The following is a 72,089-nucleotide window of genomic DNA, read 5'->3' on the forward strand; positions in this document are numbered from 1 at the left end:
GAATCTGAGCTGACGTGGGATTGTGTTTAAGTGTACTGTTTTGAAGAGATGTAGTACTCTACAGAGTGAGGGTCCAGCCTGGGGAAGGGTCAGTTCTTTCTCCCTGATCAATATTGTCTACAGTTCTGTGCTGGGGAGGCCTGGAGCTAGTGGAGAGATTGACTCCTGAGGGATAAAGAAGGTTTCCTAGTCCAGGCTGGAGCAGAAAGTTGAATGCATGCCAAGGAGCTTGGGGAAACACATAGCACAGTGTGGGGAAGTTAAGGCCTTTTTTAAAGAAAACTACTAAGCACAGAAGTATCTCTTCATCTAAAGAAATGGATTCCTTTGAAACGTACAGTAACAGCAGTAGTAGTAATGTGGGCACATTTCTTTCTTCCTCCTGATGTTTCTGAGGGGGCTGAACTGGTGAAACACTACATTTTTCCCCCACCTCTTCACCACTTACTTTACTCTAGTTGAAAGGGGTGGCTTATCTCTGGCAAATTTATGAAGACATTAAACCAGGAAGGAGTGAATACCCTCTACTCCTTCACTCAGGAAGTCTGAACCTGGGCAGGTTCTCTTTGTGGAAAGGCATTTAGTTCTCACATTAAGCTCTCCAGTCCACTTTAGTCTTTATGGATTATCACAGTGATATTTTGGTCTTTATCAGATTCCCTTTCTCTTATTTCTAAATGTGTTCAGAATTTGGAGAGAGAAAAAATATCCTATTTCTTGGGCCTCCTGGGAAACCCCAGCAATAATACCGGCTTACATGTACAGGGTGGTTTATGTGTGTCCAGTCCCAGATAGTCCTAGTTACTGATGTCAAGATAGAGGTCTTCCTCACACTTGGAATGTGTCCAGTGCTTCTATCCTAGGTAATTGTAATTTTATAACCTTAATATTTTAATTATAATAAGGATAAAATCTCCATGATAATTAGAACAGAATTACGGAGTTTTAAGGAATAGGTACATGGGTTTTAAAGAAATATGCTTTTATGCAGAATTTTCTGTAATGCATGACTCTACTCAAACCCAAATCTCACACATAGTTTGCACATAGAATAAACACGATGTTCTTTGTTGATATTTCCAAAAGCCACAACATCAATTCTATGTGGGTTGCTTTCTTGGAACACAGAGCATTATTTCTTTTGCTGAGAAATGGAATAGTCTGTGAACATTTTTTTTCCTGGCTTAAAATTATTTTTTTCTGTTTTTCCCTTTTTGAGAGATCCGTTAATTTTTTCAGGTTCAACAAGGACAGAGTCCAGCTTGTGGCCATGTACATGGTACTATCTGCCTATCTCCATTTTACCAAGTATGGGGGTGGTAAAGAGCATATGGAAACATTAACAGGCACTGTGAAGGTCCCTTAATCAGTGGTTCTCTGAGTGTGATCATTGCACAGGCAACATCAGCATTACCTCAGAAGTTGTTAGCAATGCCAATTCTTAGGCCCCAACCCCAGATCTACTGAGTCAGAAACTCTGGGATTGGGTTTAGCCATGTTGCATTTTAGAAAGCCCTCCAGGTGATTTTGATACATACTAACATTTGAGAACCACTGCCTTACCTTGGATAAAACAGCTCCTTGTTGAAATCCTCAGCCTGGGAGAATCCAATTCATTTGGGAAAAACATATCCACCTGCTAATCTTGTCTGCTCCCATGCATTTTTTTTTAAAATGCAGGCAGAGGGCAAACAGCCTCATTTCTGGGATTAGCAATTGTTATCCATCTGGTTGTATGGAATCTTCTGAATTGTAACAAGATTCCACAGTTATTTTCTGAGTAACTACTATGTGTCAGGCAATGTGCTAGGCTCAGCGAATACAGGAGTGAAGAGAAGTGAAATCTCTGCTTTCATGCATTTTACTGTTTAATGACAAGAAATTTCAGGAGCAAGCAAATATATAAATGATTTCAGATTGTGATAAGGTTTAGGAGAGGACTGTCAGAATGTGGATCTATTTACATAATGTGGTCAGGAAAGGTGCCTGGTCTTAGCTTTGCCTGAGATAGCACTGAGCTTGGCCTTCCGTAAGAACTGATGGAAAGCCACCGTTAGGACAACATGATGATCTGTGGGAGGGAGACTAGCATGAGATGAGGTTGGGTTTGTAGGCGGGGATAAATCATTGTATTCCAAAAGAATTAGTCTGGGGCTTCCCTGGTGGTGCAGTGGTTGAGAGTCCACCTGCCGATGCAGGGGACACGGGTTCGTGCCCCAGTCCGGGAAGATCCCACATGCCGCGGAGCGGGGGCGCCCGTGAGCCATGGCCGCTGAGCCTGCGCGTCCGGAGCCTATGCTCTGCAACGGGAGAGGACACAACAGTGAGAGCCCCGCGTACCACAAAAAAAAAAAAAAAAAAAAGTCTAGATTTAGTATATGATGGTGAGGATGACAAAGTGACAAAAGGAACCCCATACGAGTTGTGGAATGCAATGTAGTAAGACAAAAATTACATGAATTTGGGATTAAGATAACTAGCATCAAGTCCTGGTTCTTCTGTTCACTGGTTGTATGACCTTAAAAAAGAGGTCATTTTTGCCTCTTTGCTCATTAGTGTCTTCATTTGTATAATGGGGATTATATTGGTTGTTGTGAAGAACTAGGAATAGGCTTTTACTGCTAGAAAGGTCAACAAGTGTTAAAGATAGGAGGAGAAAAAGGAACCTTTTGAAGATATGGTCTGTGAAGAGGAAGCCCTGATCCCTTTGGTGGTAGGAAATAGATGCTGACGGTGTGGGGGAGTGGGGCGGGCAGGGAGAGAAAGAGAGAGAGGGAGAATGAATCACAGAATTAAAATAATTTTTTTTAATGTTTCATTGCAATCAGTGGATAAGATATTTTTCAATGGCCTAAAATGTCATTATCTTTAAGTTGTCATCTAAAAAAGATTAGGCTCATTTCTCCAAGGAGCAAGTGGAGCAATGTGTTGTATAATTATCTAGTGAATATGATTTTTATTATAATTGTATATATTACCATACCATTTCCCGCCTATGTGATTTATTCTTAGATTATTTTCATAAGTTTTAGCCTTATTATACTCTCAATTACTAAACTTGCTTTTCATTCTTTCCTCCCACTCTAAATTTATATCTGGCTCATTTTGTGTAAGTTCTTTGACTGGGCGCATGAACTGGTGTCACAGGATCAGTACATGCAATCTCTATGATAACCAGTCTGGGAAGTTTCTACTGACGTATCTTTAAGCAATCTGATTCTTTCTTTGGCTGTGTCCAATCTACTGATGAGCACATCAAAGCAGTCTTCATTTCCATTACAGTATTTTTGATTTCTGTCATTTTCTTTCTATTCTTCCAGAGAATTTCTGTCTCTCTGCCTATGTTATCTATCTGTTCTTGGTTATTGTTTACTTTTTCCATTAGAGACCTTAACATATGAATCTCACTGATTTCAAAGTCCTTATGTGATATTTCCAAAATCTGTGTCATATCTGAGTTTGGTTCTGATGCTTGCTTTGTTTTTTCAGACTGTGTTTCTTCTTGCCTTTTAGCAGGCCTCCATCTGCATCTGTTCCATTCCCTGTTCCGAGGGCGTAGCCCTCCAGGGGCTCCAGCCGATCATCTGGTATGTTCATAGGAGCCCATTCCTTGGAAGGCTCCTGGTGCCTTTCATCTTAGTGCTGTGAGACTGTAGGGCATTCCATTCTGCTTGCAGAGGTTTTTTTTTGTTTTGTTTTTTTAAGCTCATTTCTTTAATTCCTTGTTTTGCATAGCTTAATAATTCAGCAAATTTCTTGAAATGCCTGCTGTGTGTTAGGATCTCTCAGTTCTACAGTTATATCATTCTAGCTCCAATGACCGCTAAAGTTTGATTGGTTTTAGGTCCTATAGAGGCAGTCCTATTTGATTCCAAGCAAAGTCTGAATTCTTAGGCATTAGCCTGTTTTCAGAACTGGCAAATGCCTGCACGGAAAAGGTAGTTGTCCGTAGAATAATTTTTCTGAAGCTCCTTTTTTTTGTGTAATTGTAGTCCCTGTGGTCCTCATTACTTCTGCAGCTCCATGGTTACTTGAAACTGATGACTTCTTTAAATTGTATCTGGATTTCTTGGCTTTTCTTGGCAGGAGTGTTGGTTCGCTGTAAACTGCCTTATCCCATTTTGAAGTGGAAGGTCTCCAAATCATGTCATTTAAAGCAACACCTTTATTAAAATTGTTCTCAGTATTGTCTGTTCTGTAGCGACAGCACTGTGGATGTGTAACAAAATTAATACATTGTGTAATACATTTCTTTAGGTTGAATAAAGCATAAATTCTAATAAAAATGAAGCATTCATCTTTATAAATAAAATTATTTATGAATAATAACATCATAGAGCTTACATAAATCATCATTAACCATAACTTTGTAATTTTACAAATGAGAGTTTTGAGGCCTGGAATTAATGCATTTTGTTCGTTTACTTATTTTTCTACCAGTGTTTGGGGACTGATTTTGTGCTAAAAGCAGCACCACTTGCCGAGGTTACAGAGAGAGCAAGATAAAATTTCTGCCTTTTAGTGAGAACCTTAACTGTAGTAAGGATCTGAACAGTAAATGTATAAGCCCAGAGCAACATAGGTACTAAAATATAAACATATATTGGAACAATATGTGAGCATACTACACGTAGTAACTGAACGGAGGATTCTGAGAGAATTTCACAGAGTATTTTAAGTGAGTCTTAATGACTTAGAATTATTTTGATTTGAAAAGGAGTGGTGAAAAGGCATTTTAAGTGAAGAATGGCATATGAAGTGTCACCATATGAAGCAGCATGAGATTTACAGTTTAAAGTGCATGATGGGTTTTTGATAGTATATCAGTGTGGTATAAGAATGGAAACTCAAGACTCATATTGTCAAGGGCCTTATGCACTATGCATAGGAATTTGGACTTCACTGTGCTGTCGGGAAGAGCTAGTAAAGTGTTTATGTAGGTGAAGCTTGACTAGGTTCAGGGTGGCCAAATAGAGGTTAAGTGGCTTGTTATCATTCACAGGAAGGAGAGTTAAAGTCATGATTGAAATCCAGTGTTCTTGTTCTTATTAACAAGTAGACTATAATAAGAGTATAATATATAATAATAATATTTATTATACATTTACTGTGTGTTTAGTTCCATGTTTTTATTTTAGTTAATCATCACCATGAGGCTATGGAATAGAGAAGAATTCTGCCTAGAATGACTTGCTGATCATAAGTAGGAAAGGATGCTTTTGAGCTACTATGCTTTGATCTTCGACCAAACCTTGTATATCTGTCTGCAGTTTCTATTTGCCTGAGAAGTGGAAGAGTGAGTAAAAAGAGCTACACATTTATCACTTCAAGAAACTGAGAGATTATTTTGTGAACTTGTAACAAAACCCATTAAACTATCAAGACTTCTCAGCTAGATTAAAGTAGGTGGTAAGGGGAAAAAAATGGTTTACAGACAGAAAAAGACCTTGAAAAAAATCACATGAATGCCTTCAATAAGTCATTACATAGACCAAAACAATGCCGATGTCAGTCCGTATGCTGGAACCATCACAGAGCATCAGAGTTTAGGTTACAGGGATGCAGGAAGAGAATGCTGGCTACAGGTCAACAGTGAAAGATTTTAGTATCCACTGAGGAGACTGGATGAACTATTTTGAGACTCTGCCAGGGGTAGGAGGGCTATTATAGGGTGTGATGAAGATGACTCTGCTTGTATTGTTTTCTCTAGTGGGTGTCCAGACTACTATTAATAAGGTCCATAGTTTTGGTTGTATTCTCCAAGGTTGCAGTGGAAATCAGGAAGCTATAAGACAGTTGAGTTTGGCTAAGTAAGAAAATTACCAGTTATACTCAGAAAACAGGAAACAGTATAAGACCATAAGTTAAATGCTAAAAACATGACTTTCTTTAGTTGAGCGTTTCTATCTCATTTATTGTTAAAAATGTCGAAGTCTCAAGATGAAAAATCACCTAGAAACAGAAATCATTTTTAACAGAGTCAGTGATTAAGCCTGCGGGTACTCAAAAAGCCTTTTGTTACAAAGAGTCTGGTATATAAGATGGTATTCTCTGTAGTATATTTTTTTCTATAGATCTAAAGGACTAATCATTTCAGCAAAGGCTGGAACTCTAAAGCACTAGAATTTGTTTTGATCATACATTGCATTACTTTTAAATGCCCAGGCAATAAAGGTTATCCATTCTGTCTTCCCGGAATATAAATTGATGGAAGAATTGTGAACTTTCATAGAACGTTCATCTGTTTGATGTTACATTGTCAGGTGTGTGCATTTAAAAGTGACCTTCTGTGTACTCACATTATGGATATTGCCCAGTAGTATTCTGTTTCCTTAGAGGGAAGAAGGATGAAACCTCTATATGCTTCTAGTTTTTCTCCAGGTTTCTCCTGCTTTTCTGGGACTGGGGGTCAGTGCACTGGTTAACCCAATTCTTGTCTTTCAACATTTTCCTGTTGGCAGGCTATAATCAGAGTCAACCTGCCTGCATCTCCAAAAACTGCTCTGATTATCCTCACCTCACAAAGGAACAGAAACAAGACACTTGAGGGTTTTGAGGATTTTGTACAATTCACCTATCAAGTTTCTATCGACAGAGCTACTACCTAGCTAGTGAGCTAGTCTTTGAGGAGCTGCCTTGTTAGAACTTCAGGGATATTATACTAAATGGCTAAGACAAATCACTTGGGAAGATATCCTTAACACATAACCTTATGGCCAGAATAATATCTGTCCCATGAATAGTCAAAAGGAGATAAGACAGTGGGGAGAGGAAGATTAGAGAAAGAATGAGAGATGAAGCAAAGGGAGACAGAGAGGAAGTTTAAATCAAGTTGATTTACGGTAGGCATGGATTTTAATCCACAGATGATAAAGGTCCTGACAGCAAACTAGAGATAAATGATTTCTTAAAAACAAATGGCATTGAGGATTTCCCACTGACAAAGAGAAATGAACAACATAAAGAATAAAAAGTTGAGGGAGTTGCCTAAAAGAAAGAAAACCCCACAAAAAATAGCTTTGGTGTTATTCAAAGATACACATCTTTTAGAGATAAAATGAAACTGCTGTAAACATCAGACTCTTTTCCTATTTCATCTGTTAGTTAAACAGACTTCACACGAAAGAGGCTAGGAAACTCTATACTATCGAATCTTGTATTAAAAATAATCAAGGGAATATAAATCACGGTGTGCAGCTGAGCACTTGCTTATTCAGGAATGGATGATAATTTCTGAATTATTTACGCTCCTCTGTGAGGAAAACCCCCTGCCTTTCAACACATATATTTGTATTTTTGAAGATTGGCTGCCAGCTTCTGTTTATTAGGGATACAAGACTTTGCTTTTGCATTTGTCTAAGAGTTAAGTTTGGAATTTATGGGTGAGGGATCGCTCAGCCCCCCAGCAGGAAAGAGCACGCTCAAAAGGGTTTACCTGGAAATAATTTAATGAAGAGCTACGTGCAAGGGTGAGTTCAGAGCGGTGGGAACTGGTGAGGATTCATCAGGCAAGTGGCACTAGCAGCTGCAGAGGCTATTAGAATCCTTAGGCAGGAGCAGCAGCCTTTGCCAGGGTTAAGCTGGGAGTGGGATGAGATGTGGGGCAGTAAATAGCCCACCCCTCTTCTTCCCAGCCTTCGACCTCCTTTCAGAGTCTTTTATTGATTAAACCCAACAGGAGGTCAGAGGCAAGAGAGCTTCTGTAATGTAATCCATAGAGGTTTCAGCCTCTGAAACAGGGCACATAGGAAGAGGATTCATTTGGTACATAAGATAATTAAATTTGGGAAATAATTTACTTGATGCCTATAGAAATCCAGATGGATGTTCTTAGTTGAGGCTGGAAAAAAGTTAAGCCGAGGGATATAGGTTTACAAGGAATCAAGCATTAGTCATTACGCTCAGCTTCATAATCAGGGTTCTGTCTGAAACTTTTCCTTTTTTCTTTCTACCCATATACATAAGGGATGAGTCTATCCACTCCCATAGCTTAAATTCCCATTATCACCCATTATTATATTGCCACTTTAGAAAGTCTGTACTTGATACAAATGTATATTCTATTATATTTGTACATGTTTATATATATAGTAACATATATTCTTGTCAATTACTTCAAGTTTTTCTAGTTTTTATACTTCAATTCTTTGATATTATTGTTGATTTTTAACTGATCACTATCTCAGTTACTGATAGGTGTTTTAAAAGTCCTGCAATAGATTGTAATTTGCCAATTTATTTCTATGATTTTTTTTCTATTTCTTCTTTATATGTTTTGACTATATGTTACAAGGGAATAGAAATTCAGATTTTTATATTTTCCTGGTGAATTAAATATTTTTTCATTGTGGAAAACTTCATTATGCCTAACAGTTCTTTTTACCTTAAAATTCCCTTGGTTTGATGCTAATATATAGTCTTCTTTCAGTGAGATTTGTCTGATCTCATTTCTGTATTTCCATTGTCAAACTTTTTCTTACTTTATATTTTAGGTGTGTTTCTTATAATCTACATACGACTGGGGATTTTAAAAACTTACTCTGATTATCTTATTCTATTAACTGTAGAGTTTTTGTCCATTTCTTAAAAAATCAGGTTACTGATATACTTGAATTTCTTAAAACTATCATACTCCTATTTGGCCTTCTTTCCTTCTTTCCTTTTTGTTTCCTTTTTTCCATTTTCTTCTCTATTTCTATTCTTTTAATGGTTTCCAATGTATTTAACATATATACTTAACTTCACAAATAAAGAAATCAATTTAGTTATCCATATCCCAAACAATATAAGCTTAGAAAAATATAACCCCAGTTACCCAAGTGCCAACTCATACATCACTCTCCTCTTTCAGTTCTACCTCTTCAGCATTATGAGCTAGACATTGTAGCAGACAGACTCTAGGGTGGCCCCCAATTTGGTATCCATGCCGTTGTATAATCCCCTCCTATTGAGTGTGGGCAAAACCAGTGGCTTGATTTTAGTCAACAGAATATGGCAAAGATGATGGGATTTCACTTCCATAGTTACTTTATGATATATGATGCACTTTGCTAGCAGATTTGCCCTAAAGGCTCTCCTTGCTGCTTGATAAAGTTAAGGTTCCCCTTGTTGGGGAGGCCCAAGAGGCAAGAGGTTAACCCAAGAGGTTAAGAGGACTGTAGGACTGTAGGTGGCCTCTTTCCAAGAATCAGCAAGAGCCTAAAGCCTTCCATGCAAAGAAATGAAAATTTCCGGTCACTCAAATAAACTTAGAAGCAGATCATTCCCCAGGTGAGCCTCAGATGAGACTGCAGCTTTGACTCCAACTTTGATTATAGCCAGCTATCCATGCCTAGACTTCCGACTCATAGAAACTGTGAGATAATAAATGTTTGTTGTTGTTGAGTGAATAGATAAGGGAAATTAAGAGGTACAAACTTCCAGTTACAAAATAGATGAGTTACAGGGGTGAAATGTACAGCATAAGGAATGTAGTCAACAATAATATATCTTTACATGGTGACAGATGGTAACTGGATTTATTGTGGTGATCATTTTGAAATGTATAGAAATATCAGATCACGATGTTGTGCATCAGGAACTAACATAGTGTTGTAGGTCAATTCGACTTCAAAAAACAAGCAGTCATAGAAAAAGAGATCAGATTTGTGGTTACCAGAAGCAAGGGGGTGAGGGGAGGTGGAATTGGATGAAGGTGATCAAAGGTACAAACTTCCAGTTTTAAGATAAGTAAATAGGGATGTAATGTACAGTACGATTAATATAATTAACACTGCTGTATGTTATATATGAAAGTAGTTGAGAGAGTAAATCCTAAGAGTTCTTATTACAAGGAAAAAACTTTTTTTTAAATTTAGTGTCTATATGAGATGATGGATGTTCACTAAATTTATTGTGGTAAACCCTTCATGACGTATGTAGGTCAAATCATTATGCTGTACACCTTAAACTTATACAGTGCATATGTCAATTATATTTCAGTAAAACTGGAATAAAAAAAGTGGGTTGTTTTTAGACACGAAGTTTGTGGTATCTTGTTACACAGCAATAGATAACTAATACAGATATTAATACTGCTTTCTTCTTATTTACCCATGTCTACTGATGAACCCATCAAAGACATTCTTCATTGCTCTTACAATGCTTTTGATTTCTGGCATTTCCTTTTGATTCCTTCTTAAACTTTCCATCTCTCTGTTTGCATTGCCTATCTGTTCTTGCATGTCTACTTTGTCTGTTAGCGTCCTTAGCATATTAATCATAGTTATTTTAAATTACAGTTTGATAGTTCCAAAATCTCTGCCATAACTGAGTCAGGTTCTGATACTTGATTTGTCTCTGTATATGGTATTTTTGCCCTTTAGCATGCCTTAAGGTTTTTTGTTGATAGCTGTCCATTGATAGCTGTCAATTTCAGGTAAAAGAAATTGAGGTAAATAGGCCTTTTGGAAGGTTTTATGTTTATCTGGCTAGGAATTATGCTGTGTTTACTGTTTGCTGTAGCTATAGGTATCAGAGGTTAAAATTTCTGAGAGTGTCCCCTGTTCTTGGATTTCCTTAGAGACTGTTTCTTAAATTGGGTATGAACCTTGCCGTTCTTTTAGCTGTAATCCCTTCTTATCTTTTAGGAACATGATTGATGGGATGATAAGGTGTCAGGACAGGACAAATATTACATAATCCTATGATTAGGTCTCAGCCTTTTAGTGGACCTGGGCTACTGGGCTGTGACGTTCTTTCACAAGAGCTTCTTGGTTTTTTGTTTGTTTGTTGGTTTTTGTTTTTGTTTGGACTAGAGGGACATGAGGTTGGGTATTTCCCTTCCTCCAGGTTGGTTGAGCTCTAGTAAAATTCAAGCCAGTTAGGCTCTGGTAAAATAGTTTTTGTTTGAGGGCAGGCCTCTGTTAAGGTGCACAAAGGAATCATCTGATCTTGACCCTGAAAATGTGCTGGGGCTCCAAGCACATTTTCAGGGTCAAGATCAGAGAATGATCTTGAGGTAAAACTCAGGAGAGTGTGGTGGCCCCTAAGGCTGGAGGTCCAGGGGGTTTTAACTTTCCAGGTGGCCCACCTCTCTCTCCAGCAATTAGTCAGTTATCCTTTAAGTGCTCCTATGGGTGCTGGCTCTGATAGCAGCTTCTGTTCCCTTCTTCTCCTGATAAGCTGTCATTCTCTTTATCTGCGTGTGTCTCTTCAGGTAGTGGTTTGCCCAGTGACCTCAATTCTCTGATGCATCTAAGAAGAGTAGTTGATTTTCAGTCTGCTCAGATTTTTGCTTGCTGTGAGGCAAGAGTGACAACTTCTGATCTCTTTAAATATTGCACCAGAAAGTGGAAGACCTGATTTTTTTTTTTTTTTTTTTTTTTTGCTTAACATCATTCTGGAATTTAAGAGTACTGATTCCTATCATTTTCCTCCAGTCTAAAGAGTGTCATTGTCCTTTACTAAGGTCTGTTGTTTGCCAAGCCAGTTTTGTCTTTCTACACTTTTTACTTATTCTTAATTCTTTTTTTTTTTTTTTTTTTGTGGCCTCTCACTGCTGTGGCCTCTCCTGTTGCGGAGCACAGGCTCCGGACGCGCAGGCTCAGCGGCCATGGCTCACGGGCCCAGCCGCTCCGCGGCATGTGGGATCCTCCTGGACCGGGCACAAACCCGTGTCCCCTGCATCGGCAGGCGGACTCTCAACCACTGCGCCACCAGGGAAGCCCGAAGTGACTTTCTTTTTACCACAGCTAACTCCTCTTCCTCTGCTCTAGATCCCAAACGCTAGACTACCTTCAATAAATTAAGTTGAATGACTGTGTGTATGTATGTATGAATGAGTGCATTCTTTGTTGCCCTTGAAACAGGAGGCTCTTTTGGTACTCTAACTTTGGCCAAGGCCCCCAATACTAAGAACCACACAATTGATGTTAAGAAGCTCCCATTCGGGCTTCCCTGGGATAAGAGTCCCAGAAGATAAGGTGTCAGATCCAAGAGCAGTCACTGTGACCGTTACTATTATTATTTTTTTAATAAATTTATTTATGGCTGTGTTGGGTCTTCGTTGCTGCGTGTGGGCTTTCCCTAGTTGCGGCGAGTGGGGGCTACTCTTCGTTGCGGTGCGCAGGCTTCTCATTTCTGTGGCTTCTGTTGTTGCAGAGTATGGGCTCTAGACGTGCGGGCTTTAGGAGTTGTGGTGCACGAGCTTAGTTGCTCCGTGGCCTGTGGGATCTTCCTGGACCAGGGCTCAAACCCGTGTCTCCTGCATTGGCAGACAGATTCTTAACCACTGCGTCACCAGGGAAGGCCCGTGACCATTATTATTATCATTCACATCCAATCTGGAAGTAAATTGGAGTGCCACCTGTTTCAAGTCAAGCATGGACTTTGGTGCAAGACATATGTTAAAAGAAATAACATGCAAAATGCTTAGAACAGCACCTGTCACAGATTAGAAATTTAATAAATGTGATTTTCCTCTGTTAGCAAATATGATTTTAATTGTTTGAACATTCTGTATGCTGAAAAGATTGAAACCAGTGGACCGTGAAACAAAACTAGCTGTGAAAACTATAAGAACAACTTGGGAGATTTAAGTTAGGAAAATGCAGCATCTTGGCTAACAAAATTTCTGAAAGAAAAAGATGAAACATTTTATGATCTTGATTTTTTTATAAGAAAATTTCTCTCGATTTAAAAATACTGGCATTTCAGTTGCTGCTAATGGCAGAGTAGCTTGGTTGGATGGAGCAATCCTCCTAAGATAACATTTATAAAATGCCACTATTTCTAGGCACTAGAGAGCAATAACAAGCAAACAGAAACTGTACAGCAGCTTACCCTTGAAAGAGGAATTGGAACAGTTTCTGACTTTGTGGCCTTTTGCATGAGAGCACTCCCTCATTCATACATAACTAGGGATTCAGAAAATCGTAGGTGTATAAGCTTGAGGTATCAAAGGATAGAGTTAAGGGCTGGAGGAACAGTCAGAAGTTTAGGGGAGGGCTTCCCTGGTGGTGCAGTGGTTGAGAGTCTGCCTGCCGATGTGGGGGACACGGGTTCGTGCCCCGGTCCGGGAAGATCCCACATGCCGCAGAGCGGCTAGGCTTGTGAGCCATGGCCGCTGAACCTGCGCGTCCGGAGCCTGTGCTCCGCAACGGGAGAGGCCACAACAGTGAGAGGCCCACGTACCGAAGAAAAAAAAAAAAGTTTAGGGGAGAAAATCTTCGAAGGGAAAGAGTCATAGGGGAGCTGAGTCCTCCAATATGCCCAAATAATTGGCTGACAGCTATATTATACAGATAAAGAAAAAACATCAAGGACCCAGTGAAAAAAATCAGCAACTGTAAGCCGAAAAACTAAACAGAAATGTCAACTGCTGTTCATTATATGAAAGACAAAACTTAGAGTTTGAGTTTATTCAAGTTAACTATACTAGAACAAAAATCACTATCTAGAGACTATACAATAGTCTTCTTTATGTTAACAATCATGGTAAAATTAGATAACAATAAAATAGAATATTATTGTCCAGAACTACATTAAAGAGTCAAAGAAAGAGGAATTAATGTGAATAGAGTTACGTTATTTCATAGAAAAATTATGAATGATGATAAGCCTAGGAATAGGAGTAACTTGAGGGTATAGAAAGAGAGCAAATCATGAGCAAGTGCATGTAGGTGGACAAATGTCAGACACTTTGAGAAAAGTAACCTGACTAGAGAGAAGACATTGCTAACAGTGAAAAAAATAGAGAACTTTTCCTGGGCTAAACAAGGATAAATCCCAGTCCTGCCATAGATATAATTCTGTGCAGAAATTCCGCTCAAACCCTTGGGAAACTTTTGTGCTGTGTATTCACAGAGTGAGGCTATGAAACTTCTGGTGGAGAAGAGCTGCTGAGAGGCTGACAGCTAAGCAAAGATTTCAGAGGCTACAGGTGTTTGGGAGATATTGGAGCTCCTGCTCAACTAGTGAGGAGAGAACTTGGCAAATAACAAGCCTTTCAATTTAGACTTCAGAAATGCCATACTCAAGGAGTAAGCCTCACACTTTAGGAGTGAAGATTACACCAACAGACTGAGGACAGAACTGAAATGAACCTATCCTACCAAATCCCAGTACCAAGCGTTGAGAGGGTCAGGATGATTTGCTGGAAATTTGCCTGCTATTATAACATAATTCCATAATCTTTTGGAGACAATTACATAATTTAGAGCCTCAATACCATTTCATCTGCAATGTCTATAGAAATTTCAAGAATCAGAAAAAGGTGACCAATAATCGAGATAAAGAAGTTAAAAGAACCAGACCAAAGATGATCTAGATGTTGGAGTTAGCAGAGAAGGGCTTAAGAAGAAAACAGAAAAAGATGACCGAAAGACATAAAAATCTGTCATATTTAACAGAGGATTAAATTTCATTATAAATAAAGAATGGATATTCTAGAAGTGAAAAATAAAATACCTGAAATAAGGAATTTGTTAGAGATGTTTAAAAATAGGTTGGATACAACAGAAGCCAGTATAAGTGAACTTGAAATCAGGGATGCAGAAAATAGCCTACATTGACTGCTTGCAGGGCAAATATTGAGTCTCAAATTTTATTTAGGTTATTGTCAAAATATCTTATATTAGGTACAACTGATGACAGGAAAGGAGAGAAGGGAGAGAAAATAGGAGAAAAGTAATATTTGAAGTAACAATAAACAGGCATTTTTCAAATTGGATGAAAGATTTCAACCCACAGATTCAAACCCTTAGCTCAAATAAACCACACCTAGGGGCACCATGTTCAAACTTCCAAAACAAAGATAATATCTTAAATATAGTTAAAAAAATAAGACACATTACATTTAGGGGAACAGTAATAAAAATAATAGCTGATTTCTGAAGAGAAAATATAAAGCCAGAAGACAATGGAATGACATTTTAAAGTGCTAAAGGAAAAAATAATTGCCAATCCAGAATTCTGTTCCCAGCAAAGCTGAAATAAAGCATTGCCTGATAAACAAGAGCTGAGAGCCATTGTCACCAACAACCAGCACTATGTGAAATTCTAAAGAAACTTCATCTGCCTGAAGGAAAATGATGGTGTTGCAGAAGACTGAAAGTAATGAACAGCGTCGGAAAAAAAAATTAAACATACAAAAGTCTATTGACAGTTTACAACAATAAAAAATTTGCTTAATTTTCTCTCCATTAGCAGTCTATGCAAATACCTGAAATCACATCTTCCCTAGCATTATGTATTTTTATTTTAATACCTTTGCTAACTTGATAGATAACACAATATCATTATTAAGTTAAAGATTTAACATCATACCAGATTCAAAATCATACCAGTTGATTGATTATGGGTGGTATAACAGGGACAGTCCCACTTGCAAAGAGATGGTTGTACTGACTGCCCAACTTCTGAGCTCAGAGCATATACCTATTGTACAATGCTGCCATATCCAGTGATATCCTGGGCTAAACAAGTTAATGTAGCCTAAGAAGGGTATAAACCATCAAGTCCAGGCAGAAAATGAGTGAGGGTTGATTTCTAGTTCATCTTGATTCCTACATATATTTATACCTGGAGTATAAAACCTATAATTTGGCTCTTTTAGCTATAGAATATTTTTTTCTTCAGGAAAATAGTTTCTTCGGCCCAATTATTCTTTGGATGCTTTTCTTCCACAGCCAGGATAAGGTGGAAGACTTGTCAAATTGCCTTATAAAGGCAGCTAACTATGTCATGTTGGGGAAAAGAACACACAGAAGTCGGGAGACAGGTTTAGGCTTCGCTTGTTTGCTTTATCTTGGCTAAAACATTTACTTTTCTGAGACTTAGCTTTCTTATCTTATGTAATGACATGATAATACATTACTTCTAAACCATAAAACACTTTTAAAATATAAGCTATTCTTTTCATTATCTAAATGACTCACATATTTCCAGTTATATGTAGAGCCAAAAACAGTGGATTCTACTTCCAGGTCCTAAGATCTAGAACTGACCTGAAATTTGAAGCCAAGTATTAAATGAGAGAAGACAAAATGTATTTTTAACATAATATTATTTCAAACCACTATAGAATTTTACCATTTTTGACGTGTTCAAAATCATATCTTTTTGAGAGAATATTCCAAATTTTTTAATACCATAAAATAGGCTGAATAAATGCATTTTGAACAAAAATGAATGACATCTCAAGCTTTTTGTGGGGTTTGGAATAATATAATTATTGTAAATTTTATATAGAACAAACTCAATACAAAAAAGAAAAAAAAGATGGCAATATTTCCTAATACGCAGTTATGACAGATTAATAAAATTGAGTTAACTGATAATGTGTTTATGTTCTACAGTATATAAATAATGCTAAATTGTTGCATCATGCAACTAACCCATAAAGAATTTATAAGTAGATTTTTACATAACAATTACCAGCTTAATGAGGGTAGAGGGGAAAAACTGATGGCAAAAAGTGGCATAAAACATGATTATTCTAAAATTAAACAGTGTTATGCTATGAAATGAAAGGGCCTTTACCAGCTGGATGTTAATATCTTAGAAATGCTTTTGTGCAATAATTGAAATGCAAAAGCCAGTCATTTCCATTTCATTGGGTAGAGGAAGCCATAATGTAGATTTTTATAGGGGCATTCAGAGTTACTGCTATTATCTATAACTCTTTTGGCCTTTTCAAATGTAAACAACCAATGTAAATTGTTTTCAGTTGTACTGATTTATGTTATAATCATAGCAATTATAATAAGGCAAATCCTATTTTACAAGTCAGTGAAGCACTTTTAGCCTGGCACTGTCGAATTACAGCTTTTAGAATGCACCCATGGGTCCTTACAGTGTTTGTGGCTGCTATCACACTTTGACGCTATCACTTTAGAAGTCTGTGCATCAATTCCAACACATCTATCGTTGCCCCAAATATTTTGTGACTTTTCTTTAACAATTATTACAATGGATTTTGTTTTAAATATCCTCAATGCTGGGAAATCTGTTCTTTGTGGATAATCATAATATTTAAAAACAGGTATAATTGTTTTGTAGCAAAGATGGTAGAATGAATATATGAATATATTCATTAATGTATGGATATGTATATATTATATATATATATTTCTATCTGTCTGTTTATCCTATCTGTATAATAGTGAAAAAAATCCCCAACTTTTTAGATAAAGTGATTAATATTCTCAGTGGCACACAATCTACTTTTGTGGCAATTCCAGAAAAAGTATTTGAAAGATACATTGAACAAAAGGTCATCGCTAAAATAGTCCTGAAGGAAGATACTTTTGTGAAGTATAAAGAACTATTTAATATGTAATTTATGGTATGCTTATTAAAAGATTTGGCTCACTGTTTTGTAGCTGCATATTAACTAAAAAGAGCTTTAGATCATTGTAAAAATGGTTTATGTTTTGTTTATTTTTAACTTTTCATTTTGAAATAATTTTTGACATATACAAAGTTGCAAAAAGAGAACTGGAAGTTCTTGTACAAAGCTTAATAGTTTAGCAAAGTACAAGTATCCAAAGTAGGAAATTAACACTGATACAATACTACTAACTAACTTATGGACTTTATTTAATTGCCAGTTGTGCAAATTGTCCAATACAGGATACCATATTGCATTTAGTTGTCATGTCTCTTAACTCTCCTCCAATCTGAGACAATTACTCAGTTTTTCTTTGTCTTTTATGACCTTTACATTGTCAAGAAATGGCCAATTATTTTGTATAATGTCTCCCAATTTTAATTTGTCTGATGTTTGTTTTTATTTAAATTGAGGTGACATTGGTTTATAACATTATATGTTTCATATGTACATCATATTTAGACTTCTGTATACACTACAGTGTGTTTACCACCAAAAGTTTAGTTTCCATCCATCACCACAGAGTTGACTCCCTTTACTCATTTTACCCTTTCTTCCACCCACTTCGCCTCTGGTAACCACTAGTCTGTTCTCTGTAGCTACATGTTTGTTGGGTTTGTTCATTTATTTTTAATTTTTTTATATTCTACATATGAGTAAAATCATACAATATTTGCTTTTCTCCATCTTATTTTACTGAGCATAACACCCTCATCCATGTTGTCACAAATGGCAAGATTTCATCTTTTTTTTAGTAGCTGAGCTGAGTAGTATTCTATCATGTGTGTGCATATATATCTACTTTATCCATTAATCTGTCAGTGAGCACTTAGGTTGTTTCCGTATCTTGGCTATTGTAAATAATGCTGTAATGAACGTAGGTGTTCATATGGTATTGGTACGTTGTCTTTTTCTTTTGTTGATGGTTTTCCTTGCTGTGCAGAAGCTTTTTAGTTTGATATAATTACGTTTGTTTATTTTTGCTTTTGTTTCCCTTGCCTGAGGAGACATACCCAACTTTCACCTGGTTGGTTAAATTTATCACTAGGTATTTCACTCTTTTTGTTGAGATTGTAAATGGAATTGCTTTATAAATCTATTAATTTCATCTGGTCTAATGTTTCATTTAAGGCTGCTGTTTCCTTGTTGACTTTCTGTCTGGATGATCTGTCCATCGATGTAAGTGGGATGTTAAAGTCCCCTACTATTATTGTGTTGCTGTGAATTTCTCCTTTTAGGTTGGTTAATAATTGCTTTATAAATTTTGGTGCTATGTTAGGGGCATATATATATTAATAGCTATTATATCTTCTTGATGAATCGTCCTCTTTATTTTTATTTAATGCCCATCTTTGTCTCTTGTTACCTGTTCTAGACTTGAAGTCTATTTTGTCTGATATGATTATGGCTATACCCACTTTCTTTTGGCTGCCATTTGCTTGGAATATCATCTTTCATCCCTTCACTTTGAGCCTATGTTTATTTGTAGAGCTGAGATGAGTCTCTTGAAGGCAGCATATTGTTGGGTCTTGTTTTTTAACTCTTCTAGCCGCTCTTTGTCTTTTGACTGGTGAATTTAATCTGTTTACATTTAGAGTAATTATTGATAAATGAAGACTTAGTAATGCCATTTTATCTTTTGTTTTCTGGTTGCTCTATATCTCCATTGTTTATTTTACTTGTGTTTCTGTATGCCATTTTAGTTGGGTGGTTTTCTATGATGTTTTTCCCAGTTTCCTATTTTTTTTGTTGTTGTTGTTTTGGTTTTTTCGCTTTTTGTTTTTGTATTTCATGTCTCTGCTCTAGATTTATGTTTTGTGGTTACCATGAGGTTTGTATAAAGTGTTTCATATGTAAAATACTCATTTTCTGATGACAGCATGTTATCTTCATAGGTCTATGTGAATTTCGCCCTTTTCTTCTTCCCCATTTTAAAAAGAAAAAAAATATTTATTTATTTATTTGGCTGTGCCGGGTCTTAGTTGTGGCATGTGGAACCTTTATTGCTGGTGCAGGATCTTCATTGTGGCTTGTGGGATCTTTAGTTGCAGCATGTGAACTCTTAGTTGTGGCATGTGGGATCTAGTTCCCTGACCAGGGATCGAACCTGGGCCCCCTGCATTGGGAGCGTGGAGTCTTAGCCACTGGACCACCAGCGAAGTCCCCCTCATTTTTGTTTTATTGTCTCTCCATTTATTTAGTTTTTTATTCTGTTCATTAGAGTTTTTTACTTTTTGTACTTCTCCTTATATAGAATTTATACATATTTTGTTCGATTTATGCTTCAGTTTTTTTGTTTTTGGGGTACAAATGTAGATGATGGTGTGCTTCTAATTTCAAATTCCACATTTTTGTTGTTGGTATATGGGAAAACAATTGACCTTTGTGTATTAGTTTTGCATCCTATAAACTTAGTGTATTGCTTTTTAGTTTCCAGGGTTTTTTGTCATTTTTTCAGACTTTTTACATAGAAGATCATGTGTTCTGCAAACAAATACAGTTGTATGTCTTCCTTCCCAATCTGTATACATTTTTTATTTCCTTTCTTAATTTACCACATTAGCAAGGACTTCTAGTACTGTGTTGAAAAGGAGAGGGACATCCCGGCCTTGTATCTGATCTTAGCAGGAAAGCTTCGAGTTTCTCAGCATTAAGTATTCTGTTAACTGTAGGTTTTTGATAGGTAGTCTTTATCAAGTTGAGAAAGTTACCCTCTATTTCTAGTTTACCAAAACTTTTTATTATAAATGACTGTTGGATTTTGTCAAATGCTTTTTCTGCATCTGTTGATATGATCATGTGATTTTTGTGGTTTAGCCTGTTGATGTGATAGAATTCAGTTCTATCAGCTTTTGCCTCATGTAATTTGATGCTCTGTTGTTAGCTCTACATGTTAAGAATTTTTATATTTTGTTTGTAAAAATTAGCTTATTTTTCCTTATTAGACTTAAGTCTCTTAACCTCCTCCAAGTGCTAATACCCAGACTAGAAAATTAACTCCAGGAATAAAAGTGCCACTGTTTTCTGCTCATCATTCTCTTCAATGACTTTAATAAAAATTACGGTTTTTAAAAAATTATCTGATGATTTTTGGTTGTTATGATAAGAGCTATGATATCTGGCAATTCTCTATATCCTAACTGGAATTGAAACACTGAGTCTTCTAATTTGAAGCTTAAATTGGTGCTTTTGTTGCTTACTCTATGCATTGTTTCTATAGTTAGGAAAGTGATATTATCAGTGGTGAGGTCTTACTAACATTGAGCTGTGGCAAAGACAGTGCACTGTGATACATTTGGCAAAATATTGCTATAAAGGTATTATTTTAGGCAGGAGAGTCCTTAAATCTAATTATGTTAAACATTAGTAAATCAAGTAGATATTGTTTATTTGCATTATAAACATTATAATAAATTATACTAAACCCTGTTATAAACATTATAATAAATAAATTATAAGCCCTTGATGTTTGGTTTCTGTGCTTAATAGCACTGTCAGGAATGTCACACCTATTGCAAATAAGTATCGTTGCTGGTATTGATGGACACAGTGAGAATATGAGGAATTGATAAACAGAATTCATTTGGAGCTCTGGTACAATGACAGCAGGTAAAATTAGACAATTGCTTAACAAATATTCATTGATTGGTAACTACTTACAAGACACCATGGCAAGAATTATAACTGGTAAATTCATTAAAATTTATATGTCCTTGTATTCTTAGAAGTTAAATATAAACTGAAAACTCCTGGTCCTGGAAATATAGATAGATAGGAGGGAATCTCAAGAGTGACCTTGTGTCTTTCTTTTGCTCTTTCAAGTTTATCTTTTTTTATTTTAAGGAACGTTTAAGAAAAGTAAATTTCATCAAAAATAGATCAGAACATTTTTGTTCCACTTATGAAGTCTTTATTTTTTAAAAGATCACTTTTATGGGTGTGTTAAAAGGGAATTGGAAATATGTCATTAGAAATTCTTGACCCTTGCATTTGTTCCTTTGTTCTCTAAGGGGAAAATACAAGGAAGCTCTGACAATGATCAGTGGGAGAAAAAAATTAAGTGCCTTGTGGAAGTGGCTTGGAAAATAGAAAATATTCATATGTGTTTATTTTGGGAGACTTTAAGGTTAATGCTTTTTAAATGCTCTAAGTGAAGAGCTGACTATTTTAGAAATCCGTGACCCTACTCATCACGTATGCAGATTGATTTGACTTCTAAGTTTGAGAAATTAGTAACCTCCAGAAGGACATCAGAGTGATTCCTTCACACAAAAGCATGAACTCTCTTGCTTTCATGCTGCAGTTGTTAACACACTGCTCATTATTTCTAGTGTCATTCTTTATTATACAAATAATGATTGATAAAATAACTATTTCAACAGACATTTATTACTTTACATAATAAATGTAATGTAATATTTATTACATTATTACCAAGTATGTTCCAGACACTCTTTGCATTGCTAGAGCTATAATAATAATGAGAAGAGTGACCAAATATTTCATCACCAAAATGACATCCCTTTGAAAGTGGTGCTATAAATAGTTTATGCCTGAATAACACAGGCAAACTGCAACTATGGTCATTTAAATAAAAAGGCACAGTCTTTTTTTTTTATTTCTTTTTGCGGTACGCAGGCCTCTCACTGTTGTGGCCTCTCCCGTTGCAGAGCACAGGCTCCGGACTTCCAGGCTCAGTGGCCATGGCTCACGGGCCCAGCCGTTCCGCGGCATGTGGGATCCTCCTGGACCGGGGCACGAACCCGTGTCCCCTGCATCGGCAGGCGGACTCTCAACCACTGCGCCACCAGGGAAGCCCCAGGTTGTCTTTTTGTATGTTGCCTTTTTGTTTTGTTTAGCCTCATTTTTTTTTTAATTGGAAAAATTTGAAGGAATATAAGGGGAGAGTAAGTGATGAATTGTTTTTCCTACTGAAATTTTTTTAAAAAAGGAGGAAAATATAAAAAGGGAGGGATTACGTTAAAGTGTATATATATATATACATTCCCAATCAACTCTAAGGACATATAAAAATTAAACATAAGAGGCTTAGTTCTTCCCAGTAAGTATAAGGGAAAAGATGTTCCTTCTTCCTTTTTCTCAGAACATTTTCTTTTGTAAACTTATAAACTCTTTCTCTGCACCTTTGAGATGTGTGTACATCTTTTTAAAAATGCCTGTTATGTTACTGAACCAAATTTGGGTCCATTTGCCGGACGTTCAGCAGTGCCAATCGGGGTTGTGGTAAAGGAAAGTATAGCATTTATTGCAAGGCCAAGCAAGGAGATCACGCAGCTTATGCTCAAAAGACCTGAATTCCCCAATGGCTTTCACAGAAGGGCTTTTAAAGACAGAGTGAGGGAGAGGGTCGCAGGGTGCATGATCAGCTTGTGCACAATTCTCTGATTGGTTGATGGTGAGGTAACAGGGTGATGTTTTGGGAATTTCAGTCTTCAGCTTTCTGGTTCCAACCAGTCTGGGGTTATGTGCTGGTGGTGAGCATGCAGTTAACTTCTTCCACCTGGTAGGGGTTTTAGTATCTGCAAAATAACTCAAGGATATGGCTCTGGATATTATCTATAGCCCTTGAGGAGGAACTAAAGGTCCTTGATTTTGTTTTATGGCTAAACTATTATTATTTTGTTTTGCATGACTGCTTTCCTTTGTTTCTGCATTTTCTCACTTCTCTGATTAAATTTGTTCTTTGGAACTAGGGGAAGACCTAGGAGGCAAAAGCTTTTCTATAAACAAGAGGCGAGAGACACAGGGGTCTTTCTCCAGGAAGGCCCTACAGGGTCCTGCTCTGTTTCCATTGCAAGTTTTACAAGTCAGGAATGGCTTTCTCAAGGACCTGAGAGTCATCACATCAAGGGAGACAGCACCCTGTCCCCAAGTTTCTATGGGAGGATAGGAGCCTTACAGGGTAGGCATCTTGCTCTCTACTTTGAACTCACTACTCTTCTCTGACTGGCACAGACTCAACCACACTTCTAAGAATGCAGCTTAGGACATGCTGCTGTAGTACCCATAGTAAATAGTCACCTTAGCCTTTATTGGTGGTCAACTAAAACTTTTTGAGCAATTTTTTTTTCACATGAATTTTGCCAAAACAGATATCATCCATTCTGAATTACGAAAGTTGATTTTCTTTCTTTTTTTTTTTTTTGCAGCCCTGTGAGAACCTACCCCATCCTCTGCAAATAGGCTCATTATTCCAGTGCATTGAGCTAATTTTTAAGCTTTATTTTATCCCTCAGTAGGTTAATCATTCCTCCTAGCTTTGTGCCACTCTGTATATTTAGTGAGCATAACTTATACTCATTTACATTTGGATAAAGATACTGAGCAAGATTACTAAGAAGCTTTTTCAGCCTGTGACGTAAAGCCGTCTGTCAGGTGGAACAGATTTCTCTTTATAGATATATTTTGCAGAATAGTGGTACCACCAGCTGTAAATCTAGTTGACCGTATTATTTTTCAGTTGATATTTAATCTTCTTCAAAAGATAGGAAACATGTCCTTTTGCACTGAAATGAAGACCCTTTCTGCCTATATTTCCCTGCTCCAATAGGAAGTGGACAGGCTAGGAATAATTTCTTCTTAATGAAATCCTGTCATTACTTAATGGTTATCATCTTTTGTGCTCTTAACCATCTGTTTTAAAATGCATTCTAGAATATTTTCATAAATTGATGTCAAGCTTACTTGTCTAACTACATTTATTTTTCCTCTCCATGAGAACTGGAAAATTTAACACCTTTAACTTTTACTTACACTGTTATTCTTCATGGGCTGTAAATGATTGCAATGGTGGCTCTGCACATATCTGCAAGTTATGTTAGTATCTTGAAGGACTAGACATTTAGCTCCACAACTCAGGCTTTTTGCCTCTTTGTTCATTGTGGTATCCCCAGAGTCTAGGACAGAGCTTGGCACCAAGTAGGTGCTCAGACAATATACATGTTGAATTTGAACAATGGAAAGATGATGGACTTTGGGGTTATGTAGATCTGGGTTCAGTCCTGAGTTTTTGCCACTTAACCACCAGAGTGGATTTTTAAAACAGTGGTTTAAGCCTTTATTTATTTTTTTATAGATGTACCTATTATGCTATTAAAATGTTCCTGCTCTCTGGTATTGTATATTATTGGGGATTGTGGGAGGCACTGTTAAAAACAAGACAAAAAGACTCCCAAATGGAGTCACTTATGCTAAGCCCCACATCACCAAACCGAGACTTAATTACATTTTCAGCTCTCCCAGAAATGGAATCTTAAACCAGTCATTCAGGAATCACCTTATCGGCACTAGTTAGGTCATCTACCTGATTGACCCCTGTGTCATCCCATAAAGGAAAGTAACCTTGCCATAACAATCCACTTTTTTTGCCCAGTACAACTTCTTCTTCCTGCTTCCTGGTAAAAGTGTTCCATTTTTTACAGCTCCTTGGAGCTCCTTTCTAAAGACACCATGCCCCATAGAGTTAACAGAAGCCAATAACTAATAGAGATTCTTGAACAACAGGTAAGGGAACAGGTTGTTAAAAAAACTACTTGGCTTGTAAATGACCTTCCTAGCTTCACTCAGCCCAGTTGTTTTACGGGAACTTGGGTGTCAGCTCCTGGCCTGTGCGAACCGGCTGGGGCTGGTTGGGACCACTGACCGTAAAACTGGGCCTGTGTAGACATCTGAGGAATAGCTTTTTATATTAGAGCACTGGAAAACACTGCCCTCAGATCATGCTAACCCCTCTGTCTTGAATATGCAGAAGCAAGTAATGCAGATGCACCTGCTAAGAACACCAGTTACCCCACATTTTTGCTGCCTCCAATCACTTCTCCCCATGCCTAAGACCACCCTGCTTATCCCATAAATGTCCCAACCCCCTCGCCTTCTGGGAGGCAGATCTCCTGTATCCTCACTTGGCTGCTTTGTGAATAAACTCTTTCTTGGCTGTAAACCTCTGCGTCTCAGCATTTGCCTTGCTATGCGTTGGGCAAATGGACTGGTTTGTAACACTGTCTGCTAGATTGGATGCTGCTCAATTTGCGAATCATTGAATAAAGCCAATAAGACCTTTAAACTTTACTCTGTTGATTTTTTTTTTTTTTTTTTTTTACAACACGGAGAAGCACTGCTTAGATCCCTCTTGAGGAAAGGACTCCCTGTCCACCTACCAGGAACATAGCTATCTGAGAGCCTCCAGCTGTTCACAGTTTTAGGGTCTGCTTCAGCTTTTGGACTGTGGTCACACTTTATTTTTTGGGGGAGGGGGCAGCTCCTGGCTAATGATGAGCAAGGAGGTGGTAACAGAGCTTCATCATTTCTCCCATGAAAAGCTTCTCTAACAAGCAGTCTTTGCTCCAGAGCTTTGGGGGGGCTGGGGGCATTGTCTGGTGTGCATTGCAGTCTGATGGCTTCTCCCGCCAGGAAATTCCTTCCTTCCTTTCTGCCCCTGAGTAACTCCTACTCCCTTGAGCTCTTAGATCAAGCATCACTCCCTCAGGAATACCTTCCTACCTAGGACAAAGTAAGAAGCACTTTCTCTTGGTTAAATTTTATTTTTGCAATTATTTGATTAATGTATCTTTCTTACATTAGCCTGCAAGTCTGTTGTGTCTGTTTTTGCTCACTACTGCATTGCCTTGGCCTTGGCCAGCACCATGAGCGATAGTTATTAAAATAATCAGTAAACATTTGCTGGTTGAGGTTGTAGAGTGAAAGTACTGTAAAGGATTTTGACCTGTAACTTCATACACCAACTGGTCATGAAAGGTTTGATGTTTAGAATGAACTATTTCAAGACTTTTTGGACTAGAGCTTAGTTGATAATGCAAAAGATTATGTAGAAGAATGAGATGATGAAGATAAAGAATTTAGGTAGGATATTAATAGGAGTGCAGAAAAGGCAATGAAGACAGGAAAAATTGGAGAGGAAGTGCATCAGAGCTTAGTGAGTACTGAATGTGAGAGGCAAACAAAATGTTTTGTTACTTAAAAAAAAAAAAAAGACAGAGACTAAAGTTAGTGAGAATGGAGGTTTCTCCTTGATGAGGTTTAACCACCTACTGGTTTTTCATTTACCCTGTCATCCTCTGTGGTGCTGAAAATAGCCAGAGAGCCAGGGCAGTTTAACACTTGTCCTTTTGCTCAAGGCTACATCTAGCAACTTAATTATTTTCAGTGCCGGGTAGAGATAGTTCAGTTTCCTTGCTTAGTGATTTGAATGAAAACAAGTCATCTTCAAGAGCTCTGTGATACTATTCTAAAATTTAAGAACAGGGCAGGAAGTAAGTTATCTGTCATAACCCACGCTGATTTACTTAACCAAGCACAGAATGCATTATATTTTCAACATGGAACTTATTTCTCTGAGGCAATACACAATGTTGAACATCCTGAAAAAGAATGATTAATCTTACGGGGCAAGCCCAGGGCTTACTGCTTTTTGCACTAAAAAGTCAGCCCACACCTTGCTGCCCATGGGCTTGTTTCTTCCCACTCTAATCTTTTAAAAGTGTTCCCTCACATAAGGGCACAGAGAAATGAAGGTGTACTGTGACCCCCTTTGTGTACCTGAACAGTATTAAGTGTTCAGGGAAGGAAGGCAGAAAGGAAGGAAATTAGATCCACTATAGGAAAAGATATAAGGAAATGTGAAGACATCATCCATAGGAAAGAAGACAGAAATGAACTGGAGATGGAATGCTGTGGAAGAAGAGATAATGTTTTTATTTTTCTCTTTTTGGTTTGAAAAGTGAACTTGTTTGGGAGAAAAAAAGAATAATGGGATGGCAGAAGGAGAGGAAGAAAGAGGAGTAGAGAGAGATGATTGAGGAAAAGAGCAGAAGCCCAGGTCTTGTTTATGTATCTGGTTTGGGTGAACCTGACACTCAAATCTATTTGGCTTGTATACGACCAAGTCATCTCTAGAGGAACTAAGTTCAATTAACAACAATTAGGACATCTACTTATCCTATATTAAAAATAAATAGAATCTAAGCATTGGTAAGCTATGGGTATTGCACTAGTCCATTTTCAGGGTACTCCTTGATTAGAAAAAGGATAGGGGATTTCACAAGAGACATAGAATTATGCATTTCAGAGCAGAGACTGGAGATAGTGAATCTGCTGCCATCTAAGGTGCCTGAACCCATTTCTTCTTTCCTGGATGAAGCACGGAGCTTAAAGGCCTTCTCATCGTGGTCTCCAAGACAGGAGGAAATAGTCTCAGAGCACTTGAACAAATGAGCTTGGGCAACCCTGCCTGAGAGGTAGTTAGAATGCTGAGGGTCCGTTTGACATTATTTTATACAGAATCCAATGTTTGAATCTTCTCTGTAACATTAATAAGTAGCAGTACAACCTTTGCTTGAATACCTTAGCATTAGGAAGTTTATGAAAATTTATCAACATCTGAGGTGGCCACTTCTATCTTTGGAAAGTTCTGTTAAAATTTTCCTCTTATATTGAACTGTCATCTGCTTCCCTATACCTTCACCTTCATTTCTTTTCATCTACCATTTGTGCCCACACAGAACACATTTGTCTTTTTGCCATGTCTATTCTTCCTGTGTCTTTTCTTCTCTCAACTTTTGCCAAATGTTTTTCATACAGTATGTTCCCCACAATATTCTGGTCACTTTTTGTAAACCCTGTAATATCTTATTTAGCACCTTACGCTATAGTTTCAAATTCATGTTTTGTTATGCATATATCAGTACAGGGGACTTAAATCCTCAATCTCCATACTTGAAACCCTATTGTGAGATATTTCCTCCAAAACAAATTGTTATGTGGTCATTTTCTACTATATTTGCAAACAAAATAACAAATACAGCTTTCCTTTGCTCTTTTAAAAAATACGAATATTTTTAATGATGCAATTTATTTCAATCTACAAATAGTTAAAATTTTTTATTTTAGTTTTTTGAAACTACAGAGGATGCTGTCTCTAGAATAATCAAAAACATACAACAGTAGTCTGTGAAATTAAAAATTGAACAGATCATGCTTTTAACTACTTATATAATCAAAACGAAAGGTCATAACTAAGAAAATTTTAGGCACGATTCATCTAGACATATGCCACATAAGTTAGCAAAATGCATAAATCTCACTAAGGCTCTTAAACAGGGAGTTCTTTCATAACATACTTCCCTCAATTACAAATGAAAGGTTACAAGAAAGAAAATGAAAAATAATGACAGACAAAGTTGTTTGCTAAAGCTGGGACATAGGAAGAACAACCCTGAAAAATGGGAATAATATCTGTTAATTTTGAAAGAAAGGTGCTTTGGGCACTGGTAAGCACCTTTTTTATCCCTGCTTTTTCAGATATTTGTGTTATTTACCAAATATGAAATCAGAAGATACTGAAAAATTGATGCAGACTTACCATGGTTCTTCTAGAGAAGCTGCTGAATATTAGAACATAATCTTATCATTATGGTTCCTTATCATAGAGAACCAAATGAGAACTGCATATTTTCAAATTAATTAAATAGTATCTTCTCTGATGGCTATTTATTTTATATTTCACAGACAGAATTGCAATAGATTAAAAAATTGGAAATTAGTTCCTATAAATTAGCTGTTTATTACTTGCTAAAGTATTTTTGGAGAGACATAACAACTGGTTTTATTCTGATTGCTTCAATAAAATATTGATACCTGAGGAAAGAGAAGCCAAAGAAACACAACAAAGGCTAAAACTTTTTGTTCTGTTGTTTTGTTCATAGCTTTTTGTTAGTTTAAAAAATCTATTTTCTACTTCATTAAAATTTTTATACTTTAGTAAAAAAAGTACCATTTACATACAATAAAATTCACCTATTTTAATTGTATAGTTCAGTGAGTTTGAGGAACGTAAACATCCATGTAACAATGTCATCAAGATACCCAATAATTCTGTCAACCTAAAAATTTTCATGCAAGGGCCGCACATTTTGAGAGAGGATGGTGATTTCATATTTTTGCTAAGTAAGCAGTTATTTGAAAAGTGAGGTTGAAAGAATGTGCTTGCCAGCGCCCCAAGTTCCTTTTATACAAAATCCCTAAATAGTTTAACAAAACCAAGTGCATCGTGACTCTGAGTCTGCTAGTGTCAGCAGTACCCTGGAGACAAACACAGGTTAAATGCATGTGGCCAGCATCACCATTCCACGGCTGTAAAATAAGATCCAGTCCCTATCAAAGCAAGTAGTAAACATTACTAGTGAAATGCACACACTGCTAGATAGTATCATCCTAACATTAGAAAGGACCAATCTGGTCAAAGCAAAATTACACTGGACAAAGTTCAACAGGTAAGGAAGGCTTTATCAAAGTAATTGCTGTAGGGGAGAGAGATCAGAACTCAATCTGAGCTCAACTCCACAGAAACAAAGGGCAGAGCAGGAAAGGTTTTTAGAGCTGGGGTTGGAGGGAGAGGCCATCGTAGGCCATCCGTGTTCCCTAAGTGGCCTTATTCAAAGGAAAAGTAAACTTTCCCCTATCTTATTGACAAAAGGAAGGTTTAAAACTTGGAGGAAGGCTCCTGTGGAAGTTGGGCTCTTATTCTCCCACAAACTGGAAGAAAGAGGCCACATTTTCCTTGATGGTTACCTTTCAAATGGATGGTTCCCAGGTCCTTGAGAAAGACAGTCCTGGGATGCAAAACAAGTAAGAGGCTTTTAAAATATTTACACTTCAAAGAGGCAGGGAAAGAATACACAATTATACATTTTCTAAAGTAAATGCTCTAAAATAGGGAGAGGAAGGACCTAGAATCTGGGAGAAGCCTGTCTAAAGTTTATTCAAGCTGAGAGGAACGCTGACCATGGAGTCCTTTGAGAATTCACCTCTTTTCCTGTTCTTGATTTACTTTCAGCTGAAGGTCAACACCCCATAATCAAGAATGCTTCTAACATCTCTGTACCTAAGAGTACAGGCTGAACTGTTCCCAACCAGCAACAGAAAAAGGAAATTATTCTCTTCCTTAGTCCAGTGTTCACTTTATTTTCTGTCTCATAATTAAACTTTTCTGAGTGTGATTGACAACTAAAATATCTAACCTTTCTTAGAGAAACCCAAACCCCATCCATTCCTGTGAGTTCCCAATGACCCAGACAGAATAATCACTGTGGTACATTTTACAAATCTCGGTTATTCAGCCTTCAATGACAGCATTGCGATTAGAGTCTTCAGGGTCAAGCCAAGTAAATTCCTTTTTACATTCGTCCTTCAATATCTGTATTCCTGATCTCTAGAGAATAATTATCTTGAATAGGAATCACAGAATTTACTGAGAACAAGAAAAAATTTTAAGGCAATTGGAAGCTATAATTCAGATTTGGAAAAGCAAATCTGTAACTCTCATGCATTATAGTTCTGTCAGAGCTCTTCAGTTCATTTTATTAAGCTCATTCTGAAGCATCTATAATATATTTGGGTTTTTCACCTGTATATGAAGCTCCCCACCCCCAATAATAAGTAGGTACTTACTTGCATTACCAAAAGTGCTCTCTCAGAAGAGTCTTCCCCAAATGCAAATTTTAGTTTCCTCCCTGGTAAGCAGAAACTGCTTGAGATCCCACAAATGATAGTTCTTTTCCAGCCTAATATAAGTTTTACTATCCTATCTAAACCAGGAGCCCTGCTACAATTAGGTTATGGTAATTGACCAGCATCTGCCATCTTCCCAGATCCCTCCAGGTAATTCAGTTTGATGATTGCCTACAGCTGCTAAGACTAAATTTGGAATCTATTCTGTATCCAGGAGCATTCTAGTAATTCCCATTAGCATTTAAAATTAATGTTTTCAGGCTGCTAAGAAAATGGAGACAACTTTAAATAATGAAGGACTTGTATTTCCCCTGATAGAAAGAGTTATATTCTCTGGTTGTGGCTACATATCTCCTGTCCAGGTTCATTATTGTTTGTGTGAACTCACCAAGAGAAAAAATATATCAGGTAGCTGCATTTTGCTTTTTCTGGTTCCAGAATCCAGCTTTAGAAAAGAAATAGAGGAAAAGAAGCTACAGGATTCAAAACCAAGTAGTGTCCTAACTGGATACATACCTCAATTTTCCACAGAGTTCTAAGGAGAAAAGTCTTAAAATGCTTATTTCGATTGCAGGACACTAATATCAGATGTAGTCTATGACTGGACATTGATCTGCATCTTGGTAATGCAGAACAAATGAAAGAGATGATTTTAATTTTAAACAAAAGCTTATTGAAAATCGGGAGTTGATGACAGTAATCTCCAGAGTCAAGTAACCATGAAATAGGCTATTTCATATAGGATATAACTGGACAAACCAGAGGACTGGGTCTCATCTGCAGGAGCATAGTATGGTTTCAATGGTGCTATTTTATAAGTGTAATGAGTAGGGAAATTTCTTCCATCTGAAGACTACTGTCATATCTCAGCATTGAACTGGGTAGCAGAATCAGCTAATAATGTAGCAGTGGGAAGAGGAAAAGTATTCACGCAGAGGGAACAACAGTGCAAAGACCATGGGGGAAACGAAGAGCTAGATTATTTGGCCATCAAATTGGAAAGTGAATGAGGTCCAGTGCCATGAGCAAAAAAATAGAGAGCCTTGGGAAATAACATCAAAGAGGTTGGCAGAGGCTAGAGCTCGGGAAACCCAGGTGACTATACAGGCATGGTCCTGATTAGGTGTCAGTGATGGGGTTTCACCAGGTGAGAAGCAGAACGTGGAAACAGCTCAGGCTGGTCATGCTCTAGAGTCAGCTAACAAAAGTAGTTTGATACAGTTGTGTTACACCTGCCATTTTTGTGAGGAAGAAATGAACATTGAAAACTTCAGAAAGGGACTTCCCTGGCGGTCCAGTGGTTAGGACTCCACACATTTACTGCCCAGGGCGAGGGTTCAATCCCTGGTCGGGGAACTAAGATCCTGCAAGCCGCAAGGCCAAAAAATGTTAAAAAATAAATAAATAAGTAAACTTTAGAAAAAGGGCAGGAAAAAAGTCCTGTTGTGTATTCTTGGTAAGTTAGGGGTAAACTCTAGGAGAAAATCAAAATCATATGTAACTTGAGGCTGGTAGAAGATTTCAATCTAAGAAATGGAAGTTAGGAAAGAGGATGAAGATGAGGAGCGGCAGAAAGAAGACCTAAATTATAGTAAAAACAGTAAATTTTGTGGCAGATATAAGTCTTTATATATGTGATGTTAGTGAAAATGGAAGAGTATGGACATCTAAAAATTCCCTCCTCCATAAAAGCAACAAAATAAATCTTGCAAAAGAATGATCAGAGTTGAAATTATTAGAACTTCAGAAGTTCACTCAAGGCTTGCAGCAATCTAGAGAGCATTTAATCAAGCAAAATGATTGAAGCCAGATAAAACCAGTGAGCAGTGTGGTGTTTTCAGCAGTGCTAGTTCCATCTCTTGCTTTCAGTTTTATCAGGAGGCTCAAAAACTAAGAGCCAACAAACAACTGTGGTGAAAACTGGAAGCCTAGAAGTGCTGGATGGGGGCAGAAGTCAACTTCAGCTTGTTCAAAGCCTTGTTCCCAGAGAATTATTATTTGACCTCTCTCGTGCTTCCTTGGAAGAACATTTGCAAGGCTGCTGTGTTTGACCAACTCAGAACTTATGCATGTGAAATACCTTTCCCTGGGGGGAAGGAGGGTGGTGATGGGGGTAAGCATTGTTTTAGGTTCCTATGAGTTATTGCTGCTGCTGCTGTCACTCCTGCTGCTACCAAAAGATAGCTTGGGGGCTGGAGCACTAGAGAATGGAGAAAAGAGAAACACAGGAGAGATCTCCCCACTCTCTCTGAGTGTTAAAGGACCCCTTTCTACTCCTTAAGTCAGAACTAAAGTGCTACTCTTCGAGGTCTCTGTGGACACTGATGCCCACTTTTAGGTTTTAGCATGTGTTGAGTGGAAGCCTTAGGAAACTGGGGGAAAGAAAACAAATACAAAAATGGTAACACACCACTGGTCCAGTGCTACTTGGGATTCTGCTCTCCTTCCCCAAGCCACCTGCCGTATTTACTTTTCAGAGCCCTCACGTTGCTGCTCCAGACAGTCTCTCCAGGTCTTATAGTTGCATTCAGTGGGACAGACAGGACATGTGTGTTTACTCTTTCTTACCCAGAACCAGATCCCAATCTATTTTTCCTTCTTTCTCTTTCTGGGCAATTTCAGTTACGCAATCTGGTCATCTTGTATTTTTTTTTTCTGCGTCCGTTCTGGAACAAACAGAAAAAATGGAAAAGAAGAAAGGAAAGAAGGTATGGAGGGAGGGTAAAAGGTAAGAACCAGGAAAATTAAAAAGGAGGAAGGGGGAATTCCCTGGTGGTCCAGGAGTTAGGACTCCACACTTTCACTGCCGAGGGCATGGGTTCAGTGCCAGGTGGGGCGACTAAGATCCCACAAGCTGCACAGTGCGGCCAAAAAAAGAAAAAAAAAAAAACAGAAGGGAGGAGAGGAAGATCTTCTATACTATAGATCGTCTGAAAACATTTAAACATTTTGCTTTCTAGAAACTTTATTCCATCTATATAGCAGACGAAGCCAATTTTTTATACAATAGTGGACATTTAAATGCAGAGGGGTGTTCCACCATAAGCTTAAAACTGTGCTATGTCTTCCCTTCTTGTCAAACTGTATTTACATGACTTTGTGATTTGTTTTTATTTAGGGATGTCCAGTAATAGATCTCACATGTCAAGTGTCAGTTTGCTACAGAAATAAAACAATTACAGGTTGCCGTCACACATTGTGGAATATCAGTTTTTTCAGATGCTTAAGTTGTCTGGCAGTCAAGGATGTTTCCTGGCCCTTCCAGAACAATATCTGTCCTGTGCTTCAATCTCACTCCATTTTATACAGGCCTGGGACTATTTGGTGAATTGATGGATCAGTTTTCCAGAGGTTTGCAAGCATCCAGATTCTATTCACATTGATTTTTGTCAGAAATGAAGAGAGAGTTTCTTGGAAACCATATTTTTCTTTGTATTATGTTTTACAGTTCTTTCCGGTTTTTATGTGTGGATGATTCGTATTAGGCATGGGACCAGAACTCCATTTTTCCTCTAAGTTCAGCCGGTTGATGTAGCTAGGATTGTGAGTGTAAATCTAAAGACATAGAGGAGGGCTACATTATGTGCTCATTTAAGTGTTATTTCCATTTTGACTGTACATAAAAGGGGTAAATAGATTAAAACAAATATATTGAAGTCTGTCGAAGTAAAGGGTCATTCTACATTCACTGTAAATGTGGGCATGCCCAGGGATGTCTGGACAAGTTTTAGGGTAGATCCCCTAATCATTTATTTTTTGAAATTCTGGAAAGAAATTCTTCTATACCAGAATGGAAACCATAATGGTTTATGCCATTTGCATGTGGTTTAGTCCATAAGCTTGTCCTAAGACAAGCTTGGTCATTAGCGAAGAGAAGGACCGATGTTTACTCTAGAGTATCGTGTGTAACTCAGTTTACTTGCCAGCCAAGCTCTCTGTGATTCATTCCAGGGTCTTCAGGAGAGGGTTCTTCAAGAAAGGCTAAAAGAGCCACATCTTTAGTATTTTTGTAAGAGCTGAGTGACCTAGACAGCATTGATCTCTCAGCCACCTTTGTATAGAGATTGGTGATATTTGCTTTGCCTCTGAGAAGTAAATAAATTAAGCTGTAGGATGGAGGAGGGGTAGCAAGACACATTTCGAATCACAGAGAAAGGAATTGTGAGAATGGTGGAGGGGTGGCAACTTCTTGGTCAGGTTCCTGCGAAGCCAACATCAGGATCAGAAAAAGGAAGATGGTAGATCCCATGGGTGCAATCAGAAGGCCATGACCACCTGGGAGACAGCCCCTGGAGGCCTCCCAACCAGTTCAGAAGAATGCGCGCTCTGCAAAAGCTCCCCAAACTGCCCTGAAACAGAAGAATCCCATTTTTTTCATTGTTATTATGGCACTGCAAACCTATTTCATACGAAAAACATGTTACATACGTGTTTCTTTTTCCTGAAAGAATAAAATAGAATTTAGAACTTGTAAATATTGAAGATAACACTCAAGAACATAAGTAAAAATTTTGTCGAATACAATGTTTCTACTGCTTTTTTTTTGCATTTTACAATTACCAAGTTCCAGAAGACTCGTATCAGCAAAAAGAAATAATAAAAACAAAAGTAATAATTATATTCAAAAGCCAGAAGGGCATTATAGCTGAGAGGTTTGATTCCTATTCTCATTCCAACCTGTTCTAGTAATTCCTTTAGAGATGTTTGCAGCATCCTGTGGTTTCTAAAGCTATTCATGATCAGCTGTGAATAAAACAAGACCTTTTTCTGGAATTTTTCAGGAGCATTTCCTAAATGTTCCTGCAGGTGTTTTGGATGTAACATAAAGATTTTTTTTTTCCCTTTTTGAAATTTTACTAACCTAGGAAGTCTAGTATGTTGGGAACCTTTACAACTTTGTTATTATTGAAAGCATGTTAAATTAAGTTTTAAGATATCTACCGTCTTAACCGAGATGTCAAGGAAGGGGACTTTGGATATTATCTGAGCCAGAGATTTTCAGTGTGGGAAAGTGAGTATCAGAATCACATAGATGGTCCTATTTCTGGACAGGGGACAGGGGACTAGCAGGGCATCCCTATTCCTGTAAATTTATTGAATTTAGCAGAAATGGTTTTTTGCATACTAGGCATCAATCAAAATATTTCAGATAACTGTCTCTCTGAGATGGGTGCTGCTTCTGCCTGGAATATGGGCACGTCTCCAGATGACAGAGTAGACAGCTGCATAAGATCACAAGCATTAACAGTGTCTGTGAAGCAAGCCAAGTTTAACAAAAAATATTTTGTTCACCAATGATTATATAATATGTGTGGATTTGAGGACTTGAGTAGAAAAATTGAAATCGATGAAACCCAAAAAAGCTAAAATTGAACTACTCAGAGTTGTGATTCCCCAAAATAAGTGCACAGTATTGGAAGATGCCAGTGATGGGAACAACGCTGTGTAAATGAAGGCATCCATGTTTTGGCTGAAATGCTCCAATGCCAAGGCTGTGAGCTCCTTAAAGCACAGGACATAGGTCTTCACTTCTGTAGCTCTTTGAGTTATGCATTCATTCACTGAATTGTTGAGGACACACTAAAGCCCAATGCTATGCTAAGCATGGAAATCATGGTGAGCAAGTTAACGTGATACCCTGCTTAGAACAGTGTCAAAAACAAGGTAGCTTTAATAACCTTTTACTAAACTGAACTCCCCTTCATTTTCCCTCCCTCCCTTTGTTCTGCAAATATTCATTCATTCATAGAATGATGTTAAATTATCAGTAGTTGCATATCTAATCTGTACATTTTAAAGACATATTTAAAGGTAGTTCTGGCTGGGTTGCAGAATTTGGGCTCTTTATAAATAGGTTTCCTGATCTTTACTCATTACCAAGAAAATTTTTATAATGATTGGTGAAGGGCTTAACATTATTTTCAGTCATTGCCTTTCTTCAGAGATTCTTGTATTACATCCTGACTCATTTCCGATTTTACCACTAGCATATCTTCTTTCTCAATCCTCTTTTAAAGCTATTTTTGTAAGAATCTTTAATTTAGTTTGTTGCCATATATGTCTTCTATAAAATATGACCCACTGACACTAGGATTTTGTCTGTACAATAAGCTATCTTTCATTGGATAGATGATTTGCATTTGCATTTTTATGTCTTTTTACATTCTTTTATGGTCAGAGTTAGTGAGAGATCTATCTCCCTGTATATTTATCTTCCAAAACATCAAGGACAGCTGTTATTTATTTAAAAGAATAGATACTTTGCGTAAGGTAATATGTTTTTCTCCTGACCTTCAGTAGTGACATTTGCTTTCATACTGCCTGGTAGGTTTGTGTCTGTTGGATTATCTAAATGAGTATACATCAAATCTCATTACTTTGCAAGGAAAACATGGCCTTAATATACTCAGTAATTGTATTCACTTTACATTCTGGTTTTTTTTTTTTTTTCATTTTCCATTGTCTTCAGTTTCCCACCTACTCTGTATTGCTTTTTCTGGTTGCCATTGAAATGGTGAATCACTGAATATGGTGGAAGAGAAGAGTAGAGCATACAGGTCAATTTTCTAGGGCCTGGTTGCTTTTTCTAGCTAAATATTACAATTTGAGTGGCTCTCAATCCTATTTAATCTATATTGTTAGGGAATATATCTCCTGCCATCCTGAATTACCTGGAAATATCATCACTGATCATGGGATGGCAGAATAAAAAATTGTTAGAGAAGGAAGACAACTTTAAGCTAATTCCAGTAATCCCCTGAAGTTACAGGTAAATTGTACGTAAATGGTGCATATGTGAAGATGTAGCATTTCCTGGGCAGAAGGACCCCTAGTTCCAGTAGACTCTTAAAGGTATCCTTGATCCCCTCAAATAAAGAGCAACTATTCTAGTTTGACCTACTATTTTTTTTAAAATAAGAAAACAACACATTAATTGTAGTTACTGAATTAGATGTTCACACTTCTGCGTCTGTTTCATGTTCTAATTTCCTCAAAATATTTCCTCTAAGAAGGAGAAAGTTGCTGTTTATACATCTTGTAGTTCTCTTAAATTCAGTCAGGGCTTTGTATCCATGGGTTCCAAATCTGCAGATTCAACCAAGTATGGATGGACAATATTCGAAAAAAATTCCAGAAAGCAAAAGTTAAATTTGCTGCTGTAGGCAACTATATACTTAGTATTTACATTGTATTTACAACTATTTACACAGCATTTACATTGTATTAGGTATTATAAGTAATCTGGAGATGATTTAAAGTATATGGGAGGATGTGGGTAGGATATATGCATCATTTATGAAAAGGGAATTGAGCACCCTTGGATTTTGGTATCTGCTGGGGGTTCTGGAATCAATCCACTGAAGATACCAAGGGATGACTGTATGTGATCTACAAATATATGACCACTTGTCCTTAGAGCCTCTAACCTGTGCAGCCAGAAGAACCCTGGGGGCGGGGGTGAAGCTCCTGTGTAGAGTTTACTGGCTCTGCAGGATGAAATGACCCCAGTAGGAAAAGACTACTTCATCCTATGCACACATTCCATTGGTGTCCATTCGTAGGGAGGCACTAGAAATCAGACTTTCCCAGGGTTTGCTGTTTTTGCTAGTCTTTGTGTTTATTGTTTTTTGGTTTTGTTTGTTTGTTTTTTTTAATTGTAGGCTGTCTCTTTGCCTAGTGTCAGTCTGAGGTGTAAACTTAAGGTCTTCTCAGGTCTTTTCTGAGCCTTTCCCTGGACATGCATGGTCACTTTCTGATTTTCCCTGCATATGCAGTTGTTTTTGAATCTCCTAGTCTTTAAGGTCTGGTTCTCAAAAGAGAAAATTGAAGGGAGGAAAAAGAGGGTGCTGGCCCTTTAAATCCCTTGGCAGTCACTGCAGCCAGAGCGGGAGGGGCTTGCAACAACTGGGGGAGGTACAACAACAATGGTGGCCTACCTCTTTGTCTGCACCTCTTTGATCAGAAGTAGCAGTCAGCTAGGAGAGCACAGATCCTCCACATTTGGAGGACTGGGTCCTTTCAGCCCACCCTGGCTCCTGGAAGCTGCATGCAGCTTGGGGATAGGTAGCTGCTACTGTGCTAAGAGCTGAAATTGATGAAAATTAACTAGCAATTTACTGTCCAAGTCTTCCTCTAGAACTTGCAAACTGGATACATCAGACATTCTTCCAATGCAACTGTTTAGGTGGAGAGGCTGCTTCTTGGTGTTTCCTACTCTGCCATCTGCTACGAATTCAGCTGTTGTAACATTTAAGACCATGGATCTGGCAGCTCTGTAAAGAATGGTTTGGAAACACCTGGGGTAGTGGGTGACTGGAGGCAGGCCTGCATCAGAAGACTCTTACAAAGTCTAAGTGTGACTTACTGAAAGTTTGAACTTGGACAGTAAAGGCGGAGATGTTTAAAGAACATGAAAGTTCTTCAACAGGCCACATAAAATGTATTTAAGGAGGCAAAGTTTGGGGCTTCCCTGGTGGCACAGCGGTTAAGAATCCACCTGGCAATGCAGGGGACACGAGTTCGAGTCCTGGTCCATGAAGATCCCACATGCCGCGGAGCAACTAAGCCTGTGAACCTCAACTATTGAGCCTGCGCTCTAGAGCCCGCGAGCCACAACTACTGAGCCCACATGCCACAACTACTGAAGCCCGTGCACCTAGAGCCCATGCTCTACAAGAGAAGGCCCTGCAGTGAGAAGCCTCCACACTGCAACGAGGAGTAGCCCCTGCTTGCCGTAACTAGAGAAAGCCAGCGCGCAGCAACGAGGACCCAACACAGCCAAAAACAAATAAATAATAAATATATTTTTTTTAAAAAAAGGAGGCAAAGTTTGGAAGGAAAGAGGAAAATCAAGGATACCACCAAAGAAATGGAAAGAAAATGCTTATTCATTGGACAGAAATGAAGCCTTTTGGAGGTTTCATTTAGAAATAAAGGCACTCTGGTGGCAGTGAGAATCAGGATCCAGGCCAAAGTTACCGATGTCTATCTTTTAAGTCATTTTAAATAAAAGGGAAAATTGATAACAGCAAGGAGCAGGACCCTTCTGCACCCTCTGGTGGCAACGATTATGCCTTTTAGTTCTTATCTGGAATGTACCCTCAGAAACTTAGCAGAACTCCAAGAGCTGGCTCCAGAAGGGATGCTTATTGTTCTAGTCTTAGTTGTTCCTGACTTTCCTTCTACTTTGTCCTATTTACTGAAATCAAACCAGTACAAATTTGTGGTGCACTTTTCAATTTCTCTAACAATCCTGTAAATTATCATGGACGATAGAAGAAATACAACACAAATTTCAGCTACCCTAAGCTTCCTTGACCCCTGGCTCAGAATGGACTCTCAGGGGTTAGCAGTGAAGATCTCATCACGTTCTGTCCTTGATATTCGAACAGAGTGGGTATGGGAAAGTTGGTGATGACCTACAGGGCAGGTATTCAGAAAAGATGGATGCAAATTAAGCATCTGCATATTACTATGGAAACTGTAGGTACTAATTCAAATCATGGCCTTAGGGAGTTGGAATTCTTTTACCAAAAACCTTAGTAACAAATAAAAATAAAAGTTTTACTGCCGCTAACCTGAAACTATCTACCATTTGCTAACATTCCTGGATTTCGCTCTCATGTTGTCCCTGATAATGACTTTAAATGTTTCCTTTCCCCTACTGACCTGTGGAAATAGCTTTTTCAGCCAAGTTGCCATTTTACCCAAATAGCATGGTCCTGCTTCAGAGATTACATAGATTAAAACAGCTGCTCATTTTCTATTAGTCTGCGAAGCTGAGCTGGGCTCTGGGACTCTTGGAATACCCCTTAGGTCTCCCAGTACCCCAGTGTGATCAGTGGTGGGTGACAGGCTCAGCGCTCGGTGCCTCACTCCAAACTTGGACGCGTTTTCACATATTACTCAGCAGAAAAGACATCCCTGCTCATCCAGGGAAGGGAGTAATGGGAAAAGCATAAGGTAGGAGGGGAAGCACTGAAATGAGAAGTGGAAAGGAGGACTGTATCCGTTCTTATCCATCTGAGTGACCCTGCATGTACCATCTAACACTGTGGATCTCACGTGCCACTTCACTTTTCTAAACTTAGGAGTTGGGCGGGACCATGAAATAACCCATCATTTCTACAGATTTTATGTTCTTTACAAAAATGTTAAAGAGTACTATGAATTAAGTTTTATTTTTAAATTTGTTATTGTAAAACAAAACAGATATAGAAAACCACACACAAAATATATTGCCTATTTTTAAAAATTTTATTTATTTTTTATACAGCAGGTTCTTATTAGTTATCTATTTTATACATATTACTGTATATATGTCAGTCCTAATCTCCCAATTCATCTGCCACTCCTGCCGCTTTTCCCCCTTGGTGTGCATACGTTTGTTCTCTACATCTGTGTCTCTATTTCTGCCTTGCAAACCGGTTCATCTGTACCATTTTTCTAGTTTCCACATATATGCATTAATATCCGATATTTGTTTTTCTCTTTCTGACTTACTTCACTCTGTATGACAGTCTCTAGGTCCATCCACGTCTCTACAAATAACCAGATTGCGTTCTTTTTTATGGCTGAGTAATATTCCATTGTATATATGTACCACTTCTTCTTTATCCATTATCTGTCAATGAGCATTTAGGCTGTTTCCATGATATTGTAAAGAGTGCTGCAATGAATATTGGGGTGCATGTGTCTTTTTGAATTATGGTTTTCTATTGGTATATGCCCAGAAGTGGGATTGCTGGGTCATACGGTAATTCTATTTTTAGTTTTTTAAGGAACCTCCATACTGTTCTCCATAGTGGCTGTATCAATTTACATTCCCACCGACAGTGCAAGAGGGTTCCCTTTTCTCCACACCCTCTCCAGCATTTGTTGTTTGTAGATTTTCTGATGATGCCCATTCTAACTGGTGTGAGGTGATACCTCACTGTAGTTTTGATTTGCATTTCTCTAATAATTAGTGATGTTGAGCAGCTTTTCATGTGCCTGTTGGCCATCTGTATGTCTTCTTTGGAGAAATGTCTATTTAGGTCTTCTACCCATTTTTTGATTGGGTTGTTTGTTTTTTTAATATTGAGCTGCATGAGCTGTTTATATATTTTGGAGATTAATCCTTTGTCCATTGATTCGTTTGCAAATATTTTCTCCCGTTCCGAGGGTTGCCTTTTCTTCTTGCTTATAGTTTCCTTTGCGGTGCAAAAGGTTTTAAGTTTCGCTTGGTCCCATTTGTTTATTTTTGTTTTTATTTCCATTACTCTAGGAGGTGGATCAAAAATATCTTGCTGTGATTTATGTCAAAGAGTGTTCTTCCTATGTTTTCCTCTAAGAGTTTGATAGAGTTGGGTCTTACATTTATGTCTTTAATCCATTTTGAGTTTACTTTTGTGTATGGTGTTAGGGAGTGTTCCAGTTTCATTCTGTTACCTGTAGCTGCCCAGTTTTCCCAGCACCACTTATTCAAGAGAGTGTCTTTTCTCCACTGTATACCCTTGCCTAGATTAGTTGTCTAGATTAGTTGACCATAGGTGCGTGGGGTTCTCTCTGGGCTTTCTACCCTGTTCCATCGATCTATATTTCTGTTTTTGTGCCAGTACCATATTTTCTTGATGACTGTAGCTTTGTAATATAGTCTGAAGTCAGGGAGTCTGATTCTTCCAGCTCCATTTTGTTCCCTCAAGATGGCTTTGGATCTTCGGGGTCTTTTGTGTCTCCATACAGATTTTAAGATTTTTTGCTTCTAGTTCTGTTGTCTTAATTCTGCTTGCTTCTGCACAAAATCTGTTCCATGTGACAGTGGGTGGACTTTTCTTCTTCCTATTGTGGGTTTTATGTGGACACTTTGTCATTAAGTTTGTTGAAGATGATGTGTGTTATTCCTTTTGTTACTCTAGTTGCCTTTTCTATTTCGATGCTTCCGTAGCTAACTTGCTGAGTCCTTGCTAAAAATTTTGGTGAAAATTATTTTTAGGCTCTCTCTGGAAGGAGTACCATGACTGATTAACATCATCTGCCATAGATTTGAAATAGGGGATGGTAGGATGTTAGAGGACTGTAAATATAATATCTAATGAGAATAAATGAGGGGAAGGAGTACATGACAAAGCAGGTTGTCTTCAGATCTTTGTACCCTAAACTGAATAATTTGTGCTTATCTTATAGCTAATGCCAGTTTCAGAAGAATAGTTCCCTTTTAAAATCTGTTCCAATAGCAAACAGATAATTTTGTGTAACAAACTTGCAGTATCCTCCCAAACAACCTGGCTCAGGTGCTTTAAAACTTACATTGTTCTGGGTATATGATGCCACTCTACCACTGTTAAAAGAAATTTGTGGTACAAGTTTCCTTCTCATTAGTTTCTTTTCTATTTCTCTTTATTAGTTATATTGGGGCATTTTGGAAGAACTCTACTTTCTCTACTTTTAGGTCCTATTTTATGTTCTATTCGCTACTTTTTTTTTTTTTTTGCGGTACGCAGGCCTCTCACTGTTGTGGCCTCTCCTGCTGCGGAGCACAGCCTCCGGACATGCAGGCTCAGCGGCCATGGCTAACAGGCCCAGCCCCTCCCCTGCATGTGGGATCCTCCTGGACCGGGGCACGAACCTGTGTCCCCTGCATCGGCAGGTGGACTCGCAACCACTGCGCCACCAGGGAAGCCCTATTCGCTACTTTTGTATTTACAAAAATCTAAGGTGCTAAATTTTTTCCCCTAGATTCCATTAATATGAATTAAAATGAACAAACACAGAGGACTAAGCGAAGTCAATTATAGACAATTTTTGGAGCTGTGTGTAAATGTTATTAAGCTGTTGTCTGGATGGGACAAAACAACTTATTTTTTCAGGTTCAGGATTCTTCCTAATCTCTAATGGCACAGTGCTATTCTAGCAGCCTACCCTTATATCTGTTCTGCTTTATTCTGATTTGTTTTTGTTTTTATTGTTGTGGTTTACTCACACCCTCCCTATAATCATAAATAGATGTCTTGACAAACATTGATTTTGTTCTTTCTATTCAACCTTAAATCCATTCAATTACATGCATTTAGGTACTAATCAAATTAGGTCTTTTGGAATCATTTAGTGTAAAATGATTCTCAGGTTCTGAAACATTAGCCAATTACTATTTCTCACAGTCCCAAATATAAACTTTGGCATGTTAAACTTGTTAAGGTGAAGGACTTTTTATAAGTCTATAGGAAAATATATACTTTTACAGTGAATTTTAACAAGCAATTATCAGTGTGAGTAATATTCTTTGGAACCTTCTAGCAAGGAAGCACTGAAATTATACTGAAGCATTATCATTTCTTGGAACAGTGCTGGCCTCATTAGGTGACCTGATTTCATGACAAATAGAATGTAACCAAACAGCTTCTTCCATCTGCTTTTTGATTCCTAGATTTGTTTATCCGCAAGGAAAAATGTTTTTTTTATTGTATAAGTAAAGATTAAACTGAATATGAATACACTCTGCAAAAAATGTTAGCCTGCTGAAACTCTGTAGTAAGGTGTAAATGTCTGCCCTGGTCACAGATTATCATGGACATTTAACACAGTAAATTGCACAAGCAGATTTATAGAAGATCAGAGGCAACTGAGAATGAGAAATGGTGGGGGCGAGTTACCTTCCTTTTGAATTGAATCCCTCATTTCAGACTCTGAAGCCTTTGATGCTGTATTTCTTCATTTAATTCTGTGAGCAATTACTGTATTCATGCCTGCTATATGAACCAAATAATTACTGGTTTTGCATAATCTCCTTTGGGTTTTTGTCACTTGTAACTAAAAGATCCCTGACATACATCAATCAAGAAGAAGATGAGGGCTTCCCTGGTGGCGCAGTGGTTGAGAGTCCGCCTGCCGATGCAGGGGACACGGGTTCGTGCCCCGGGCCGGGAAGATCCCACATGCCACGGAGCGGCTGTGCCCGTGAGCGATGGCCACTGAGCCTGCGCGTCCGGAGCCTGTGCTCCGCAAAGGGAGAGGCCACAACAGTGAGAGGCCCGCGTACTGCAAAAAAAAACAAAAAAAATAAGAAGATGAACTGGAATTATAAACTAATTCAAAAGATCCTGCCACCTTTCTCAATAAGGATTCTTTGTCTGAGTTGCAGAACACAGGAAGTGATTGCAGTGACTATACTCTCAGTTTATTCCAAAGATGATACCTAATTAGTATCATTCTAAATGAACAGGAGAGAAGTTAATTCATTGCATCAATGAATGCCTTAGGGCTTAAAGGTTTAATTCTCTCAACAAATGTCAATTTCAGTTGAGAAATGCTGCACTATCCCTTAGTAGTTGATTTTTTTTAACTGTCCAAATCTGTCAGTTTACATTTTTTTCCATGAGTCAGCCCCACATGGTGTGTAATCTCAGAAACCTGATTCCTTGACATCACATCAGGCCACACAACTTACTAACTGGGTGACCTTGTACAAGTTGACTTCTCTCTGGCTGAGTTTCCTCAATATGTGAAATATGGGTAGTAACTTATCCCATAGGGTTGTTGTGAGGATGAAATGAGTATGTGATTAGAAGAGTTCTTGGCCCATGGTAAGAAAGGAAGTTGCTGCACTGCTATTGATGTTTTTAGCAGACTTATTAAATTTATCCTGTTTTATTTCTTAACAGATAATTTTGGTTAATGAAAACCATTTATCTTTATATTAAATACTGCATTTAATAAAGAAACAAACTCAGTCTTTTACGTTTAGTGCTCACTAATACATAATGTATACAAATTCTTCACTTTCATATAATTTAAAAATCACTAAAGTCCCAGTTAAGTTTCAAGCACCCAGTTAGATAGAATTGAAGTATCATGAAGATTTTTACTTTGGCCTGTGATTCAATTTATAGAAATGAGTATTCCAGGTTTGTCTGGACTGTATAATCATTCATCAGAGCTAAGGAAGAAGAATCACAGTATTTTGGGCTGGACTATAGGAACTTTGGGTTTTTATTTCATAGAATACTCATGAACCCCAAATTTACTAGGACCTAGCATAAGAAATAGTCATTAACTTCTACAGAGTGGAGGGAAATCTATTTCCAATTTGTGTTTAGCTTGTGGACCCTAAAAGTAAATCAATTCATTTGCAAGCATCATAGAACAGTATTTAAACTGATAGAGTAAAAAATAGACTTTAAGCTTGGACCCTGTATTCCCCTCCCAATGATTATACTAAGTGAACAATTCAGATAGTATTATTTTTCACAACATGCTTTATAATACAAAAACAGAAATAATGTAAGGCCTTAATAAGGAGACAATTTTAGAAGTATTACTTATCAGGAGAAAGTAGCAATAAGGGTAAACATTGAATAGAAGAATAAATACACATCACCTAAAGCAATTTTCTTCTATGTTGTAGATCCAAAATCAAATTGAGGTTGCAATTTTATTAGTTTTCAAAATCAAATTGAGCTAGCAATTCTCATGTGAACTTTGTGCGATGTTGTATGTATGGTCCTGACTTATTGAAATGTCTAAATTGTAGCTCAGTTCCTCTCTAGAGGAGAAAATATTTACCTAAGGAAATCCCCTCTATATATTATTCAGCAGGCTCAATGCTGAGACACCTGAGGATACAGCATAAATGACACTTTGGGATATCTCTTATACTTCTTAATCCACCGAACAAAGCTTGGTGTTACATTCCATTACGGGTGAATACCATAGATCCTTGACACACTCCCTGTAACAGTCAGAGGAGCACAGGCTTGGGAGGAATTTTTAGAGTTAACCTAATTTATCCTCTAACTAATAAGATATTCCTTGAATTCCTCCAGAGAGACCACTTAAATCTGATTCTTCAAATATGTCTTGTTTGATTATTTCAGAATCACTTTTCCTAATTTGTTTTAATAATTCACAACCCAGGGAGTAAGTTTATCATTTATTTCTGACCTAGCTCTGGCCAATGTAAGACATTCTTGTTCTATTAATAACTTCAGTATTGCATTTGTATTACATTCATTAGAAGAACATTAGGGTGCTTAAATATCCTGCTCCAGCAACTCTTGCCGCAGAATCAAGTAACCAAAAATTTGCAACTGAAGACAGCCATTTTTATCAGGCTGGCAGATTCTGAGGCAACAAGAATCAAACACAGCACCAAGGATTGCTTCCAAAATGCCCAGGAGCTCCACTTCCAAGACTTGAAGGTGGGGGTTAATTGGCAGCTAGAGCATGGGATCCTCTGAAGGCTCATTCATCCACATGTTTGGCACCCGTGTTAGGATGACTCGAACGCTAGTAATGCTTACTAGAGCACCTAGACAAGATCTCCTTGTGGCTTCCCCACAGGATGTTGGCCTGAGGTTAGTCCATGGGGGCCAGGGTTCCAAGATAAGTGTTCCAGCAGGCAAGGGGAACCTGCTCCTGGTTCCTTTTATGACCTAGTCTCAGAAACACTGTGTCATTTCCACCTTACTCAAAGTAGTTACAAGCCTGCCCACATTCAAGAAGATGGGGCTAAACTCCCCATCTTGATGGGGCCAAGTCAAGGTCACATTGTAAAGGAACCTATGAGATGGAAATTATTGCTGTGAGCTTTTAGGAAAATACAGCCTACCACATTCATTAAGACTTAATGAGATACACAAGTGTCCAAACTTATATACTTCTTTATTTCAACTTGTATTTGTACATAAAGTGCTATAGTAATTTATAACAAAATACGGTTTTCTAAAATGTATTAATATTTCACTCCCCTTACAGTTCTACAAAATCCCCCAAAAGTGGGTGAGGTAAAGAAAAATTTTATGGAGTCCAAATGTATGAAATGCAGACGTTTACTTCACTTCACCTACATTTAAATTACTCTGCAATTTTTAAAATTACGGGTAAAATTAACATATTCATATAGCAGTATCCAGTTAACAAAGACTTTTTCTTTCTGATTGATGACAGAGGTAAATATTATCATTACTGTTTTATGGATACCGAAACTGAGGCTCAGAGATGCTGTGTGAGCTCTTAAATGGTGGAACCTGCACACTTGGTTCATTTCCCTGCCACTCACATCTCAGTTTCAGAAAAGCATTCTCTATGTTGAATTTCATTTACTAAATTTTCCTCCTCTCAGTTTACTGGACATACATTGGCCATTTATATTTTCTGATATTCTGTAGTTGTGTTATACTTTAAAACAGAATATGTTGACAGAAATCTATATCTGATAATATCATATCAACCAAAATCTCAGAAAGAGACCCGATTGAAATAAAGAGGCTTTTATTTGAGGTTTGTTAAGACTGCAGCCCAGGGGACACAGATTCAAGAAGCACTTGAATTGTGTTCCACTGAACTACAAAATGGAGGAAGCTTATAAAGGCAAAAACGGCAAGGCCACAGTTAGTTACAGAAGTTGTTTGTCAAGAATTATAATTGGAACTGGCAAGAAGTAAGGGTGCTTATTAAGCAAGGATTGGCTGGGCTCTGAAATGGTTGCTAAGTTACAAGGCAGGACCTGGAGATCATAAGGTTGCAGCTGGCGGATGTTGTTCTAAACGCTCTTTGTCATAAGGTTGCAGCTGGCGGATGTTGTTCTAAAGGCTCTTTGTGATGTCCTTGGTTTTGATGCAGTTCAGAGAAAATGCAAGTTCTCAGTGGTGCAGGGATGTGTCTGAGACCAGATCCTCAATGGCTGCATTTTTTTATGCCTGAACTATGATTCCTCCATTATACTTTCAATTTTTCATCAATCATTAGTGTAAAAAATAGAAAAATACCACTTATTACCTGCAATGTGTCAAGCAGTCCTCAAAATGTTTTCAGATACATTATCTCAGTTGGACCTCAAAATTATGCCAGAACATATGGATTAGTTTGTCTTTTTTACATATGAGGAAATTGAAGCTCAGTTTCAGGGATTTGGAGTTTGAAAACAGGAACTTCTGACTCAATAGCTCAGCCTTGATCTTCTAGTTCAACATGTTCCGTTGAGTTCAGATTGTGTAAAAGTTATACTAGAAGTGGAATTCAAAAGAATTTTCACCTAAAGAATTTGGAATGTTAAAATTAAACTACATACTTCCTGAATAATTTCTAGTCATCTTTATAGAAGAAAAAAAAAAACCAGAAAGGTTTAAGAGAGGCTAATCACTAATCAGATTTTAATTTTTGGATAAATTTAAAAAATCTCTTTGGATATTGTTTTATTCTTCTATAAGCAGAAAGGTTGTCTTATAATCAACTTATCACCTTGTAAAATCTTGCTAAGGCTTTTGTTTTTGCAGCTGAAGTCACAGACAACATTACTCTGAAGATAGCTCTTATTCTGAACATTTGTTAGAATATTGTCGTCATTTTTTTTGCCTTTGAATACTATGCCCCAAATACCTTACCTAGGTCATATAGTAAAGTTCTGGGGAATGAAAATGAAAATGCAAGTGATGTGTCTGTGAGGGCTGTTCTAAAAGCCACAACTCTAGGAAATATTCAAAATATGAAATGATCCTGCTGTGTTGAGGCCAGGTAGTTGGCATTTGCCTTATTGAGTCACTTTGAGACTCATCCCCTTCTTAGAAGTACTTCCCTGTGACTATGAAGACTGTTCAGGCTTCTCTGTGGATGCCATAGATTGGTCTGGCATTTTCTATAACAGAGGCCTCTCTGTGCCCTGAGCTGTGCATTGACTAGTCTGGTAATGTGCTTGCAAAAATTATTTAGAGTTGTTCAAAAGTGAAAACCAAAGTACTCTTAAGAGCGAAGATCTGGATTAAAGAATTAGGTTAAAACTATCTGTGTATTCTATATACAGCTCTGTTTCAACATATTGTGGTATTGCTCTCAGGTTGATGAAATTTATGTACTCTATTATTTTTTTCAAATAGAAAAATATAACAATGGATAAATTGTAGATTAATGCAAATTCCCAAAGGGGGAAAAAATAGAGATTTTTTCCTAAGGTGAATGCTTCTCTTTAAAAACTGTAATAGGAAACTTTTCCTGGATGTAAAATACTTAATCATTGATCAGATAATATAGTCTGGAACATTTTTGCCACCTGTTGCTTTGTTAAGTTTTCAAACAAGTTTTAGTCTTTAAACTTGCCATTGTTAATTAGAGGGGCTACATTCTTTCAAAAGGAACAGTGCTATGGATAAGAATATTTTTCCTTTTACTATGTTTTTTAAATTTACTACTTGATATACTAAATTTACTAAAATGATTCACACACATTTTCTTATTTTAGTCTCAGCAACTCAGGCAGGAAAGTTATTAGCTATTTTACATAAGGAAAAGCAATATCTATGGCTTGTACAAAATGACACTGTAATGTCTACCAAGCATACTTTTTCCTCTAAGTTCATTGTTTTTTTCCGTACTGACACCATGGTAGCCATCTGAGCCTCAGAAAAAATTGCGACGCGGAGCACATGGGAAGTACAGATAACCAAAGAAAAAAATTAATCCTTGATATATATATATTTTGACATACTCAGGTAGTGGTGCAGCCAGTTCAGTCATACGTGAAATAATATTATTTTGGGAAGTATTTTGGAAGCAAAAACCTTTGAGCTAATGGTGACCGCCTGCATTCAGATTCTCAGGTTCTTGTTAAAATGCAGACTCCCAGGCCCCATCTGAGACTGGCCAAATCAGAATCTCTGTGGGTAGGACCTTAGAGTTTGATTCTTAAACTCTTCAGGGCATTTTTATGTACTTTAAAGTCTAAGAAACACTGCTATCCATGGTAAAAAGAGAATGAGTCTCTCAGAATCACAGTGAAATTACAAATATCCTTTATCTTTCTTTCTCTTCCTGCTGGGAATTGGTGGAATAGCCAAAAAGCTAGAAGCAATAAGAAACAATGTATACAGACCTGAAAGTGATTGTCCTTTGCTGTGAAGTTGAATTTAATCCTGGATTCATGGTCCTTTTTTAATCCGCCACCATGAGCTATGTTTTTAACATCTTTCAAATGATTTTATTCCCACTTTGATGGCCGATCTTCTCCTCTTTTTTTCCATCTTGGTACCAATAATAAGAGAAGTTAATTCCAGAAATTTGAATAGACTTCCCTTAGGTAATTTCCATATACATTCTTAATTATAGAATTAGTAAGTAGAACCAGGAATGAAATATCATAGATTTAAATGCATAGAAGGACGTTTACTCATATATGAGACCTGTATTAAATACAGTTTAGGTGAAAGTCTGTCGAGCCATGCTAAGAAGGGATGTGATATGGTAATGACATGTGAGGTAAGAGCTTTTTTATGTAAGACCCCCCAATAAATGAAAATTTCTTGGAACTTCTACAAATACAAACACAGGTAGCTCATTTTAAAAATCATGGGGTTCTTTATAAATCCTAATGAAGAAAAATCTAAGCTGGTTAAGTTCTGGGGAATGATTGTGAATCCTTAAAGGTAAATATGAATTAGGTTTTCAGCCTGTGGTAGTTGTACCATCTTACGTGCATTCACAACCCACAACCCTAATAGTGAGTCCTGAGCCAATCCTGATAGAGGTTGGAGCCTTCTATGAGTCAGGCCTAACTTCTGATGGGGCTTCATATTCACTTCCCCACTCAGATCTGGTCCCCGCTAATTAATATGTTATTTATTCACTTGGGCTTTGCTTATTTGCAACAGCAAAGAAAAAATAATAAGAAAAGAAATAATAGAGACTAGCACATAAGTCTCACTTGTGAGATGACACACACATATAAAAATTTAATGAAAACTCTTTAATAATTATCCAGTTAAAAGTTGAGACAGAATGTGCTTTAGCAATTGAAAAATAGGAACATTAACTGTGGGCTAGAAGTAATAAGAAGGCTTCACAGAGGATACAGTTGGATCTGGACCTCTAGTAAAATGGGAGAAATTTCAAATAGCAGTGAAAAATAGGCAGAACATTCCAGACTTAGGAAGCCTTTCTAATCTAACTAGAGACAAAGTCCAACTATAGAATACTCCTTATTTCATAATACTCTCAACACAGTGTTTGGGATGGGATCTGACCAGGATAGAGTATAGTAAAAGTAATACTATTCTGCTTGTAACATGGTCACAGTTTTTCTTTCAGGAATTTCTTAATATTTTTGAAAGCACTATTACCTTTATGAAGCAAACAAGCAAAGACCAAAATAAATATATCAGTCAGCAGGCACCAAATCCAAGTGGATAAGTTAATGAAGCCCCATCAGAAGCTAGGGCTGACACACTGATGGCTCTTGCCTCTGTCAGGATTGGCTCAGGACCTACTCTGGGACCCGTCGTAAAGGTTGTGGATTGTGAATGGGCATCGGATGGGACCACTACCCGAGACTGAAGAACACATTCACATTATTCTTCAAGGACACATAATCACTCCCTAGAGCTCAACCAGCTTAGACATTTCTTCATTACGATGTATAGAGAATCTCAGTGATCTATAAAAATGAACTCCCCATGTTTCTACTTGCAGAAGTTCCTGGAAAATTTTATTGAGGAGTCTTACATTTAGATGCTTACATTAAAATGCTCTTACCTCACATTTCATTACCGTAATATATTCCTTCTCAGTATGGCTCTTAGTCGTTCCCAGAAGTACAAACTTAATGTCTTAAACACTAATCATTTAAAAAAATGTTTCACACACTTGAGTGGGCTCAGGTTAGAGCATTAAAGAACTAGACTGTTGCTACTAGGACTTGGTAGTCTCTGATGTGGGTTCAAGGGCCATTTCAGGATACCAGAAAAGGCGAAAGAGAATAACAAACCACTTTTGTACTTTGTAGTTTCTCACTATACTTCTCTTTGTAAACAATGTTGCTATTTCCAATATGGTGATACTTCTCCACCTTTTCCCCTCACCACAGGCAAACGGTTAAAAGCTGGATGTTTTATTTCTAACATCCAGAATGATGAATTGTTGATTGCATTGGCAGTCGTAAGCCTGAAAGAAAGGGTTTGAAATACTAACACTGAGTGTTTGTACCAATAGCTTATTTCTGTTTATATATTGTTTCCTTAGTGGCTAAAAAAACAGTGAGTACTTGAAGTGAGATAAATAGATGAGGTTGGTGAACCAACTTTTACCTTGGATATTAGTATTTGGATAAGCTTATGTTGCCAAATAAGTGAAAACTGTGAGTTTGACAAAAATTAGCTATATATATTCATATTTTAATATATTAATATTAAACAAATTATTATTTCTTTCAGAAGAGTTTATTCAGCATGTTCAGACATGCTTTTCCAATTACTTAATTGCTGTAATCTCATTACAAATAGGTTCTGATGAAGCACATGTTTAGTGTTTTTAAAAACGCTATTAGACATCTCATAAATTAAAAACAGCATCTGCAGGGATGGGGCAATTTAATTGGCAGCATGAGATTTTCTTTAATCTTTAAAAAAAATTATTTTGAAAAGTATGAAGACTATTAACATCATATGAATTACCAGGAATAGATCTTGAGTCCTGGACTGTATCTCCTTTCTAATTCTCATATTGTAAGATAACTTCTTTAGTCAGACAAACTCTTAGAATAAAAATTAATGTTATCAAAAGTAAACTTGTATTTATATGGAATGAGAAAATTAATTGGTCTTACTGATTTAATATAACAGTCATAACTATCACAAATCATAACTCAAAATTTTGGTGAGATCCAAGCGAGTATAGCTAATTTCAGTGAACCCATCAGTGTTCGCTTAGTTAAAACAAACACCAAGCACATGCCTCCATGGTATCATAGTGAAGTTTTTCTATTATAACCTTACCAATTCCTTATGAACTCAACTTTACATCAAATTCCATTAAATATACATGACTCACTAGTAGTATGAAACTATTCTAATTTCTAGTCTCCATCCCTTACCCCCTCACCCCAACCAAATATGTAGTACAGAAAGGATTCCAATGCTTTAAGCCCGGACATGCTATCCAAGTCCTTTAAACTAACAATAAATTATAATATGTTTAGTTTTGAATATATATCTCGGGATATGTTGTTTACTCCTAGGGTGGCCCTTGGGAGCCTGGAGAAAATGGTAACCCATGGTGAGTGAAAGGCAACTGCCTGAATTGTCATTGTAAGTGGTGGGGAAGGATTCAAGAGCCCTCGGAAGTGGGTATTCTGAGTCAGATATATTATGTGAGGCCAAGAGACCCATCAGAAGATTATGTTCCACAGGAGGGCCCAGAGGCCAAACCATTCACCAAAGATATTGGGGATGCACTGGTGAGAGAAGCACCAACATCACCAAAAGGGTCAGTGATGATTCTTCTCTGTAGGCCAGAAGAATTAACTCCACAGGGAAAAATTTACAAATTCAACTATGTCAAAATTAAGAACTCTCGCTAATCAAAAAGCACCATATATGTACAGAAAAAATAAAAGTAATGGAGATATAATATTTGGGACATATATACCCACAAATGACTTGTTTTTATGTTAATTCTGGTGAAGATAGCTGCCACTAAGAAAAAAAAAACAACCCCACAACATCTCAGTAGTATAACACAACTAAATTTCTCATTCACGTAAAATTCAGTTCGTGGTCAAGGTTAGGGGTAGGGGAAGCTGTGTTCTCTGCAATCATTTAGGGACACAAACTGGTGCAGTCTCTGGCACCTTCCACACTTGGCTTTCGAGGTCACCCAGGTCATCAACATCCACCAGTAGGTGGGGTGAGGAGAGAGCATGGAGGCCAGATGTGGAAATGGTGTACATCACTTCAGCCCACGTTCCGGTGGACAAAACTCATTCCAGGTACAACCTACTGAAAGGCAGACTGAGAAATGTAGTCTAATACTGTGCCCAGGAGAGAATGGAAATTATTTTGTGATCAACTGGCCAATCTCTTCCTTAGCCCACCTTTTGGTTATCAAATTTATCTTCTTTCCAGACATAAAACACACTTACCTTCTCTGGAAGGATTATCTTCCAAATTCCCATCTAGTTGGTGCATCCCAATTGAGGGCCCACATCTCATAATAAATGTGAGGTTCTCTCTCTCTCAAGACCTGGAAGTGCCTCATTGTGGTCCTGTACACTATAAATTATGAGGAAAATGACTCTCCACCTCTCATGTCAATATTTGAAGTTGATCAGTATCTGAGATATCATGTTAATATCTGAAGGGGAAGAAGCCTTTCTTGAAGGCCACACAGCTTTCACAACCTGTGTCCGGCCCATGCTAATTTGGAGCACAGTAGTGGGTGTAAAGATTTTTTAAGGCTCCAACAATCATAAGCTTTTTTTAGTTCATGTGTTTGGTTTCACTGTCAATAAAACTGCCTCAAATACTTATTTGGCTTTTGATCTATTTCCACACAGTTCCATGAGCCAATATGTATTAAAGTTCATCCTTGTGTAGATTTCTCAAATCTCATTTATTTCTTTATTTCCTCTCTGCCGTGCTTTTCTTTTTCACATGCTACTATAAGCCATGATAACTAATAAGTGGAAAGGTTATATCCTCAATTAGAGTTTTGCCACAGACCTGAGTCTTAATGGATTTTTATCACTCATAACATTGCTCAGTCTTACTGATTACTGTCTGGCACCTAAGAGAAGACAGCTTTTCTAACTCTCAAGGCCTCGCCTTTTATCAGTGGGTACTGGCTCAGCTGTAAATGAATATTTTTCATTATTGGAAAACCTTCAAGATTGCCATCTGTGATATCTTTAAAAACACAGAGAATGAAATAAAACAGCCTTAAATACACTTGATTAATAAAGCCTTTTTTCTTTTATGGACTCAAGCTTAGTTGATGTTCTGGCATTGCTAAGAACAGATGAAGTGCCCTTAGATCAATCTGCAGTGGCTTCAATCTGAAGTGCACATCATAAAGTCACTAATAGCCAAGGTGGATTGTATCTTGTGCTTTCCTGGACCAGGTTCTTCCTCTGTTATCCAACAATTTTGAAATCATCTCTTTCAGATGACAGTCCTGTCATAATCTCAACTGAGAATGCAACTAGAAAGCATCTCATCATTCAGACAACTCACTCATTCATTAATGACAACCTACGAAAAGTATAACAAAAGAGTTCTTTGTATAATTGAAATTCTGGAGAGTTTTAAAAATATGGCATATGCATAAGAATAGTGTAGGTATGTTACCTCTCACAGGGCGTTCATTCTGTAAAGTCATTTACAGAAGCAATTCCTATTTCTGTCATTTCGATTTTGTGACCATGATCTTAGTTCCACTAAATAGGTTTTTTGTTTTATGAACAGGTGCTAACTTAAAATAAATTACAATTCACTTGCTATGGAGAAATTTCAGGAAAATTTAAATAACCCTTGAGAGAAAACATAATGGGATTTACCAAGCTAGAATTGAGATCCCATTGTTTGCTTTCCATTCAGTTGAAATAAATTTGCATTTTTCTTAATTCAGTCTATCACATATTAACATTTTAAATAGGATACAACCTTTAACTTGACCCTTCATTTCTTTTCATATTCAAATATGACATGTCATTCCCCAAAATAAAATTTCAAAATTAGCTTCACTTACTGTATACGTAACAAATACTTTGAAAAACATTCTGGATTTACTCTTAAGCAAACATTGTGAAAGAGACAATTAGTCACTATTTAATAAATAAAGATTACTAGTGAGAAGGTGGGATCATTAAGAACCATCTTAGATGTCTCCTTACCACATGTAATCTTTTTTTTTTCATTTATTCACCCCATAATTTGGAGCCTTTATAATAATGTGTAATGTACCTTTTTATTGTTCTGAACATTTAGAAACAAATTTATGGGATATTTAAATTATGGAGTGGAGCAAAATCTTCTTACTCCAATTGAGCAGAACAGATGAGTTTTTTAAATACTCCACTGGCTATAATTAACTTTAAAAAAATTCCCAGTTAACAGGTTTCTTTAGTAATTTAACTGCTCTTTAAATTCATTTTATTTTATGCAAGGACAGTTAAAAACCATTGGCCAAAATTAATGGACAATAACAATCCTGTTAACTTTTGAGAAATTATAGTCACTTCTAAATAAGTTTGCATTGACAGAGCCATTTTGTGAATTGTTTGAGGAACAGTTAATATGTTTTCTAGCTGATCTATTTGTATTTGCATCTTCTTTCTATAATTTTTATGCCACACATGACTTCTATTGACTTCCAAATTAGATCCTGATTTCCCAATCTAAATGAGAGAAGTGAGCATTCCAGTTTTAGCTGGAGGTCACTTTGAAGCAGGCAACTCTAGAGATGTCATGAAAAACAAGAACAGAACAGAAGGCACCCTAAACTTTCTCAGTATCTATTTATCTGCTGTGCATTCTTCTTCTTCGCCTCCTCATTATCATCCTCATGATTAATATACTTATTTATTGGCATATATCTTCTATTCATCCCCTCCTATTTCTTCTCATTTGAAATCTTTGAGATACCCACTGGAGTATTTTGTAGACACGGCAAATGAACCTTAAAGAAGGAAGGTAACTTGTCCAAGATCCTAAATTTAGCAACAGGCAGAGCAGGCTTTCTATCCAGTGGTAACTCTTTGTTTCCTAACTTATATTAGGAAAATAAAGAGATCGTTCTAAGGGACAACTGAAAAATAAACAAAAAGCACAATTAAAACATTAAAAAAGAAAACTATCAATCTCAATCTTACCTCAAATCAAAAATTCAGTCGGGGGAAAGTGCTGGACTTCACAGAGAGGTAAGTTCTTTTTCCCTTTGACTCTGTGGGGCCTTTTGTTTGTAACCCAGCTTCACAGTTTAAAAAAAAACATCTACAATAAGATGAGTGTAGTGGTTTTTGCATAATTTTAGGACAAGCAGACTCACTTCCAGTAGGACAGGTGCCTACCAGGTGCATATCCAGTAGGTATTTCAGACATTGAACTGACAGCACTGAAATGAAATAGGAAGAAATAATTCTAGTTTGTGTACTTACTACGTGGCATTTGTCACTAAACCTGCTTGGGCCCCTTTTTTCCCCCTCACTTGTAAAATTAGATCCGATGATTTTTACCAAACTCAGGTCCAGCTGTGCACTGCTCAAAAAAATCAGAGAGAGAGAGAGAGAGACAAATATTGGTAGAAAAGAAAGTTGCTTTTAATCAGAATGCTGGCAATCTGAGGAGATGGTATACTCAGTGTCCCCCAAAAGCCACCTCCAAAGATTCTGCTCAGCCATGAAAGTTTTTTAAAGGGACAAAATGGAAGTAATCTCAGTTAATCATTGAGATGGGGGGTCAGAGTCACTGCCATCCCCCACTGTGTGCAGGCTTGTGTGCAGTCTTGTCGACTTCTCGTGATTTTTCTTTAGATGCTCTCTTGTTCACACAGTTTGTTCGCAAGACTACTGAAAGGGAAGCTAGAGAAGAGATCTGGTCATCTGTTAATTATTCTTCATTTCTGCTTCTTTGATCTACAGAAAGAACCAGCAGTTAGGCAAGGTGTTGTGTTATCAAAAGATCTGAAAGGTGTGCTAGGCCCAGAGATGAGTAGAGTATGGGGGTGCCTGGTTTAAGGTTAGTGGACTTAACGAACACGCTCTCAGAAAGGAACTCATTTGTATGTAGGGGACTTACTGTACATAAGTTGGTGTCACTTGGAATAATGAATTGTTTGAAGACAGAATAACAGTGGTGCTCAGCTTACTTATTTAGAGAAGCAAGACGTGGAGCTCAAGAGTGCTCATCTCACTAGGAGGAGTAGGAAATATTTTTAAAAATCCTATGAAAGTAATAGTTATTGGTGTGATAGCCTTCATATAATTTACCCTTGTATGTACATCTGGGATTAGAATTCACATCAACCATGAGAATGTAGGTATTTTTGGTCAACAGGATAGAATGTGAGCGTACTCATACTAACCAAGTTAGGTGATATCTAGCAATCCACAGAGTAGACCATATAGACTGTATATGGTCTATACCGAAAAATCAAGACTTTCACTTAGTGTTCCCTGGAAACCCCAAGGTCAAGTCCAAGACCCAGTGTACTACAAAAGTTTAAAAAGATAGCTTCAGAGGTGACTTATATGTATATCTGAATAATAGTACTATACATTATCTCAGTATCAGAAAAAAACTCAAGATACCTATGCTTTCTTTAGTAAATTTATCTAAAATTTTTGACATTTCTTTGAATTATTTAATCTTCTCATTTACTTCACCTCTTTCTTTACAATCGAACCCTAGTATTGTCTGAAAGATGCCCCACTAATCATTGTCACTCTGGATAGGGAAAGAAAGACTAAACTTTAACTCTGTTTTTAGCTGAAATCATTATATTTCCAGTTCTACTAACGAGAAATACTAATTTTTGTAAAAGAAAAGCAGGATGCAGGGCTCCCTGGATTCTTTTTCTATTGCAAAGATTTAACTCTCAGTCTTTGACCATACTTCAGAATAATCAGTGATACATCAATCTGTCCATTCTGAGTTCTTGTATTCAAGTGTCTTGTAGTTAGAAGTGGCTCAATACAGGGAGATATTAAATGCCCTACATGTGTGAATGGGATTAATAAGGGAGAAATTAAGCTGATGGCTCTTAGCACTTAACTCTGTTTCTTATGCAATAAGGATAAGGAAAGTTCCTTGTGATAAGGAAACTTGGAATTTCTTTTCATAATGAAATAGTCACGTCTGACAAATTGAAGGAGAATGTTTAACTTCTTAAATAATGTGATAGTTTTGCCTGTTGGTAAGAATGTAAAACCCTTTTCAAGTTACCCTTAGGTAAAATGGCAAAGAAAAATTATATATTTGTATATCTTAAATACAAACACATATTCATTTTTTATTCAGTCTTTGCACAGATAGTAATTAATTAGCAACAATTATGTGCTAGATTTTCGCCACCCATCCTCTCCTTTGTGGAGTTTATAGTCTAAATGAGAAGACAGAAAATGAAATAAAACACAATCTTTTAATACAGCAGAGTGTGTGTTATGTTAGGGAAGTAGAGGGTATTATGAGAGTAAATATGGGCCAGTCAGCAGCCATGGAGCACATGATTGGCATAAATGCAAGGGGTAGACTGATACGTATTTGAGGTGTGGTCTAAACCAAGGGTTTGCACAGTTTTTCTCTAAAGGACCAGATGGTAAACCTTTTAGGCTTTGTAAGTCATGTGGCCTCTGTCTCAGTTACTCACCCTTGCCCTTGGAGCACAAAAGCAGCTATAGGAAATACGTGGAGTATTTTGGCTGTGTGCTAATAAACTTTATTTATGAACACTGAATTTTGACTTTCACATTATTTTCATGTGTCATTATTCTTATTTTGATTTTTCTCAGTCACTTCAAAATGTCAAACCTATTCTTCGCCCTCAGGCTGTACACAAACAAGTGATGGTTAAGATTTGGCCCACAGGCTATATTTTGCCAATCCTGGCCCAAGAAACAAGAATAAAAGAAAAGAATAACTTTTAAATAAAGAAGAGAAAATTGATGATAAGATTTATTCACATAACTTTTACTGCATTTCATTTCATTAACACAAATATTCTGGAAGGGAAATAATATGGTTTTGTTAGGCTCCTTTTACAGCTGAATAAATGGGCTTATTCAAAGTCCCCAAAGTAGTGATATATAGTTTTCAAGTTACTTTATTGACCAGTAAATGCACTTGTTGGGTAATGCAAAAAAATTTTTCCATGATTATCAATTTATCAAGAATTTTACCTTATTCCATGTATTTTTCTAGGTTTGAGGCACACAAAAGAAAAATGTCATGAACTGTATCCTCAAAGAACTATCAGTCCAGTGGGGAATGTTGGCATATGAATAATAAAAGGATAGTGTTAAGATAAAACTTTATATATTTCAACAAGCATTTATCGAACAACTTTTATGTGCCCGGGGTTCTATTGTTTAAGTGCTGAGAAAGTGGTTCCACAGACACACAGGTTCTGGCTGTTGCATTTTACTTTCTATTGGTGTAAGACACAATCAATAAATAAAGGAATCAATAAAATAATTCCTGCTAATTATAGTATTATGAAAAAAATAAAGTGATATAATACAGAATGACTGATATTATATTGGGTTGAGTAGTTAGGAAAGTTCTCTCTACAAATACGGTATTAAAACTATTACGGGGGGTGGGGGGGATCCCTTCCAGGGCCCGAGAGTGGACTCTTGTCTAATACTTGGAAATGAATTGCCTGAGGAGACACAAATACTGACAAAGCAAAAGACTTTATTGAAAAGGGATGCTCGAGCAGAGAGCAGCAGGGTAAGGGAGCCCAGCACTGTTGTGCCTTGTGGCTCAAAGTCTCAGGTTTTATAGAGGTGGGGTGAGCCTTCCAAGTTGTCCCTGGCCAATCTTGCTCGTACCCATACTTGGTCTGCCGACTCAGGGCCCTTCCTGGTGCTGCGTGTATCTCAGTCAAGGTTGACTCAAGTGTGAGGATTTCTGGGAAGTTGGCAGGATGTATTATGGGCTGGCATCTCCTCCCTCATTTTGGCGGCTCCCGAATTCTTCTGGTTGGTTTTGGCAGTAGCTTGTCAGTATTGTGCTCCTTATCCGGACCTCCTGTTGTGAGACAACTTACGCAAGCCAAGCGGTTATTATCATGCCTGGCCAGGGCTAGTGGTTTCAGCCAGAGGTTCCCTAACAAAACTGAGAGTTGAATGCTGAGCAGGGCCCACAGTGTGTAAATCAAGGAGAGAGGCTGCTAACTAGTTTGCCCTATTGGAGGAACATACTGAGGGCCACTGCTGTTGGCGTAAAAGAAACAAAGGAGAGAGGTAAGTCAGAGGCATACTTGAGATAAGACCAGAAAAGTAGGCAGAGTTTGGGTCATCCTATGGTAAGAAAGTTTTACTTTATATTGTATATAATGGTAAAATTGGGGTAGTGATAAGGTAGGAATTGACATGATACAATTCACGCTGACTGCTGTGTTTCGATTGGAGGAGAGGAAGTGTAATCAATAAGACGGGTTAGGGGCTTCCCTGGTGGCGCAGTGGTTGAGAGCCCGCCTGCCGATGCAGGAGACATGGGTTTGTGCCCCGGTCCGGGAAGATCCCACATGCCGCGGAGCGGCTGGGCCCATGAGCCATGGCCGCTGAGCCTGCGCGTCTGGAGCCTGTGCTCCGCAACGGGAGAGGCCACAACAGCGAGAGGCCCGCGTACCGCAAAAAAAAAAAAAAAAAAAAAATAAGACGGGTTAGGATACTGTTGCCAGAAACCAAGTGGGAGACATGTTGACTTAGACTAGGATAGTGACAGTAGAAATAGAAAAAATATATATATATAATTTAGGATTCAATATTTATACTGAGAAATGAGTTGTTTTAAAATACTTAAGGTGCTCTAATTTTAAGAATTCTACTTTCACGCTGATGAATCTATTAAACCCCTTTCCTCCTTTTGATAATCACTTAATTCACTTTCACAAATCCCCATTTAGAAACTTCCACTCCCAGAGGCACTGCACATAAATATCCATAGCACATCCCTTCTTTACTTCCTCTGACCTTTAATATGCAAGCATTAAATTTCTTTTACTGAAGACAGTCTTTCTTCGTAATGTCTTATTTTCATAATTTATTTTCTTTGACAGCATTTGTTAGATCTGTCTTCTTTTGAAAAGTTGCCTATGAGACTGCTCATAAACCTCTTGTCTGCAAAAGCTTTATCCCTTGCAACTCTGGGTCAATCAATTGCTTTTTATGTCACCTGAAGCAATAATTCTTAATCTTTAGCTTTCCTTAGAATCATCAGGAGGAACTGTTAAAACACAGATAGCTGGGCTCTGCTCCCAGAATCCTGATTCAGTGGAGCTGGTGGGGCCTATGGATTTGCATTTCTAACAAATTCCCAGTTGATGGTGGCCTGGGGACCACACTTTAAATTGCGCTGGCTTATGTAACATTTCCTTGTTCAAAAGACTTTTGATCTTAGTTATCTCGATATTCCCATATGCTTAGCTACTTGTTTCTCTAAATTTCTTGCCCTTTGTTGTCTTATATACATCCCTCAGCATTTCTTCTCCTTTCAGTTTGTGTGAAATTCATATCATGCCTTATTTACACAGAAAAACTTTTTGTGAAATGGAAGGTTAAGTACATATGGCTCTTTGTTATAACTGAAGTTATGTACTTGTACGGATGCTAAGAAAGCAAATGCTGCCATGGCACGAAGGTGTGAGCTGGATATACATTTAGCCTCTACCAAACACTGCCTCTGAGTTTTAACACCAGCTCCTAGACTCTTGTGGCTGCCTTGTGAAGGGATCAGACTCCTTCAATCAGTGGTTTGTGTGTTGATACTAATGACTTCATACACCAAAAATGTTTGAAAAGAAGTGGATCATTCACACGAGTGGCTTCTGGGGAGTGAGGGACACACACAAGCTGGTCCAGAATGGCTTGAAGGAAAGGAGTGGTGCATTGGCTTTCATTTGAATTGTGGCTAAAAGGTGGTGTCTGTGGGGGGGTCTCTACCTATGGGATTGGGTTTGCGTGGTATGAATTCCCAGAGAATGAGACTGAGACAGAGACAGAGACAGACTGAGTGAGAGAGGTCTTATTGACCTGCCCGGACGTGGGGCAAAAAGCAAAGGGGGAAGAATGGAGCTGGAGAGCTGTCAGTGGTCAAAAATAAAGGTGAAGTCGGACTCTTTATTACATGGAGCTGTTGGGTCAAAGTCCTTACCAGTCAGCCTCTGATTTTTCATAAATGTTCTAAACATTTGGTAATACAACATAAATTCATTAATTTCAGGGTAAAAATTTCCATCTTTAAAAAGAAACATAACCTGATGAAGTCCGTACAGTGATATCAGAGTAGTTTAACCACAGAAAAAGGCATGGATACATAAGGATCTGACAGACTTAAATGATTTAAGTTGACACAAAAAAAGACAAATAACAAAAATAATGATATGAAATGTATTTCAAAAGAGAGTGATTTTGTATAAGTGCTTTAGAAAAGAGGTTGGCAGTTTTTAATAAAATTAAACATATACCTACAATATGATCCATTCCTAGGAAATCATGTCCTAGGAAATCCCATTCCTAGGTATTTATGCAAGAGAACATGTGACCACATGAATTGTTCATAAATGTTAATATCACATTTACTGTTAAATTTATTATTAAATTTATTCATAATTGCAAAAAACTGAAAACCTACTGAATGTCCCTGACCAGGTAAATGAGTAAACAGAAACTGTAGTCTAGGCATATAATAGAATATTACTCATCAGTAAAAATGAAGAAACGGGTGATTTATGCCACAGTGTGGATGAACTTCAAAAATATTATGCCTTGTAAAATAACCCAGACAAGAGTCCATACCATATAATTCCATGTATATGAAACCCTAGAACAGATAAAAATGACCTACAGAGCTAGAGAAGATCAGTAGTTGCTGTGACAGGAGAACGGAGTAGGGAAATGAATGCACATGAGCAGAGTGGATTTTTTTGGTGGTAATGGAAATGTTTTGTATCTTGATTGTGGTGGTGGTTACATCAGCATATGTATTTCTCAAGATTCAATGAACTGCATACTTAAAACAGATGCATGTATGTAAATTATACCTGAATAAAGTTGATTGAAACAAAGAGACAGTGATTTAAAAATGAAAGGATTAGGGCTTCCCTGGTGGCGCAGTGGTTGAGAGTCCGCCTGCTGATGCAGGGGACACGGGTTCGTGCCCCGGTTTGGGAAGATCCCACATGCTGTGGAACGGCTGGGCCCGTGAGCCATGGCCGCTGAGCCTGCACGTCCGGAGCCTGTGCTCCGCAACGGGAGAGGCCACAACAGTGAGAGGCCCGCGTACCAAAAAAAAAATAAAATAAAAAATAAAAATGAAAGGATTAAAGAGAACCCCTTAGGATAAATGGGAAGGAAATCCAAGAAAAAGAGGATATATGTATACGTATAGCTGATTCACTTTGCTGTACAGCAGAAACTAACACAACATTGTAAAGCAACTATACTCCAATAAAAATTAATAATAAAAAAAAAGAGAACCCCTTAGGAAAATGATGGCAATAGTAAATATTGAAAAGGTAAAGTTGCCAGAAACAGGAGGTAGGTGGGCGTGGGGGATGAGAGAGAAGGGATTCCAGATTTAGGGCCTGTGTAACTGAGGGATGGTGGTGCCATTCTCTGAGAGGGGACTTAGAAAGGGCATCTGCATGCCCAAAGATATCATCTAGTATTTGATTCTCAAAGGGATGGTGTATAAAATCTCTGCCACTCAGAGGAAGTGAAATATATGATTAAAGTACTACATTCCTCTTTTCTGCAAGCATGAATAGGCAACTTTCAGCTTCTGGAAATAATTATCTAAGTCCAGCTTGCCCGTGGGTGGATTAGCCTCATTGATGAGTGCTGGTCAAGAAACAAGCCAATGACTTTGCTGAATAGGCCAGTTTTTTGGCTTTCTCTAAAAGAAGAAATCACAAAATTAATTAAAGTCTGATTTTCGTGGCTCTGTTTAATCTATTTCCTTTGAGAACTTCAGTCATTTTTATCAACTCTTTCTTTTAATGTTATTTAAAATTTCTGTTGAAAGAATTTTAAGACAGATTTAAGAAGTGAGAGAGGACAATGATAATACATTTAGAAATAGAAGCTTGAAAAATGCAGTGTTACTCAATAGGATGAGCTTCAAAGTTAAAAGGCTCAAATTCTGTTTGTAACTGCCTTTACTCAGTTGTATCTTTAAGGTTATATTCCTTAACCTTTCCATGTCTGTTCCTCGAGTCTCCATGTAGGATAATAGTATTTCTATTCATTGTAGAAACTTGGCATGAGGTTTGAATGAGGTCTATAAAATTTGCTTTAAAATAAAAGCCTCTGAGTACCAAAAAAAAAAAGGGATCTGATTTGAAGGGAGGAACATAAGGTTAATCTTGGACCACCTAAGTCTGAATTTCCTTTGATACATCCAAGCAGATATATAGGTTGTTGCTGTATGTCTTTGGAAGTTAAAATGACTTTGGTTTTGACATGCATCATCATTTTATATAGCTCTTAAAAGGAAAAATAACTAACTTGCATTTTTTACCCAGATTTTAGAGGTGTTAAGATATGAAAAAAAAATCTTAGAATTGAATATGTAAGGTAGCGATCAGGGTTTGGAATGAAATAAAATCAGCTTTAAGTGTATTTGGCAAATGAGATAGAATAGAATAGAGCCTAAGGCAGTAAAAGAAAAGCAATCCTCCTTCCCTACTCTACCCTCAGTACCTTGGACACCACACCAACCAATTCTCCAACTATCTGAAAACCCACTGCATGTCCTACAATTCAACTGTGATGCAAATTACCTAGCATTGGTGCAGACCCCACAGGTTAAGGGCTCAGTCCCACAGACTGCTTTCCTCTTCAGACACCAGCTGCAAGCCCCAGTTATACAAGTCTTTGCTTCTCACCAGCTGCAGCGGTTCCTATATCTCCCTCCTCAGGTTTGATAATTTGCTCTAATGCCTCACAGAACTCAGGGAAACACTTATTTACATTTGCTAGTTTGTTATAAAGGTTGTAATAAAGGATACAGATGAACAGCCAGCTGAAGAGGTACATAGGATGAAGCCTGGAAGGGTCTGGGGTGCAGGAGCTTCTGTCCTCATGGAGTTGGGGGCACCACCCTTCTGGCATGTGGATGTGTTCACTGCCTGGAAAGCTCTCTGAATCCCACAGTTCATGGATTTTTTATGGAGGCTTCCTTATGTAGGCATGATCAATTAGTAACTCAGTCATCAGCCCCTCTCTCCTCCCTGGAATATGGGGTGTGGGACTGATAGTTCTGAGCTTCTAATCATGCTTAGTCTTTCTGGTGACCATCCCTCATCCAGGAGCCCGCCGAGAGTCATCTCATTAAAATAAAAGATGCTCCAGAAAAATCCCTAGGAATTTAGGAGCTCTGTGTAAGATGCTCTGATCAGCCCAAATCACTAAGGAAATTATAAGTGTTTTAGGAGCTCTGTGTGAGAATTCAGGGACAGAGATCAAATATATGTTTCTTATTTTGTCACAGGCAGAGACTTGAGGATGCCCCCTCTCCTTAATCAGGAGATTAGGAGACCCAGAAAAGCCTAGAGTGATTGCCCAGGTCTAATGTACATTGTCTCTTGGGGCTTCCCTGGTGGCGCAGTGGTTAAGAATCCACCTGCCATTGCAGGGACATGGGTTTGAGCCCTGGTCTGGCAAGATTCCACATGCCGTAGAGCAACTAAGCCCGTGCACCACAACTACTGAGCCTGTGCTCTAGAGCCCTTGAGCCACAACTACTGAGCCTGCATGCCATAACTACTGAAGCCTTAGCGCTTAGAGCCCGTCCTCCAAAACGAGAAGCTCCCACTCGCAGCAGCTAGAGAAAGCCTGTGCACAGCAACGAAGACCCAACGCAGCCATAAATAAATACATTTATAGAATAAAGTGTTTTTTTTTTTAAATGTACATTGTCTCCATGGGATACTCTTATCTACTTAAAACCTTTTACAGGGTATTGTAATTGAGATGTTTTCTCTGAACCCTAGGTGGTGGGAGGGGGATCCTACCTTCATGCTAGAATTAAGGAGCTCAATCAGAAATTCATGAACGAAACAAATGTTGGGAGAGAAGGTGACATATACTATCTCATTCTGTAAGAAAGGAACTTCATCAGTGAGCAGATAGGATCGAGCCCTCTTATTTATTCAACCAGATGGTACCTGTCTCACAATTGTGATTTCTCTTTCACAACTGCCCTTGACATTCCTGTTAACAGAAAATCTGTGCCTGAAGAGTCCTCACAACTCTCCCTCCTAGGGATGCTCAGCCTCCCATGATTCCCTGTGGTTACTGTAGACTTTCTTTCAACCCTCTAATTTTGCTGTTGGTTGCAGCTAATTGAGCTTTAATGAATACATGGATGAATGAATGAATGGTGAGAGAACTTTTAAATGGCATGCAGGGATATGTTGGTATAGTCAGTGGTTTTTGAACAAAATCAAGGGACAAGACAGGATCTGACACCATAGTAGTGACTCAAAAATTTTTGATAAATGAATGAACTTTATGGGGAATTCCTTTATTACATAAAACAGATAAAAAGTAGAAAGGTTTATGCTTAATGTAGGCATAAATAGAAGCATAGAATGAGAGACAAGAATATCACCTCCTTTGCCTTTCTTGTAGCCTGAAGCACCTCTGTTTAATATTTGGGATCCAAGAGAAACTGATCAATAATCATCTGGAGTCATTAGGCAATGGCCAAAGATCAATGAGCTGTTTTAGAGAAGCGCTTTGCATTACTACATGTTAATTGAATGTTGAAAGAATGAATAATCTACATTAATACATTAATATTTCATCTGCCCAGATATGTTCTAATAATTGAACAGTAATATATAACCATAGGATAAAAAGCCATTAATAAAATCTAGATCTAGTCACATCAGGCTTTGGGGTACATTTTTTTTTTTTTTAATGTCGGTTCATTGGTTTGTTTATTTATTTTTGGCTGTGTTGGGTCTTCGTTTCTGTGCGAGGGCTTTCTCCAGTTGCGGCAAGTGGGGGCCACTCTTCATCGCGGTGCGTGAGCCTCTCACTATCTTGGCCTCTCTTGTTGAGGAGCACAGCCTCCAGATGCGCAGCCTCAGTAGCTGTGGCTCACGGGCCTAGTTGCTCCGCGGCATGTGGGATCTTCCCAGACCAGGGCTCGAACCCGTGTCCCCTGCATCGGCAGGCAGACTCTCAACCACTGCGCCACCAGGGAAGCCCTGGGGTACATATGTTAATTTGTCAGTTTTACCTTATCATACATGACCTGTTAGATCTGAATGATATTCAGTGCTGATATATCAGTTGGAAATATTTTTCCTCTCCTGTGCCACCAATGTTATTATATTTGCGGCTTCCATTAAAAACAAAATACAAGGGCTTCCCTGGTGGTGCAGTGCTTGAGGGTCCGCCTGCTGATGCAGGGGACACGGGTTCGTGCCCCGGTCCGGGAAGATCCCACATGCCGCGGAGAGGCTAGGCCTGTGAGCCATGGCCGCTGAGCCTGCACGTCTGGAGCCTGTGCTCCGCAACGGGAGAGGCCACAACAGTGAGAGACCCGCGTACCGCAAAAACAAAACAAATACAAACTTTAAAGCCATAAATACTTTAACATTTTAAATTCAGTTACAGAGGCTGAGGAAATATTCTCTCTATTCAGTTGTATTCTACCTAACTGTTGACACATTTCAGTGTAGTCACCTGTCTTCAGGACTCTGAAAAGTTTGGGCACTTAATTTTCATAATGCCAACTCCACGAAGATAGTGACTCAGACTGAAATAGCTTGAGTGCTGAGTAACTGTGCATTTCAGTTGAAGCTTCTTTTTTCAGCTAGATAGTATAGTTTTTTCAAGTTGTCTTTTAAAGCAGTCTTATCTTTTCTTCTTGCCTTGTTCACAGTAACCATGTAATATCACCTCCGTTTTTTTCTTCTTTTTTTAATGAACTAAAATTAAAGGATTTCTGAGAATAGAAGGAAAGAAGTCATTATTCATATATATGGAACATAAACTGCAACTATTAATGAATGTGCCTTAGGCATTTATTTAATAAAACCATTTATCCAACGTTACGGCATTTGAATCAGTATTCTTGACTCAAAACGTTAATTTTCATAATAAAATGAATATATTTGTATTCTAAGTTCTTGGTAACTTGCCTGTAATTATTTTAAATATTTCAATCTGTTAATTTTAATTTATACTCTAGGAATAGTTAGTTAACCCTTGATATTCTCTAATTTAGAGTATAAAATCTGGGGAAAAGTGTTAGATGCTATTCAAATTTCAACAATTCAGAAGGGGCTCTTAACCAAAACTTTCAATTTTGCTTATCTCCAGTCAATGCCAGTGGGTTTATTAATTAACATAGTGGGTACAGAACTTTTTTTCTTTTTTGGCTAAAAATATAGTACACATATTTTCAGTCTTGCAAAAATAAAGTGTCAGAATCTGGTACTTGTAGTAGCCTATGTAGTTTAAAAAGGCTCAGAACCCTGACTGGTCCTATATTCAGCAGCCTACAGAGGATTCTGATACATGACTGAATCCTGACACTAGAGCATTCTGCATTGGCTTTACTACATCTTTCATGCAAGACAATTGTCTTAGTACCTAGAAAGATAGATTACTGAGATTGCACTGAGTTTGCAAAACAGGTTGTGAGACTTTTTATACCAGTTTACACACAAACCCTGTATACACACCTGAATTTGTGACTTGCTTTCATTGTCATATTGGAATATCTACACTCTTCTTATTACTAGAGGTTATACATAGACTGAAAGGAACTTAGTAATATTAATGACCAAACTGAATTTTGTAAGCTTACAACACCAAAGGGCCTATCTTGAAATACGGAGAATGCAAATCCATAAGTTGTATAAAACACATATGGTTTAATATAAAATACAATTTTAAAAGTAAAGGAAAGCCACTGTTTTTAAACTTATGAGATGATTTAAGTACTATCATGTGCTGGGTCCTTTACTTGGTGCCTTCACCTATTTGAAGAGAGGTGACATCCCAACAGCTTTCTGCCTAGAGTTATATGCATAAGGTTAATATTTTCTAGAGCAAGAAGGGATGTTTATTTTCCAAGAAAGAGCGATTTCTAAAAATCCCTTCAAAATTCTTTGGTGCCTCTGTACCTGTGCCAGATACTCAAGAAAGGATAACTGTTTCAATTCAGCCCAGGTACCTGAAATCATCAAGAAAAATATTCTAACCACATTGCAAATCTCTCGTGACAATTAATTTCCTCAGAAGATTGCTTAGTTTATCAGGAGTGAAGTGGTGACTCACAGCTGCTCTTTTATTCCTCCTTGCCTACCTGGCCCCTTCTAACCGTAATTTAACCCCCATTGCCTAATAATTTAAATACCTGGCAGTTTCCCTTAAAGCATTCCTTTTGAGAAATGGGGGAAATACTTTGACAATAATTTTTCTTACAAGCTAATGGGGGATGATTATTTTTGAAAATTATACTTTTGAAAAGATTATTACTTTTCAAACCTATTACTTTTGAAAAGATTAAACATGACAAGGCCTATAAAAAATAGTCCAGTTAATCTATTCTATAATAATAAGAATAGCCATACATTCCTGTTATGGATCTGGAAAAGCTTAATTGAACAGGAATGTAAATGATTGACTTCTTCTCACTTGCCAGGAATATTTTGGGGGCTATTAATTCTACTAGTAAAATTTTTTTCTCAGGTAGGACATTTCATATTTCCTGTTACTACATTTTAAAAATTCATAATGGGTGGTAATTATTACATCAGTTGCCTATCCAGCCCATGTTGATTTTACCAGAAATTTCAAGATAGACTTGGGGTATGAGCCTTAATGACAAAGTTCTAATACAATTATTTTTGTGTGTGTGTGTTTGCATTTGAGAAAGGAGGACGTTTTCCCAGAGTTTTGGCATTAAACAGTTAACATATATGATTTTTTTAAATTAAATGTAAAGTGCTGTCTTAGCAATGATTAGAAATAGGAGCTTTCTTAGAGTTGTATTGCATTTTAGCAGGAATTTGCTTTCCATATTAACTGTAGACTTATAAAATATATGGTGGATCCATAAAGTGTCTCAATAATGTACTTAGCTCATACTGCTTTAAAACACGTGATGTTGGGATATTTTCCTGAGTGTGGCTATTGTAGGCATTGCAGATGTTTTCCTCTTTCCTCATTACAAAAATTATGGCAGTTCATCTTATCTTTAGACTAGACACATCTATCTCCCTTTATTTTTTTCTTTTTTCAGGAGTTATTCAATAGAAATCCATGATTATTGTGTAAATGTTTTGTGAATATATAACTAGAGAATAGCAAATTGGATGTCCAGACTATAGAGCTCAAGCCTCATTGTCCCATCCCTGTTTTGATGAAGACTGAAGGAAGAGAACAATTTCTTACATAAATGACAACATACTAGATGAATGGTCTTAACAAGAATAATTTCAGATGCAGGAAGGTACTATTTTGTCTCCATGGTATAGAAATTATCTGTGGACGGATTACTACATCTTACTCTTGAGTGCATGTGTAGGACCAGCATGCTGTCATACCATCTTGTTCAATTAGAAGTGCCATGCATGTATGCTCATCCATTTCCCCCTCGTCCCAGCCTCTTGACAACTACCATTCTACTTCTACTTCCATGAAGTTGACTATTTCAGAGGCCATTATCTTAAGAGAGATCATGAAATATTT

Source organism: Monodon monoceros, unplaced genomic scaffold, assembly GCF_005190385.1.
Source record: "Monodon monoceros isolate NGI ecotype Baffin Bay Population unplaced genomic scaffold, NGI_Narwhal_1 Super_Scaffold_3, whole genome shotgun sequence".
NCBI classification, from domain to species: Eukaryota; Metazoa; Chordata; class Mammalia; order Artiodactyla; family Monodontidae; genus Monodon; species Monodon monoceros.